Source organism: Salmo salar, chromosome 03 (assembly GCF_965601325.2).
Source record: "Salmo salar chromosome 03, fSalSal1, whole genome shotgun sequence".
In the NCBI taxonomy this organism is placed as follows: domain Eukaryota; kingdom Metazoa; phylum Chordata; class Actinopteri; order Salmoniformes; family Salmonidae; genus Salmo; species Salmo salar.
The window spans coordinates 77,179,609-77,251,697 of record NC_138293.1 but is presented as its reverse complement, the minus strand read 5'-3'; the positions used below and the strand labels follow the sequence as shown (position 1 = coordinate 77,251,697).

General features: G+C 44.0%; 1 protein-coding gene and 1 long non-coding RNA gene across 2 annotated transcripts; both read left to right on the top strand.

The window, feature by feature from the left end:
• Positions 1–33,443: 33,443 nt before the first annotated feature.
• On the top strand, positions 33,444–62,209 carry LOC106601710 (calcium-binding mitochondrial carrier protein SCaMC-3-like). Its single transcript, XM_014194057.3, has 10 exons — positions 33,444–34,416; positions 51,657–51,780; positions 52,531–52,618; positions 52,807–52,918; positions 53,315–53,473; positions 53,665–53,817; positions 54,289–54,402; positions 54,544–54,711; positions 55,736–55,886; positions 58,227–62,209. The coding sequence occupies exons 1-10, from the start codon at positions 34,198–34,200 to the stop codon at positions 58,406–58,408; spliced, it is 1,470 nt and encodes a 489-aa protein (XP_014049532.1). The 5' UTR covers positions 33,444–34,197; the 3' UTR covers positions 58,409–62,209.
• On the top strand, positions 34,426–38,102 carry LOC123741713 (uncharacterized). Its single transcript, XR_006769235.2, has 4 exons — positions 34,426–35,861; positions 35,969–36,041; positions 36,198–36,765; positions 37,019–38,102. It is a non-coding gene; the product is annotated as an uncharacterized LOC123741713 (long non-coding RNA).
• Positions 62,210–72,089: the final 9,880 nt, after the last annotated feature.

Genomic DNA, 72,089 nt, shown 5'->3' with positions numbered 1-72,089 from the left:
TTCATCGCTGTCGGTGGGTTTCAATGCTTTGACTCGCCCGATGATGAATGACAACTGTGGCCAAGCCTGACCTAATTTTCCCCTGATGAAACATCCTTCATGTCTGCTGTCTGGATCTATCTGTCTGTCTGCCTGTCTGAAGGGATTAGTTATTACCTGTATAAAAATTGTGATTTGTCAAAGAGGCGAGATTTACTTGTCAATAAACACCCTAAAATGTATAACCTGAGAATTCTCATGTTGTATTTTATGAAATGTCATGATTTCCCTGTATTTGCACATAAAAAAGGCTGGGTAAGGACATCAATGCAACACCTGTTTTTTCATGTGATTACTTTTTTGTGTGATGGTTACTCATAATTCATCCATGGAGTTTAAGTGAAGAGTAATTTTTACAGTACAGCCCCGTAAAACAGATAGAGATAAAGAGAAATTGAGATAAGAAGTTGACATAAAAAGGGTAGATATTGAAAGGGAGAGTCTCCCTCAAATGAGATAAGAAGGAGAGAGGAGAAAGAGGGAGATAAGAGATGTGCTACTATTTTTATATAATTGGATTGATTGATTGTCTATATGGCTTCCAGGCAGCTCCAGTATGACCCCATGGCCTCCAGGCAGCTCCAGTATGACTATATGGCCTCCAGGCAGCTCCAGTATGACTATATGGCCTCCAGGCAGCTCCAGTATCACTATATGGCCTCCAGGCAGCTCCAGTATAACTGCATGGCCTCCAGGCAGCTCCAGTATGACTATATGGCCTAGAGGCAGCTCCAGTATAACTGCATGGCCACCAGGCTGCTCCAGTATGACTATATGGCCTCCAAGCAGCTCCAGTATAACTGCATGGCCTCCAGGCAACTCCAGTATGACATGCTGAGCACTTGTTGGCTGCTTTTCCTTCACCCTGCGGTCCAAATCATCCCAAACCATCTCAATTGGGTTGAGGTTGGATAATTGTGGAGGCCAGTTCATCTGATGCAGCTCTCCATCACTATCCTTCTTGGTCAAATGGCCCTTACACAGCCTGGAGGGTTGTTGGGTCATTGTCCTGTTGAAAAACAAATGATAGTCCCACTAAGCGCATACCAGATGGGTTGGTGTATCGCTGCAGAATGCTGTGGTAGCCATGCTAGTTAAGTGTGCCTTGAATTCCAAATAAATCAATCACTGACAGTGTCACCAGCAAAGCACCCCACACATCACACCTCCTCCTCCATGCTTCACGGTGGGAACCATACATGCGGAGATCATCCGTTCACCTACTCTGCATCTCACAAAGACATGGCGGTTGGAACCAAAAATCTCAAATTTGGACTCAACAGACCATAGGACAGATTTCCACCAGTCCAATGTCCATTGCTCGTGTTTCTTGGCCCAAGAAAGTATTTTCTTCTTATTGGAGTCCTCTAGTAGTGTTTTTTTTGTTGTTGCAGCAATTCGACCATGAAAGCCTGATTCATGCAGTCTCCTCTTAACAGTTGATGTTGAGATGTGTCTATTACTTGAAGCATTTCTTTGGGCTGCAATTTCTGAGGTTGATAACTCTAATGAACTTTTCCTCTAGAGCAGAGGTAACTCTGGTTCTTCCTTTCCTTTGGCGGTCCTCATGAGAGCCAGTTTCATCATAGCGCTTGATGGTTTTTGCAACCGGTTTTCTATGTGTCACTGAACTGTCTCATCACGCACACCTGGTTCCCATTTCCCCTGATTAGATTGTTATAAGTGTGCCCTTTGGTTCACCATTGGGTTGTCGATTATTGTTCCCATGTCCGTTGGTCGTGCCTGTGCTTTGTTGTTTTGGATTTCGTGCGGCTTGTATTGTGCACATATGATTACGGGTCTCATCCCGTGTTGTGTATCATTGTGCGCTTGTGTTTTCAGGTCTCGTCCCGTGTATGTATTACGGGTATCGCCCGTGTTTTTTATTCAAGGTACTCCTCGCTCTTTGTTTGGGTTCAACCCTGTGCTTTGTATACGTGTTTGTTTGGTCTTTGTCCCCGTGCCTTTACATGGCACGCTGTAATTTGGGTAAAGACATTTTAAAAACTATTACGCATTCCTGCGCCTGTCGCCCGATCCTTCACACAACGTGACTCTTCTTGTCTTAAAGTAATGATGGACTTTCGTTTCTCTTTGCTTATTTGAGCTGTTCTTGCTACAATATGGACTTGGTCTTTTACCAAATAGGGCTATCTTCTGTATACCACCCCTACCTATATAAATATATATTTTTCATTTAAAAAAAAGACAAACTGTTTTAGTTGGGAAAACAACCAGGTTCTATTTTGTAATTGATAGATTGGGTCAACTGATTGGGTCAAACACATTAAGAAATAAAAAAATTCGACAAAATATATTTTAACAAGGCACACCTGTCAATTGAAATGCATTCCAGGTGACTACCTCATGAAGCTGGTTGAGAGACTGCCAAGAGTGTGCAAATCAAAATCAAATCAAATTTAATTTGTCACATGCGCCAAATACAACAGGTGTAAACCTTACAGTGAAATGCTTACTAACGAGCCCCTAACCAACAATGCAGTTTACAAAAGAATACGGAAAAGAATAAGAGATAAAAGTAACAAGTAATTAAAGAGCAGCAGTAAAATAACAATAGCAAGACTATATACAGGGGGGTGCCAATACAGAGTCAATGAATAGACTGAAGAGTTTCAGAAGAAAGATCTTTGTTTCTGGCCATTTTGAGCCTGTAATTGAACCTGTTGATGCTCCAGATACTCAACTAGTCTAAAGAAGGCCAGTTTTATTCCTTCTTTAATCAAAACAACAGTTTTCAGCTGTGCTAACATAATTGCAAAAGGGTTTTCTAATGCTCAATTAGCCTTTTAAAATTATAAACTTGGATTAGCTAACACAACGTGCCATTGGAACACAGGAGTGATGGTTGCTGATAATGGGCCTCTGTACGCCTATGTAGATATTCCATTAAAGATCAGCCGTTTCCAGCTACAATAGTCGTTTACAACATTACCAATGTCTACGCTGTATTTCTGATCAATTTGATGTTATTTTAATGGACAAAAAAATGGCTTTTCTTTCAAAAACAAGGACATTTCTAAGGGACCCCAAACTTTTAAACGGTAATGTATATTGTACACAATAAAGAAAATCAATTACGGGTCAACAGCTGAATATTGCTCCCAGTGTTGATCAAAGCTCAGAACGCTTATATTCTTGATCTGAGTTCTAATCGCACCTGCCTCTTTGTGAACAAGTGGAGTAATGAACAGTGATTTGTTCGCTATGTTCGCCTTCATTCCCTGGATTTGCCTCCTGGATTTGCCTCCTGGATTTGCATCTGGATTTGCCTTTATAACAGCACATTCACTCCGCCCTCTCGCAGCACAGGCCAAGGTCCTGAGACGTAAAACGAACTACCCTAGCTCGCAGTCAGCTCAAGTAGGTGAATAGAGACACTGCTGGCAGTGTGTTTGCGAGATGCCGGACCAAAGGCAATTTTAAAACCGCCTCCCGACTCCTGCCGTGTCTACAGACATCCCCCAAACAAACAAAAACCGACTCTCGGAGAATAACTAAACAAATAGTCGTTTATAGATATGTCAGTCAGTCAGGTGGCTAGCTGCCGGCAGAGATTTCTATTGCAGTAACATTGAAGGGCTCTGGCTAGTATTACTTAGCCAGCTAGAAGAATGAAGTATGAAGCTAACGTTAAACGGAGTCTACCTCAGCAGGAGCAAAAAATACGCTACTAGGTTCTCATAATAACCTTGCTTTACAAAGAGTAGGATACTGAGACAGACAATGATGTGGTGCTGAGTGGTGAGGCTGAGCCAGGCTGCAATACATGCAGGAGGAAGCACAGGAGACACAGAGAGAGGAAGGAAGCAGTAAGAGAGGTTGGTACAGTGGTTCCCAAACTAACAGTAGTTCCCAAACTAAACAATGCTTACGGCCCAGAATAGGATGTCAAACGTAGTGCACTAGTATAGGTAAAAGGCTGCCATCTCTGAGGCAGCACCTGTCAAAAGCTATACCACAAAACCCTGAGCTGTGGCAGTAAGTGGTGGGGGTGACAGTACTTCAGGTCCCAGGGTAGGTTGATGTTACTGTGGTAATGTCACTTAAAATAGCTGTCATCTGCTTCGGTTACTCCATAGAAGCCTCTCCAAGCCAATGAAACAACAGAGGCAAACATCCCCACCAATCAGAGACATAATTGAGGGGGCTTTGGGTTCTATATGAGGTTCCCTTCAAACCATAAGCAAAACAATGAGCGGCGGCGCCTGAGGAGGCTTCAATGAATGAAGTAACCTGGTCCAGGGTGTATCTCAATAGAATAGTCTGAAGTGGCTTCCTCTCCTTGTCCCCTCTCCTTAATCTGAATTTATCTAAAAGGAGAAGACATCTGAAAACATTATGGTTTAAGCCCACACAATGGACCTTCTCCTTACAAGGTCAATGCATACAAAAGGACATAGCAACTTCGGACTATTGACAAACACAGCAGTTCCTGCAAAGCTGACTGCCTCCACACACAGTCTAGTCCTCTTTGACCCCCATGACCTATGACCCCCATGACCTATGACCCCTGTTCATTATCTGAAGCCTCTTCTGCCACGGGGGCTCAGAAGCAATTAGTGGAGCTGCAGTGATCATACATAACACTATAACTGACTTGGATTGGATCTGTACAGCCCTAAGAGAGCGAGAGAGAAATGTTATGCCAAGTATTGGATTGAGAGAGCGACCAGAGAGACAGAGAGAGACAGAGAGAGAAATGTCATGCTAAGGATTGGATTGAGAGAGAGAGGCCCCAGACTCCACTGATAAGCAGACACGCTAGCTAATGAGAAAACAGCAGGTCTGTGCCTGTGTGTGTGTCTCTTTACAGTCCCTGCTGTTCAATAAGGTGTATTTTTATCTGTTTTTTAAATCTGATTCTGCTGCTTGCATCAGTTACCTGATGTGGAATAGAGTTCCATGTAGCCATGGCTCTATGTAGTACTGTGCGCCTCCCATAGTCTATTCTTGACTTGGGGATTGTGAAGAAACCTCTGGTGGCATGTCTTATGAGGTATGCCTGGATGTCCGTGCTGTGTGCTAGTAGTTTAAACAGACACCCGTTTGCATTCAGTATGTCAACACTTCTTACAAAAAAAAGTAGTGATGAAGTCAATCTCTCCTCCACTTCGAGCCATGAGAGATTTACATGCATGTTATTAATGTTAGCTTTCCGTTTACATTTAAGAGCCAGCTGTGCTGCCGTTCTGAGCCAATTTTCCTTAGTCCCTCTTTGTGGCACCTGACTACACGACTGGACAGTAGTCCAGGTGTGACAAAACTAGGGCCTGTAGGACCTGCCTTGTTGACAGTGTTGTTAAGAAGGCAGAGCAAAACTTTATTATGGACAGACTTCTCCCCATCTTAGCTACTCTTGCATTAACCTGTTTTGACCATGACAGTTTACAATCCAGGGTTACTCCAAGCAGTTGTAACCTCAACTTGCTCAATTTCCACATTATTCATTACAAGATTGAGGTTAGTTGAAGTTTAGGGTTTAATGAATGATTTGACCCAAAGACAATGCTTTCAGTTTTTTAAATATTTAGGACTAACTTATTTCTTGCCAACCATTTTGAAACTGACTGCAGCTCTTTGTTAAGTGTTGCAGTAATTTCACTTGATCTAGTAGCTGATGTGTGAAGTGTTGAGTCCTCCACATACATAGACACACTGCCATGTCATTAGTAAAGATTGAAAAAAGTAAGGGGCCTACATAGCTGCCCTGGGGAATTCCTGATTCTACCTGGATTATGCTGGAGAGGCTTCCATTAAAGAACACCCTCTGTGTTCTGTTAGACAGGTAACTCTTTATCCACAATATACTGTAGCAGGGGGTGTAAAGCCATAACACAAGTTTTTCCAGCAGCAGAGTATGATCGGTAATGTCAAAAGCCGCACTGAAGTCTAACAAAATAGCCTCCACAATCTTTTTATCATCAATTTCTCTCCGCTAATCATCAGTCATTTGTGTAAGTGCCGTGCATGTTGAATGTCCTTCCCTATAAGCGTGCTGAAAGTCTGTTGTCAATTTGTTTACAGTAAAATAGCATTGCATCTGGTCAAACAATTTTTCACAAAGTTTACTAAGGGTTGGTAACAGGCTGATTGGTTGGCTAGTTGAGCCAGTAAAGGGGGCTTTACTATTCATGGGTAGCTGAATGACTTTTGTTTCCCTTGAGGCCTGAAGGCACACACTTTCTTGTAGGCTTAGACTGAAGATATGGCAAATAGGAGTGGCAATATCTTCCGCTATTATCCTCAGTAATTTTCCATCCAAGTTGTCAGACCCAGGTGCTTTGTCATTGTTGATAGACAACTACAATTGTTTTACCTTTTCCACACTCACTTTTCGGAATTCAAAATTACAATGCTTGTCTTCCATAGTTTGGTCAGTTATACTTGGATGTGTAGCGTCGGCATTTGTTGCTCACATGTCATGCCTAAGTTAGCAAATTTAGCAATGAAAAATCATTAAGATAGTTGGCAATATCAGTGGGTTTTGTGATGAATGAGCCATCTGATTCTATGAATGATGGAGCTGAGTTTGCCTTTTTGGCTAAAATTTAATTGAAGGTGCTCCAAAGCTTTTTACTATCATTATGGTTAGTGACAGAGACGGGACTGGCTGGTTGGAAGCTTGCTTTTTCATTAGCTTTAAGGTGTGGGTCTGTGGAGTCTAGGGCCTCTTTCTTTTCCCCTTTCTCTCTCTCTTCCTTTTTCTCTCTCCCATGCACAGGCCTACTCCTGTCCCTCTGCAGTCAGTCGAGTGTAAATCACAGTGAACACACGCTCATAAAGCAGAGACATGAGGCCACACCTCACCCTACTCCTCTACACCAACCCACAGCCTTCCTTCCTCTCTTTCTCTAATAACGCCTTCAATCTCTCTACCATCTCCTTTCTCTCTCTCTCCGTCGCTCTCTCTCACAACTCCTCATATCCTCTTCACCTTATCCTGTCTCAGTCTTGTTACACTTTTTCCACGCCTCACTCTCACATCTCCCTCACTCACAGCCTCTATCACTCTTCTGCCTCACTCCATCTCTTCCACACAACTCTCTCTCTCTCCTTCTCACCCGCTCCCACTCTATCTCTCTGTCTCCCTCTACACCTCTGTCTCTTTTGCTCCCTCCCCATTCTCCCTATCGCTCTCTGCTCTCTGCTCTCTGTCTCTCTCGCTCTCACTCTCTCTCTCTCTCTCTCTCTCTCTCTCTCTCTCTCTGTCTCTCTGTCTCTGTCTCTGTCTCTCTCTTTCTCACTCCAACCAGCCTTCCCTTCCTTCCTCTCTCTCTCTCTTTCCTGCAGTTGTATGATTTTCAGCTGGGAGGTCAGTCACAGTACCAAGAGCACAAGGAGAGGGCAAACACGTCAAAGTCAGGATCAGCTGCTTTGGCAACTTCTAGATTTCCTAGTCTTTAAAAGGCTTTCTTTGTTAATAGAATAATAAAGGAATGCTTAATAATTCTGTAAACATGTGTGCATGTTGTTGCATTGCAAGACTGGTAGTGGTATCTTGTAATTGTGTTTTTTTTATGTAGTCCTACAGTATGTGTGTGCTCTCCACTAAGAGCAGGAGAGGACAAACCCAAATCAAATAAAATCTAATCTAATTTTATTTGTCACATACAAATGGTTAGCAGATGTTAATGCGAGTGTAGCGAAATGCTTGTGCTTCTAGTTCCGACCATGCAGTAATATCTAACAAGTAATCTAACAATTTCACAACAACTACCTTATACACACAAGTGTAAAGGAATGAATAAGAATATGTACATATAAATATATATGGATGAGTGATGGCCGAACGGCATAGGCAAGATGCAGTAGATGGTATAGAGTACAGTATATACATTTGAAATTAGTAGTGTAGGGTATGTAAACATTATATAAAGTGGCATAGTTTAAAGTGACTAGTGATACATTTATTACATCCAATTTTTTATTATTAAAGTGGCTAGAGATTGAGTCAGTATGTTGGCAGCAGCCACTCAATGTTAGTGATGGCTGTTTAACAGTCTGATGGCCTTGAGATAGAAGCTGTTTTTCAGTCTCTCGGTCCCAGCTTTGATGCACCTGTACTAACCTCACCTTCTGGATGATAGCGGAGTGAACAGGCAGTGGCTTGGGTGGTTGTTGTCCTTGATGATCTTTTTGGCCTTCCTGTGACATCAGGTGGTGTAGGTGTCCTGGAGAGCAGGTAGTTTGCCCCCGGTGATGCGTTGTGCAGACCTCACTACCCTCTGGAGATCCTTACGGTTGTGGGCGAAGCAGTTGCCGTACCAGGCGGTGATACAGCCTGACAGGATGCTCTCGATTGTGCATCTGTAAAAGTTTGTGAGTGTTTTTGGTGACAAGCCGAATTTCTTCAGCCTCCTGAGGTTGAAGAGGCGCTGTTGCGCCTTCTTCACCACGCTGTCTGTGTGGGTGGACCATTTCAGTTTGTCCGTGATGTGTACGCCGAGGAACTTAAAACGTTCCATCTTCTCCACTACTGTCCCATTGATGTGGATAGGGGGGTGCCCCCTCTGATGTTTCCTGAAGTCCACGATCATCTCCTTTGTTTTGTTGTCGTTGAGTGTGAGGTTATTTTCCTGACACCACACTTCGAGGGCCCTCACCTTCTCCCTGCAGGCCGTCTCTTCGTTGTTGGTAATCAAGCCTACCACTGTTGTGTCGTCTGAAAACTTGATGATTGAATTGGAGGCATGCATGGCCACGCAGTCATGGGTGAACAGGGAGTACAGGAGAGGGCTGAGAACGCACCCTTGTGGGGCCTCAGTGTTGAGGATCAGCAGGGTAGAGATGTTGTTTCCTACCCTCACCACCTGAGGGCGGCCCGTCAGAAAGTCCAGGACCCAGTTGCACAGGGCGGTGTCGAGACCCAGGGTCTCGAGCTTAATGACGAGTTTGGAGGGTACTATGGTGTTAAATGCTGAGCTGTAGTCGATAAACAGCATTCTTACATAGGTATCCCTCTTGTCCAGGTGGGTTAGGGCAGTGTGATTGCGATTTCATCGTCTGTGGACCTATTGGGGCGGTAAGCAAATTGGAGTGGGTCTAGGGTGTCAGGTAGGGTGGAGGTGATATGACCCTTGACTAGTCTCTCAAAGCACTTCATGATGACGGAGGTGAGTGCTACGGGGCGATAGTCATTTAGCTCAGTTACCTTAGCTTTCTTGGGAACTGGAACAATGGTGGCCCTCCTGAAGCATGTGGGAACAGCAGACTGGGATAAGGATTGATTGAATATGTCCGTAAACACACCAGCCAGCTGGTCTGCGCATGCTCTGAAAACGCGGCTAGGGATGCCGTCTGGGCCGGCAGCCTTGCGAGGGTTAACACGTTGAAATGCATTACTCACGTTGGCTGCGTTGAAGGAGTCAACATCCATGTAAACACTCCTAAACAACACACACCATCAAAGCTGCCACCATCTCCCTTAAGCTGAAACACAAGCCATTCATATCCAACTGAGATGATGGTTGATGGCCTGGGACTATGCCTGTTGTTCCAGTGGTCCCCTGAGGAACCAGTTCAATGGCTTCTGATTTGGAATCGGAAGGTTTGTCAATTCAATCTACTGATCTCCAACTGCCACCCAACATTGAGGAGGTGAAACTCTTGTGACCTGTTATCACAAACACACAAAGTACACAGATATAGTGTACTCACAAGTGACAGTAATACAGCATTCCAAATTCAGTCTAAGAGTGTTCACTATGGCAACAAAAAAGAAAATACACAAAAAAGGCAAAACAATGGCAGCAGAAATGGGAAAGAGAGAGTGTGTATATCTGAGTGTGAGAAAAAGAGAATGTGTGTGTGCAGTATAGACAGGTGCGCATGTGTGAGAGAAAGAGAAACACAGGTCTGCAAGAGAGAGGAGTAGACAGGTGAGAGAGAGAGAGAGAGAGAGGAGAGAGAGAAAGAGAGAGAGAGAGAGAGAGAGAGAGAGGTAGCTGAGAATATGTACAGTGCTTTGGTCATCCCCAGTCTGCACACGCACAGGGGACCTGCATCACAGAGCCAGGAGAGCAAAGTCATAGCTCATCTCACCGCCGGTGTGCTGGGGTGGTTGTCTGGGAGGAAAACAATACATACTGTATGGATGCTGTGAGTGCCACAGTCTGAGACTGGGATGTGACTCTCATACCAAATGTACGTTTTTAGCCTACAGTTAAATGGTCTATTATGAAAACACCCTCTGTTATTCTGAGTGAAGAGACATCGATTCAAAGTCCACCACACCTCTGTTGTTGATACATGCTAGGCCACCACCACATATACAGTGCCTTCAGAAAGTATTCATTACCCTTGACTTATTCCACATTTTGTTGTGTTAGTGCCTGAATTCACCCATCTACACACCATACCCATTAAAGACAAGGTGAAAACATGTTTTTATTAATTTTAGCAAATTTATCGAAAAGGAAATACAGAAATATCTAATTTCCCTAACTATTCACATGCCCGAGTCAATACTTAGTAGAAGCACCTTTGGCAGAAAGTACAGCATTGAGTTGTCTTAGGTATGTCTATATCAGCTTTGAGTTGTCTTAGGTATGCCTATATCAGCTTTGAGTTGTCGTAGGTATGTCTATATCAGCTTTGAGTTGTCTTAGGTATGTCTATATCAGCTTTAAGTTGTCTTAGGTATGTCTATATCAGCTTTGAACATCTGGATTTGGGCATTTTTTCCCATACTTCCTTGCATATTTTCTCTAGCTCCATAAAGTTAGATGGGGAGCAGCGGTGAACAGCAATCTTCAAGTTTTTCTACAGATTTTCAATGAGATTCAAGTCTGGGCGTTGGCTGGGCCACTTAAGGGCTTTCACATTCCTGTTCTGAAGCCTTTTCAGCTGTAAGGCTTGGGCGTAGTGGGTGAGGAGTCAGGCGCAGGAAGCAGAGAATACAGGGTAGTGTTTTTAATGAACACAACGGCGAAACACAAGCCACCCCACAGCAATCCAGAGCGCACACAAAACCAAAGTGCCCCAAACACAGGGGACAGAAAATAGTCGGTGCAAACCACGCACTTGCACCTCAAACACAATAGCGTGTACACAAGCAAAACACAGATCAACAATCCCGCACTGTCACGTCCTGACCAGTAATAGGGGTTATTTGTTATTGTAGTTTGGTCAGGACGTGGCAGGGGGTATTTGTTTTATGTGGTTCGGGCTGGTTGTGTTAGTTGTAGGGTGTTTGATTTAGTATTCTGGGTTTTGGGCACTGTTCTATGTTTATGTATTTCTATGTTCAGTCTAGTTATTTCTTTTCTATGTTTAGTTGATTGAGGGTTCTATAAATAGGTATGTGTTTGTTTTTGTATTTGTGGGAGATTGTGCTGTGTATAGCTCTGTGCCTTACTGGCCTGTTATTTGTCGTTGTGTTTTTTTGTGTACGTGTCTTTGGTTTACCTTCTTGTCCATTTAATAAAGAAGATGAGTGCACATATTCCTGCTGCGTTTTGGTCCACTTTACCCTACGACAACCTTGACACGCACACAGAGCATACGGGCCTACTGGCTAAAATAGCCCAGCTAATCAGCCCAACACAAAACAGGTGCAAACAATAAACGGAAAGGGGGAAAAAAGGGAATCAGTGGCAGCTAGTAGGCCGGTGACGACGACCGCTGAGCGCCACCCAAGCAGGAAGGGGAGCTACCTTCGGTAGGAGTTGTGACATCAGCATTACTTTGGCTGTATACTTGGGGTCATTCTCCTGTTGGGACATAAATCTTCGCCCCAGTCTAAGGTCGTTTGCACTCTGAAGCAGGTTCTCATCAAGGATTTGCCTGTATTTGTCTCCATTCACTGTTCCCTTTATCCTCTTTTTATCCTTACCAGTATCCCAGTCCATGCTGCTGAAAAGCATCCCCATAGCATAATGCTGCCACCACCATGTTTCATGGTAGGGATGGTTGTAGATGGATGATGAGCTGTGCCTGGTTTTCTCCAGACATAGCGCTTTGCATTCAGGCCAAAGAGTAAAAATGTTGCCTCATCAGACCACAGAATATTTTGCCTTATGCTCTGAGTCTTTCACGTGCCTTTTTGCAAGCTCCAAGTATGCCGTCATGTGCCTATTTCTCAGGAGTGGCTTCTGTCTGCCTACTCTCCCATAACGCCCAGATTGGTGAAGTGTTGTAGATGTAGAGACTGTTCTGGCAGGCTCTCCCATATCAGCCGGGGAACTCTGCAGTTGTGTCAGAGTGATCATTGAGTTCTTGATCCCCTCCCTTTCCCAATGACAGAGACCACTGTGGTCTTGGAAACTTTCAACACTCTAGAAATTGTTTTATACCCTTCCCCAGATATATGCCTCATCACAAATCTATTTCGTAGATCTACGGATAGTTCCCTGGACTTGGTATAGTTTCTTCTCTGACATGCACTGTCAACTATGGGACCTTATATAGATGGGGGTGTTTCTTTCTAAATCATGTCCAAACAATTGAATTGGCCATAGGTGGACTCCAATCAAGTTGTAGTGACATCTCAAGGATGAACAAAGGAAATTGGAGCTCCATTTGGAGTTTTATTCCAAAGGGGGGTGAATACTTTTGTAAATGAGATATTTCTGTATTTTATTTTCAATATATTTGCAAAAATTTCGAAAAACATGTTTTCACATTGTCATTATGGGGTATTGTGTGTAGATGGGTTAGAAAAAAATCTATTTAATCAATTTTGAATTCAGGCTGTAACACAACATGTGGAATAAGTCAAGGGGTGTTAATAGACCCTGTATTTAATTACATGGTTCTAGACAGTTTTGTTTTTGTTTTTTGTTTCCATTCATTCATATCATCATGGTGCATGAACATAAGTGAAGCCTCTCTCTAGTCTGTGACAAGAGGTCGAGACCTTTATGGCACACATGAAGTAGTTCGCTGGGCTGGCTAGATGCAGTGGCTGTTCCAGTCTATGGACTGTTCCTCTAAACATTAAACAGATGCTTTAATCAAGAATTGACAGGACAGGCCTGTATAGAGATTATAAAGTATAGAGGCTATAGAATAGCATACATTTGATTGTTAAAATATTAGGTTCAACTCATTTGCTGCAACCAATGTATATATAAATCATCGGCTGCGACCCGCAACATGCAGTCGAACAACGAGCACAGAGACAAAAGGAAGATGTTCACTTCAGAAGTCTTTATGATTGGTTGTTCGTGTTACCATTGGAAACAGTGAGAAGGAGGAAGTCATTTTCCAATTTTCCTTAACCTTTTCCCTCACCTCGACATGGTAATGTTATGATTTTTTACAGACATGAGAATTTCACATCAATGTATTCGGTGCAAACAGCTGACAAGAACAGACACATAATGAAGATATCCTAATATAAAGTATTCATGGTGTGTTTGACAAAGGTGAACTACCTGATATAGTCTTACATGGCTAGGTGTGTTAAATTACACATCAAGTAGATTGGGGTTACACTAGCACGAGGCTTAATAGGCTTACCTTTATATAGTGGTCTATAGGGGCCATTTACAATGCAAAACATTTACAGTATGCTGTCTATGAAGGACTCATAAATTGTCAAAGAGTCAGAGAAAGAGAGATAGTCATTTTTTTTCCAGAGAAAGTCATTAATTGCTCCACCATTTCATGAAATGTTTCAAACAACTTTGGGCAGAAGTGTCTGGGAATGAGTTTAGGAATAACCACATATCTGACATCATGTTTTGTTTACAGGCACTGCACATTCTGATCTGACTCTGATTGGTCGACCATGAGTGGCAGCAGGGAGGACCCTCCTCCTCAGACACAGGGTTCTGGAGGAGACAGAAAGGTAAGCTAGGCTAACATGAGTAGGATGATGCTGATAGGCTAACATGAGTAGGATGATGCTGATAGGCTAACATGAGTAGAATGATGCTGATAGGCTAACATGAGTAGGATGATGCTGATAGGCTAACATGAGTAGGATGATGCTGATAGGCTAACATGAGTAGGATGATGCTGATAGGCTAACATGAGTAGGATGATGCTGATAGGCTAACATGAGTATGATGATGCTGATAGGCTAACATGAGTAGGATGATGCTGATAGGCTAACATGAGTAGAATGATGCTGATAGGCTAACATGAGTAGGATGATGCTGATAGGCTAACATGAGTAGGATGATGCTGATAGGCTAACATGAGTAGGATGATGCTGATAGGCTAACATAAGTATGATGATGCTTATGCTAACATGAGTGGGATGATGCTGATAGGCTAACATGAGTAGGATGATGCTGATAGGCTAACATGAGTAGGATGATGCTGATAGGCTAACATGAGTAGGATGATGCTGATAAGATCAGTTTTGGTAAATTGATACTGGCTATAGTCTGTGTGAAATGAGTTATTAGTTACTGAGTAATTACATGTAATTACCAAAGAGAGAGACAGTCTCAGCAGTTTGTTGCGTCACTCCCCTGGGAATCTGTCTGGTAACTAACACACCATTAATAGTGTATAGACCAAACAGCACACCTTTGTTAACAGTGTCATCATAAGTGCAGTTTTCTACCCACCAAATCCAGCTCCTACATTTGTGTACTACACCCCCTCAGATGCATTTACACCAGCTCACCCTATTACACAGCGGTCTCCAGTCTTGGTGTCTGACTACCTTTTTTAGAGGGGTCCCCAAATCCCAACCTTAACCCTTAGTGGATGAATGAATAATATTGACCCTGTGATTATGGAACTTTCATGTACTCTAACCCAGCATCGACTCAGCTGTTCGCCCACGGTAGTGCCTCTTTTAATGGGTATAATGAGGCAGCCTCCATCTGTCATTATGATGGAAATAAGACTGTGTGTAGAGCGAAGAGGCTCTTGTCCAACAGGTGTTTCATACAAGCACAGCCACCCTCAATAAGTTAGGAGCACTAATGAAAAATCTTTCATAGAATATTCAGTCCTCTGTAATATCACAAATGGGCAAAAGGCGTCTATCCCTCCTTCTCTCTTATCCTTCTCTCCATCCCTTTCTTCTCCAACAGCATCACACCCTTCTCTTCTTCCCCATCCAGCCTTTCTCCTCCTCCATCCATCTCTCAGGTTGACGTGCAGAGGGTGGAGCCTGTAGTCGATGTTGAGGTTCAGACAGCAGGTGAAAGAATGCTGAGGGTGAGGCAGGTGAGACCTAATGACCTAATACTGTTCACAGTATTGAAGAAGTGCTATGAGACTCTCAAATATCAAATCAGTCAAATGCAGGCCTGTGTGATCAAGAAAATGCCATTGAGTATCGGTGGTGTCTCCTCTCAACCTAGGTCCGTGGCTCAACGTGCACTCTAAGGCCACCGTTGTATGACAAGAGTATGAACAGGCCCTGTTGTATATGCAGGATTCCAGTGAAGAGGAAGAGGAGGAGGGAGGAGAGGAACTGTGGGATCTAGAAGCAGACACAGAGCTTGTGGTAAGGAACTGTAACTAAGGGTCTGGTGAGACAACCTGGATCAAAAAGAGACACAGCCATAAACCCACTCGGACACGGATGGACAGGCAATGGCGAAACTTAACTTGAGATCTGTGCATTAACATCACATTGCAATCATGTGATCAATTTACCAGGAAGAGTTGAAGAAGATAATGGAGGAGTGGAGTACAGAACCTTGCAACTTTGACGACCAATCCAATGTGCTCTCATGGCCTCTGTCTCCTATTGTCTCGTCTCCTTTGGAGACCCTCCTCATTGAGATGATTGACATGTATCTTGACACCCTCCTTGATACCTTGGAGGATGGGTTAGGGCAGAGCAGTAGAGAACACAGGTTGTTACCTTGGAGGATGGGTTAGGGCAGAGCAGTAGAAAACACAGGTTGTTACCTTGGAGGATGGGTTAGGGCAGAGCAGTAGAAAACACAGGTTGTTACCTTGGAGGATGGGTTAGGGCAGAGCAGTAGAAAACACAGGTTGTTACCTTGGAGGATGGGTTAGGGCAGAGCAGTAGAAAACACAGGTTGTTACCTTGGAGGATGGGTTAGGGCAGAGCAGTAGAAAACACAGGTTGTTACCTTGGAGGATGGGTTAGGGCAGAGGAGTAGAGAACACAGGTTGTTACCTTGGAGGATGGGTTAGGGCAGAGGAATAGAGAACACAGGTTGTTACCTTGGAGGATGGGTTAGGGCAAAGCAGTAGAGAGCACATGTTCATAAGATCGGACAAGGTGAAGAGGGTGGAATGAATAGATAGATACTGTATATAGATCATCAGAAATATGTATGGGCATTGCCATAAACTGGCATTTTAAGTTGAGTCTTTCTGGGACAAATGAAAAAGAATGTAATTGAATTACATTTACATTTTAGTCATTTAGCAGACGCTCTTATCCAGAGCAACTTACAGTAGTGAATGCATACAATTCATTTTTTTCATTTCATACATTTTTTTCGTACTTGGCCCCCCGTGGGAATCAAACCCACAACCCTGGTGTTGCAAACACCATGCTCTACCAACTGAGCTACGGGGAAGGCATATCAGAACTACACACATTACCTCTGAATGGTTGAATCTTGTGGTTTCTTTTTTGCATAATATTATTATGATTTTTTTTTACAAATAAATCAATAAAAACAAATCGCATGATGTGAATTGAATGGCCATAATTCAACATAATCCATTTAACTGAATGAATATGTTTTTAATATTGTGAATGGTGCACATTTACATTTTTAATTCATTCTTTATAAACCCTTCAATCTTTTATTGGCTTTTAGACCCTGCGGTCCATGTTTGCGACCATAAAATGGGACAAATTAATCAATAAGGAGGTAATCCCACCACATGTAGCCACAGGCCACAGCAACGCTGTCACTCAAGACAGAAGTCACTGGTGAGGAGCAGGGTTATCACCCGCCTCCATCTACTACCTCAACCAATGACAATGCATCGCAGGGTGTTGAGCCAACCCCCTCCGACACACCCAGCCAATCAGAGCTCAGTCATTCATGTACAAGAGTGCATATTGTCAACTAACTAAATACTGTGTAGATGACAGAGTGGGACTCGGGACTCGGAACAGACACACTGTCAGACAGACAGTCTGACAGACACACACACAAACCTAACTCTCTGACTCCCGCGTTAGAAATAGACACACACTTGGCACCAGCATCTCTCTGCTCCACCCAACCACAACCCAAACCTGAGTTTTTACTGCATCTCCAAACCTGACAGTCAGTTTTTTATGATCAATCATATTAAACCGTGGTCTTCTCTTAATGAGATTTATAGGCGTGGCTTTCACAACATGATCTGCCCTCTCAGTCTGCTGTGATTGATCACTGTGTGTGGGTCCCCTTCGTCTCCACAGACTGAGAGTGAATTAGCTATTGATCCCAGCCTGGGCTCACTGTGTGTTATAGGACAGGACCCTGACTGGAAGTGTGGTTTGTGGGGTGTGAAGACACTCCTACTGCTTAAAGTCATGGAATGATAGTTTCCTCTTAGTGTTAATGAGGAGATGATGAATTATATAACGGAGAAAATATTGGAAGCCACTGTATGTTACTTGACTGTGGATCAGGGATGGATGCTCTTCCAAATGCTACTACAGTATACAGTGGTGGTGATATGGATGTGTGTGTTCATCCAGATCCTCAGGGCTTGGTCCTGAGCAGACAGAGAGTACAGAGTGGCAGCAGTCCAGGCCAAGCGGGCAGGAGACATGGAGCTAGCCAGACGTTACTATCGGACAGCAAAGGTACCACACACACCACTCATTCACTCTCACCTGACTAAGGTGGGTCACACACCACATGCCCAAACATGACACACAGGCAAGATGCCACCAGCGTGCTACCAACCAGCCACTTGGCAAACACTGCCCTGCACAGTGGAGCCAAACCGAGATGGGCATCTTTACTGACGTCCTTCCCTATGCCCACCAACCAACCAGGGATCTGGGTCACAGCAGTACAGCCGTACAGTATATTCAGTATATATGCCCGGTCATCGAGGGCAGACGTCCCTCATAACTCTCCTCAAGATAATGTGTGTGTGTGTATATGCCATTTAGCAGAAGCTTTTGTGTGTATGTGTGTGTGAGTACACAACAGTCAGTCTGATAGATGGCCTCAGCAGCATGCAATATAAAATAGTCAATAATGAGGGTCATAAGTCAAGTTAATGGTTTGTTTGCTTGCTTGTCTCTCTCTCTCTCTCTCTCTCTCTCTCTCTCTCTCTCTCTCTCTCTCTCTCTCTCTCTCTGTCTCTCTCCTCCCTTTCTTCTTCTCTCAGAAATTAGAGGTGATGGTTGAAGAGGCATCTGAGAGGAGTGTGTGGACATCAGCTCCATACCGCTCCCTCCTGGTGAGTCCTTATCATTACACCACAATGGGAACTGGCAGTAGTGCTGGATCTCATACTACTACTCCATCGATTACTGCTCTCTTCCCAGTAACACCACTGTCATTATTTTAGTGCATAATACCCCCATATGTAGTTAATATATTCCATTGAAGCTTTAAAGATAGCTAGTACAGACAGTAGTCTGGTCATTAATAACAGCTTGGGAGAGAACTTCAAACAAAAAAGGTCAGTCTCCCTCTCATTTCATTTTTCTTCCCCCTGTCATTCTTTATCTGAGGGCTTGAGCTCTATAATGGGAGTAGGCTAATGAAGAGGGCTAATGAGGGAGAGAGAGGAAGTCGCTTATTAATTCTCTCTCTCTCCTGAGGCGGACTGGTTGTTTCCATCTCCTCCCCCAGACGAACCACTCAAACAACAGACAGAGACAGACGCCAGCCTCAGTCACATGACTTGTCCTGCCAGTAAGAAGGAGCCTCCTGGCAGCATGATCCTGGTATTTATCCTCTCCTCACACAGCAACAACAGGTTACTATAACACTTCCAATAAAGGAAGACAAGGCACAAGTCCACTCCCAGTAACCTGTTGTTGCTGTGTGAGGACCTCTATCAGCTGGCTGTACTGGTCTGAGGCCCCAGGAGGCACTGGGAGGGGCTGGGAGTGGACTTGTGCCTTGTCTTCTGTTCTTGACACCTAGAATGACAACACAGTTGTGGAGGTGAAAACATAAAGGATGACTCGAAGCGGCTAGAGAGGAGAGGATAAATCCCATGATCATGCTGCCAGGAGGTTCACCCACATGGGGGAGGTCACTGAGACAACTAGGTCAGTGCTGGCCCTTTTCATTCAAATCAAATCAAAATCAAATCAAATTTATTTATATAGCCCTTCGTACATCAGCTGATATCTCAAAGTGCTGTACAGAAACCCAGCCTAAAACCCCAAACAGCAAGCAATGCATGTGAAAGAAGCACGGTGGCTAGGAAAAACTCCCTAGGAAAAACTCCCTAGAAAGGCCAAAGACCTAGGAAGAAACCTAGAGAGGAACCAGGCTATGAGGGGTGGCCAGTCCGCTTCTGGCTGTGCCGGGTGGATATTATAACAGAACATGGTCAAGATGTTAAAATGTTCATAAATTACCAGCATGGTCTAATAATAATAATCATAGTAGTTGTCGAGGGTGCAACAAGCACGTCCGGTGAACAGGTCAGGGTTCCATAGCCGCAGGCAGAACAGTTGAAACTGGAGCAGCAGCACGGCCAAGTGGACTGGGGACAGCAAGGAGTCATCATGCCAGGTAGTCCTGAGGCATGGTCCTAGGGCTCAGGTCCTCCGAGAGAAAGAAAGAAAGAGAGAAAGAGAGAATTAGAGAGAGCATATTTAAATTCACACAGGACACCGGATAAGACAAGAGAAATACTCCAGATGTAACAGACTGACCCTAGCCCCCTGACACATAAACTACTGCAGCATAAATACTGGAGGCTGAGACAGGAGGGATCAGGAGACACTGTGGCCCCATCCAATGAAACCCCCGGACAGGGCCAAACAGGCAGGATATAACCCCACCCACTTTGCCAAAGCACAGCCCCCACACCACTAGAGGGATGTCTCCAACCACCAACTTACCGTCCTAAGACAAGGCCGAGTATAGCCCACAAAGATCTCCGCCACGGCACAACCCAAGGGGGGGGCCCAACCCAGACAGGAAGACCACGTCAGTGACTCAGCCCACTCAAGTGACGCACCCCTCCCATGGACGGCATGGAAGAACACCAGTACGCCAGTGACTCAGCCCCTGTAATAAGGTTAGAGGCAGAGAATCCCAGTGGAGAGAGGGGAACCGGCAAGGCAGAGACAGCAAGGGCGGTTCGTTGCTCCAGCCTTTCCGTTCACCTTCACACTCCTGGGCCAGACTATACTTAATCATAGGACCTACTGAAGAGATACGTCTTCAGTAAAGACTTAAAGGTTGAGACTGAGTCTGCGTCTCTCACATGGGTAGGCTAGCACTGGAGTAATATGATCAAATTTTTGGGTTCTAGTCAGGATTCTAGCAGCCGTATTTAGCACTAACTGAAGTTTATTTAGTGCTTTATCCGGGTAGCCGGAAAGTAGAGCATTGCAGTAGTCCAGCCTAGAAGTAACAAAAGCATGGATTAATTTTTTTTTTAAATTAGTACCGACTGGTACTATCTGGCCGGCTGAACAGACTGGTCCTTTCTGGCCGGATGACTGGTACTATCTGGCCGGCTGAACAGACTGGTCCTTTCTTGCCGGACGACTGGTACTAGCTGTCCGGCCGGCTGACTGGTACTATCTGGCCAGTCGCATGGTCCCATCTGTCTGGCGACCTGTCCCATCTGTCTGGCCGACCTGTCACATCTGTCAGGCCGACCTGTTCCATGTGTCCGGCCGACCGGTCCAGTCTGGCCGGATGGCCGACTGGTCCTATCTTTCGGCTGACTGGTCCTATCTGACCGGCTGGCCGACTGGTCCTATCTTTCGGCTGACTGATCCTATCTGACCGGCTGGCCGACTGGTCCTATCTATCTATTCGTTGTGTTTTGAGGGTGGACTGGCTGTATTATTTGGCATTAATAGACTGGTTTTACACTCAACAATTTTCTATCCAAGCTGGGAGAGAGCGTGAGGACAGCTCATGTCATGCAGGTTCATGTAGCCTATACAAGACAGTTATATATTATAAAAAATATATATATATGTCACGACTTCCACCGAAGTCGGTTCCTCTCCTTGTTCGGGCGGCGCTCAGCGGTTGGCGTCGCCGGTCTTCTAGCCATCATCGATCCACTTTTCATTTTCCATTTGTTTTGTCTTGTCTTCTCACACACCTGGTCTCAATTTCCCTCATTACATCTTGTGTATTTAACCCCATGTCTTTGTGCGGAATTGTTTATTGTAAGTGCATGTGCACGTTTTCTCTGGTGCGCGACGGGTTTTGTACCCATTTGTTTATTGTTCTGGTTTCCGGTGGTTTTATGAATAAAACTGCTCCGTTGATTACCCAGTTTTGCTCTTCTGCGCCTGACTTCCCTGCCGCCAGTTACGCACTCCCTTACAATATTGGTAGCTGATTAGTATGCTGTTACATCGAAAATGTATTTTACAATCTGCAACATTTGAATTTCACTAAGAACACATTGAGAACACCCTTTGCCCTCAGAACAGCCTCAGTTCGTCGGGGCATGGACTCTACAAGGTGGTGAAATAAGTTCCACAGGGATGCTGGCCCATGTTGATTCCAATGCTTCCCACAGTTGTGTCAAGTTGGCTGGATGTCCTTTGGGTGGTGGACCATTGTTGATACACACAGGAAACTGTTGAGCGTGAAAAACCCAGAAAGCGTTGCAGTTTTTGACACAAACCGGTGCGCCTGGCACCTACTACCATACCCTGTTCAAAGGCACTTGCATCTTTTATCTTGCCCATTCACCCTCTGAATGGCACACATGCACAATCCATGTCTCAATTGTCTCAAGGCTTAAAAATCCTTCTTTAATCTGTCTCCTCCCCTTCATGCACTTTGATTGAAGTGGATTTAACAAGTGACATATCAATAAGGGATCATAGCTTTCACCTGGATGCACCTCGTGTGTCTATGTCATGTTTTGTCCACTCAGGGTATATCTGTGTGTCATCCCCCCTCATCCATTCCTTACCTGTCCTGTGTCCGTTGCCGAGGCTTAGCCTCCTACCAGTGTCTGCAGGGCAGAGCAGAGTGTCTCAACTGCTATCTACTCGGCCCTCTTCGGCCCCCGGCCATGACCTGGCACGGGCATCCCCTCCACTGCAGGTTCCTCCTGCCTCTGCCTCTCTGCCTAGACCAGCACCCAGAGACCACCACCACCTCACAGCCCAACGCAGCCAGGCCACTGGGGAAATAAGAACAGAGGACATCGTCAAAACTACAATAAGAAAAACAGGCCACTAGAGAGACAGACAGAGAAGAAGTCAGTAAAGGACAGGGTAATGTTCATAAGGTACAACACAAGAAAACACAGTGAAACAGGTCGAATACCATCTGAACTTATTCAATATCAAATTCTTGTTTCGTTTTTTTCATTGCAACATATTTTGTTATGGTGTGTGCTCTAATGAACACAACCCGGTTTCAGTAAAGAACATGTTCAAATCAATAGAGGACAGCATCAACAGGGTTGAGTTCAGGTGGATGACAATGTACACGTTTAGTGTTTGTATGTGTGTGAATGAACAGACAATGGAGGAGCATCCTAGGCTGGATGCCTGGCTGGACACACTGTAAAGTTTGCGGGAACAGTACACACACACAGCGTCTTGATTGAGTGGATACAACACAATGGAGTTAGTGTGAGGCATGCAATGAACACCACAAAACAAAGCCAGGTAGCTAACTAGTAGGCCTATACCTTTATTACTGAAGGAGCAGGGAATTGGATGGAAGGGTGCCACCACAACCACACTCAACTTAGTAAAGCAAGTTAATGAGAACTGTACAGTGGTAAGCTAGATTGTTTTTCCATTCTTCCACACTGCTGTTGAGTGAAACTGCAGGCTCTAGTTTTATCTTGTCTTGATTATTGTCCAGACATATGGTCAAGTGCTGCAAAGAAAGACCTAGTTAAGCTGCAGCTGGCCCAGAACAGAGCGGCAGGTCTTGCTCTTCATTTTAATCAGAGGGCTGACATGCTGACCACACCGCTCGTGTTACGCGCACAAGAGTTGCAAAATAAATTTACACACCTGTTATTCAATAATTTCATCCAAACTGTTCGCTTGCGTCAACGAGCCCCTGCCTGGTCAGGCGCTAAAATAGAACTTGGTTCTACTTTTGACACTTCACAGGCTGCAAGTCACACCTCTCCCATCTCCTCATTGGATTTTAGTAGCATATACCCACGTGGGTGATTGAAAGCTGAACTGAGGTCCACACTCCAGTCCAGTTGGTGGTGGAAATGCACCTTAAAGTTAGTTTCCAACCGCCATATAAAGTCCACAGAAGAAGAAGAAGAAGAATATGACTGAAGGAGGATATATTACTAGAAATTAACTAGGTTTCCGCTTTTACACACAATTTTGTGACAAAAAAGGGTCAAAATTATACAAAGATCCAGAAAAAAAGCATATTGTGCATTTAAGGTAAAATAACAACTCAATGTTTATATCCCAGGACAAATTAGCTAGCAACAATAAGCTAGCAAGCTAAATGGCCATGTATGTTTCATGTGTTTCGACCTGTTCAAAGATTAATATAGTTGGTTCAGAGTTTGTTTTGATATTTCAACCTGCGTGTACTGATTGCATCTGTGGATGAACAAAATCAACATGTGTGCCCAGTCTATTCAGCATGTGATATTAATAATATGCATGCCAGTCTCTCTTGGCTGAGAGTTGAGGAAAGACTGACTGTGTCACTTCTTGTTTTTATAAGAAACCTTCATGTGTAGGAAATTCCAAATTGTTTGCGTAGTCAATTTACACACAACACTGACACACACACTTACCCCACCAGACATACCACCAGGGGTCTTTTCACAGTCCCCAGATCCAGAACAAATTAAAGGAAAAGTACAGTATTATACAGAGCCATGAGTGCATGGAACAACCTTCCACCTTATCTAGCACAATTGAACAGCAAACCTGGATAAAAAAATAAAAAAATAAAGCAAAACCTCACGGCACAACGCCTCTCTCCCGTGTGAACTATTTGTTGTGTGTACTGTATGTACTGACATGTGTAACTGATAGATGCACACACACACACATACTACATGTTCATGTTTTTAAATGTATATAAATTGTAAAGTATTTTTTGGTCTGGAATGTCTTTTTCATTATGTGTCAGACCTCAGTAAAACTAGCTATCCCTGATGGCGATCCTAATAAATAAAAAACAAACAAAAAATACGTTAAAAACATAAAACGTATCCATGATCCAGGCTGTATCATAACCGGCCGTGATTGGGAGTCCCGTAGGGCTGTGCACAATTGGCCTAGAGTCGTCCGGATTTGGCCGGTGTAGGCTGTCATTGTAAATAAGAATTTGTTCTTAACTGACTTGCCTAGTTAAATAAAGGTTAAATTAAAAATAAAAATAATAATAATAATAATAATTACATCAGACACAAGAGACTAGCTGGGTTAGCCCTTGCCAGAAGATATCGACACTGTTTACATGCTTGTTTACACTGAGCTGCACTGAGGTTTGAACGCAATCATAGTTACATTAAGACACCGTGGAGCCAGCACGAGATATGGGTCAGAAAACGTGCCTCAATGCAGGGATGGGATATGCCACTGTACTCCTAATTGTACCTTTATCCACACTGCTACATCGAGAACATTGAAGTACTGCTAGTTTCCCTGGAAAACTGATGCTAGCTACCAGATACCCACAGCAGACATTTTGGTATGGCATGTTGTGTAGAACAAAAAAGGAGCTGATTGGCTGACACTGCCATTACAAAATGGCTGCGGTGGCTACATACAACAGTATAACAACATGCTCCACCTGGCTAACATTATGAATAGCTAACATTGTTAACAATTTACCACAATTCATCAATGTGGACATGAGGGAATAGCTGTGTTACTGCTCCAAAAATAGCACATGGCTAGCATTACGTTTGGCACTAGCTAGCCGGCCCTTAGCTAACATTAGCTAACGTTGGTGATGATATGAATCTGAAATAAGAACCTTAACTGCTTTTTGAGGAGTTTTTCAATGGATAACAGATGGAAAGTTCAATGTAATGGCCTACACATTCTTACCTTGGAAAGCAGAACTTGCATGTGTGTTGTGTGTCTTTGTGTTGTGTCTTTGTGTTCAAAATCAAATCAAATGTTATTTGTCATATGCGCCGAATACAACAGGTGTAGACCTTACCGTGAAATGCTTACTTAAAAGCACTTAACCAACAATGTTGTGTGTAGTCTTGTGTGTATTCCTGTTGGTCACTATTTGGGAATGGGTGATGGTGGTTTAGATTGTCTCCCTAGCCTCTTGGGAACGTTTTACAATTTGTGAGCTTGTTTTATCAATCATGAACATGTTTTATATCAATTCTTGCACACGTTTTAGTAATTTCTGAGTATGTTTTACATTCATGAGCTTGTTTTATAAATCATGAGCATGTTTTATATCAATTCATGCACACGTTTTAGTAATTCATGTGTATTTTTTATAATTCGTGAGTTTGTTTTATAAATATTGACATGTTTTATATCAATGGGGGCGTGCTTGGTCCTTCTTTTTCTGTAGTCCACAATCATCTCCTTTGTCTTGATCACGTTGAGGGAGAGGTTGTTGTCCTTGTACCACACTCTCTGTCCTCCCAATAGGCTGTCTCGTCGTTGTCGGTGATCAGGCCTACCACTGTTGTGTCATCGGCAAACTTAATGATGGTGTTGGAGTTGTTTCTGGTCATGCAGTCATGAGTGAGCAGGGAGTACAGGAGGGGACAGAGTCTCTGAGGGGCCCCCATGTTGAGGATCAGGGTGACAGATGTGTTGTTACCTACCCTTACCACCTTGGGGCAGCCCTTCAGGACGTCCAGAATCCAGTTGCAGAGGGAGGTGTTTAGTCCCAGGGTCCTTAGCTTAGTGATGAGCTTTGAGGGCACTATGGTTTTGAACGCTGAGCTGTAGTCAATGAATAGCATTCTCACATAGGTGTTCCTTTTGTCCAGGTGTGAAAGGGCAGTGTGGACTGCAATAGAGATTGCATCATCTGTGGATCTGTAGGTGCGGTATGCATATTGGAGTGGTTCTTGAGTTTCTGGAATAATGGTGTTGATGTGAGCCACGACCAGCCTTTCAAAGCATTTCATGGCTACAGACGTGAGTGCTACGGGTTGGTAGTCATTTAGGCAGTTTACCTTAGTGTTCTTGGGCACAGGGACTATGGTGGTCTGCTTGAAACATATTGGTATTACAGACTCAGACAGGGAGAGGTTGAAAATGTCAAAGAAGACACTTTCCAGTTGGTCAGCACATGCTAGGAGTACACGTCCTGGTAATCCGTCTGGCTCTGCGGCCTTGTGAATGTTGACCTGTTTAAAGGTCTTACTCACATTGGCTGCAGAGAGCGTGATCACACAGTCGTCCAGAACAGCGGATGCTCTCATACATGTTTCACTGTTACTTGCCTCGAAGCGAGCATAGAAGTTATTTAGCTCGTGTCACTGGGCAGCTCTCGGCTGTGCTTCCCTTTGTAGTCTGTAATAATTTATAGCCCGAGTCACTGGTGCATCCTACTTTAATATTTGCTTGTAAGCAGGAATCAGGTGGAATGAATTATGGTCAGATTTGCCAAATGGAGGGCAGGGGAGACCTTTGTACACGTCTCTGTGTGTGGAGTGAAGGTGGTCCAGAGTTTTTTTTCCTTCTGGTTGCACATTTAAGATGTTGATAGAAATTAGGTAAAACGGATTTAATTTCCCTGAATTAAAGTCCCCGCCCACTAGGAGTGCCACCTCTGGATGAGCATTTTCCTGTTTGCTTATGGCAAACAGAGTGCGGTTTTAGTGCCAGCCTCGGTCTGTGGTGGTATGTAGACAGCTACGAAAAATACAGATGAAAACTCTCTATGTAGATAGTGTGGTCTACAGGTAATCATTAGATATTCCATCCAAGGCGAGCAAAACCTTGAGACTTCCTTAGATATCGTGCAACAGCTGTTGTTTAGAAATATACATAGGCCGCCGCCCCGTGTCTTACCAGAGGCTGCTGTTCTATCCTGCCGATAGAGTGTATAACCCGCCAGCTGTATGTTAATAATGTCGTCGTTCAGCCGCGACTCGTGAAACATAAGATATTACATATTTTAAATGTCCCGTTGATAGGATATAAGTACTTTCAGACCATCCCATTTATTTTCCAGCGATTGAATGTTGGCTAACAGTACTGATGGCAAAGGCAGATTAGCCACTCGTCGCCTGATCCTCACAACGCACCCCAATCTCTTTCCGCTAAATCTCAATTTCTTTCTCCAACGAATGACGGGGTTGAGGGCTTGTTCGGGTGTTTGGAGTATATCCTTCCAGTCCGACTCATTAAAGAAAAAGTATTCGTCCAATTCAAGGTGAGTAATCGCTGTTCTGATGTCCAGAAACTCTTTTCAGTCATAAGAGAAGGTAGCAGCAACATTATGTACAAAATAAGTTACAAACAATGCAAAACAACTAAAAAAATAGCATGGTTGATTAAGAGCCAATAAAACGGCAGCCATCCTCTCCGGCGCCATCTCATCTCAGCTAGGGTTATAATTTACACAATAGGCTACAAACACACACATTCACTATAATGTCCCATGGACAGGCTCTTAAAAAGGACAGATGGCAACTGAATTCGCAACAGTGTGACATGCCACGATATGTATATTGAACAAAAATAATAACGCAACATACAACAATTTCATTGATTTAACTGAGTTACAGTTCATATGACGAAGTCAGTCAATTGAAATAAATGCATTAGGCCCTACTCTATGGATTTCACATGACTTGGAATACAGATGTGCATCTGTTGGTCACAGATACCTTATTTTTGTGCATTCAAATTTCCATCGATAGAATGCAATTGTGTTCGTAGTCCATAGTTTATGCCTGCCCATACCATAACCACACCGCCACCATGGGGTACTCTTCTCAACGTTGACATCAGCAAACCGCTCACCCACACAACGTCATACAAGTGGTCTGCGGTTGTGAGGCCGGTTGGACGTACTGCCAAATTCTCTAAAACAACATTGGAGGCAGCTTATGGTAGAGAAATGAAAATTGTATTATCTGGCAACATCTCTGGTGGACACAGTTGGACGCTCCCTCAGAACTGGAGACATCTGTGGCATTGTGTTGTGTGACAAAACTGCACATTTTAGAGTGGCCTTTCATTGTCCCCAGCACAAGGTGCACCTGTTGGTTTGATTATCCTGTTTGGTCAGCTTCTTGATATGCCACACCTATCAGGTGGATGGATTATCTTAGCAAAGGAGAAATGCTCACTAACAGGGATGTAAACAAATTTGTGCACAAAGCTTGAGACAAATAAACTTTTTGTGCATTTCTGATATCTTTTATTTCAGCTCATTAATCATGGGACCAACACTTTACATGTTGCATTTATATTTTTGTTCAGTGTAGGTTACGGTTAAACAACTATAGCCCATACGTATAGGGATTTGGTTAAAAATAAATATTAAAATGATGGCAATGTTGACGATTATAATGACAAAAATAATTATAGTGATATTGATGATGACTGCAATAATGTTGGTGGTGATGATTTTGAGTCTGTGTGTCATTGTGTCTGTCTGTTCAGTTGGTTAGTAATGTTGATGAATAGCGGTTACCCCTAGGAACCCCAAAATCAACACCACTCACCCTCCTGCTGACAGATGGCCAATCATCTAAAGCACCGTGAGATACCTTTATGTGTATGAACAGGAATGTTCTGTGTATGTGTGTGTGTGTCCATCCGCCCGTCTGTCCGTTTGTCTGTGTATACCGGTATGTTTGAATCTGTATTTGTATATGACCACATGCTAGCTGGCCGTTGCTGTAAAGCCCAGTGGGATGGCTTTATATACTATGGACCCAGGAGGTCATTGGAGTGTGGAGAGGTGTGCTGTGATCACACACTGGCTCACACTCTACATGGAAAGACAGAGAGCCATTCACTTTGTGTCCATGACAGCAAGATAAACAGAGAGAATGAATGAGAGAGGGAGAGGGAGAGAGAAAGCGATGGAAAAAGTAACATAAAAGGGGGAAAATAATAATGGAGACTCAAAAAGAGAAGGCGAGAGCAAGAAAGGGAGAGGAATATAGCAACTAACAATAAAGGGAAGAACGTTATAATAAGTTTATAATAAATAAGTACTGTGAAGAAAGTGGACAGAGCAGTCAGAAGAACGAGAAGAGAATATCAGTTAGCATATTGCAGGCTTATCTGAGCAAGAGGAAGTCATAAAACACTACTCTGAGTAAATTAGGCTCAATGTAATAAAGCTAACTGTATTCATTCCATCATCTGCACACTGTTGGTTCTTGGCAGTTTGCCATACTTTAGGGACCCCAAGAGGATTACAGTTGTAATTGCACTCACTTTCCAAATCCAATCTCATTCAAATGCGGTAGCAGGCTGGTTACCAAATTTCTTGGAGCCAGGGAACCATGAAATACACTGAACAAATGTGCCTTGCCACAATTTAATCCTTAGCCACAAAGGAACTAGCCATGACCTGCTGTTTGATATGCAGATCCAAAGCACACTCTCTGCACGCCCACCACACAACCTGTGTGTGTGTGTGTGTGTGTGTGTGTGTGTGTGTGTGTGTGTGTGTGTGTGTGTGTGTGTGTGTGTGTGTGTGTGTGTGTCTGTGTGTGTGTGTGTGTGTGTGTGTGTGTGTGTGTGTGTGTGTGTGTGTGTGTGTGTGTGTCTGTGTGTGTCTGTGTGTGTGTGTGAAAAAATGCGTGCGTGCGTGTCTGTGTCTGTGCATTTGACCAAACTCACCCCTGACAGCGTACAACAATCCACCTCAATGGCACCATAGCAACCGAGAAAGCAATCAACGCTTGAGTCCAGTAAACGCCAAATTAAAACACTTCTGTGAAAATAGTTAGTTATATCCACATGCATTGCTGCTCACCGAGGCGTGAGTCTGTTCTTTGGTGCTTCACTTCAGAGCAGCAGTCCTCAGCAGTCCTCACTCCTCATGGTGTAGTCGCGATCGTGGCCAGAGCCTCGGGGTGAAGCTCTATTCAGGTTTAGGATGAATCTCAACAGGCTAAAGTGGCTGCCTTTCCTCATCTCCTCCCTTTCATTTACACTGAATCTATGGACAGGATTGGTGAAAGCTTCTGTATATAATGGATGTCCACCAGGTATTTTCTCGCACCTGTTATGCACTTTCACCACAGTGCCGAGAAATACGACGAGGAGAGAAAGCCGCTATAGACAATTGAGATGCACAGAGTAGCTAAAGAGAAGTTCAGCAGAAGGAAAGGAGTTGAGGAGAGAAGGCCACTTGAGACTATTGAGATGTACCCTTGACTCTAGAGGGGGAGAAGGCCTTTGTTGTGGGACTGGAGAGTTGCCTCAGTGACGATGGAACACAACAAGTCAGTGCCAGTAAGGCCGACTGATTTCCTGCTATCAACACAAGGCTGCTATTCATCACAGTTATCACACTGCTAAAGTATTGCAGTTGGTGAGGTTTCATTTTATTTTATCTGTAAGTCTACAGACTTACTTACATATTAGCTAGATTGTATCTGGTTTTCCTTGTTTCATCTTTTGCTCAGGTACACCAACTTAATACCAGCTGATCTTACAGCCTACACTCCTTGAAAATGGGTTCCAAAAGGGTTCTTTGGCTGTCTCCATAGGACAAACCTTTTTAGTTCCAGGTAGAACCTTTTTTGGTTCCGGCTGGAATCTTTTTGGGTTCCATGTCGAACCCTCTGGGAAAAGGGTTCTATATGGAACCCAAAAAGGTTCTAACTGGAACCAAAAGGGTTGTACCTGGAATCGAAAGGGGTTCTCCAATGGGTTTTCCTATGGGGACAGCCGACTAACCCTTTCAGGTTCTAAATTGCACCTGTGCAATCATAAAGTCTGGGATATTATAATATAGCAATATATGTCCCATACTCTAATACACTACTGTAGGATATAGTGAGACTTCATTTCACAGAGAGGCCCATGGTTTAATGGCTGTTCTGGTAAGTGAAGAGCTCAGACAGGACTATGATAGGTGGCAGCTGCAGACAGTCACATCAAGCTGTTCACAAGGTGATACCCTCTGTGCATGTGTGTGGGAGAGAAAGAGAGAGAGAGCTAGAGAGAGAGAGAAAAGGAGAGAGAGACGTGGAGAGAGAGCAAGAGGGAGTAAGAGAGAGACGGGGAGAGAGAGCAGGAGGGAGTAAGAGAGAGACGGGGAGAGAGATGTGGAGAGAGAGCAGGAGGGAGTAAGAGAGAGACGGGGAGAGAGATGTGGAGAGAGAGCAGGAGGGAATAAGAGAGAGACGGGGAGAGAGAGCAGGAGGGAGTAAGAGAGAGACGGGGAGAGAGAGCAGGAGGGAGTAAGAGAGAGACGGGGAGAGAGATGTGGAGAGAGAGCAGGAGGGAGTAAGAGACAGATGGGGAGAGAGAGATGTGGAGAGAGAGCAAGAGGGAGTAAGAGAGAGACGGGGAGGGAGAGCAAGAGGGAGTAAGAGAGAGACGGCGAGAGAGAGCAGGAGGGAGTAAGAGAGAGACGGGGAGAGAGATGTGGAGAGAGAGCAAGAGGGAGTAAGAGAGATGGGGAGAGAGATGTGGAGAGAGAGCAAGAGGGAGTAAGAGAGATGGGGAGAGAGAGCAGGAGGGAGTAAGAGACAGATGGGGAGAGAGAGATGTGGAGAGAGAGCAGGAGGGAGTAAGAGACAGACGGGGAGAGAGAGATGTGGAGAGCAGTGGCGTGTCCAGGGGATGGCCTGAGTGGCCACGCCCCCCACCTAAAATTGGATTGGCCCCCTCTGAAATGGTCACCTCTGAAAATATTTATAGTTTCGATGAAGACGCACACCAACAGCAAGACTTGTCAATCTCACCAGAGAAAGCATTTCGCTACACCTGCAATAACATCTGCTAAACATGCGTATGTTACCAATAAAATTGTATTTGATTTTGAAACAGCGCCCCTCTATCTTAGTGTGTGTGCCCCATGTATATGATACTGTCTGGCCAAAAAGGGTGTGACAGGTCATATTCTTTTTGGCCCGACAGCATCAGATACATGGGCTACAGATACTATGATAGAGGAGAGCTGTTTGTCTCACCCGGATGCTTTCTCTGGTGAAATAGATTCAGCTTCTTGTGAACTGGTGGTAAATTATGAAACACGGATAGACAAGAATGATAAATAATACGTTTTACCCTTTTTTTATTGTTACATTTTTTGGGTAATCCTAGCTTCCCTTGGCATCCATGAATACGTGCCCCTTTGTAGGCTGAATTTCATTACACTTATGGTGTTGTAATAGATGTCCCTTACCATTCAAATGGCGTGTGCACAGTGCACTGGTCGGATGCTGGACTTATTTTGGAGTAGACTAATGTGAGCAGGTGACCTACTTAACCTGCCTTTTTAAGTGATTTGTTTGACTACATGTACATATTACCTCAATTACCTCAACTACCCAGTGCCCCCGCACATTGACTCTGTACCGGTACCCCCTGTATATAGCCCGCATGTTATTTTACTGCCGCTCTTTAATTATTTGTATGCTAATACCCTTATATTTTAATGCAAACACTGTAACAATACTTTTGGAATTGATTTATGATTTATTTGAACAAGGAAATGTGCCTAAACTTAAGTATTTAATGCGTTGAACCATCATAATTATATTTGAAATATCCACCTTGCATCGATTAAGGTTCAAAATGTTATGGCCCCACTAAACTGGGTCTGTGCCTCATCTTTGCCACCCCATTCAAAATATTCTGGACATGCCACTGGTGGAGAGAGAGAGGAGAGAGAGAGAGAGAGAGAGAGAGAGAGAGAGAGAATCTTGTAGTCCACTTTGGTTTTATTGAGCTACTCCTGGTCCATGTCAACATTTTTAGAACTGTGACCTGAGCCTCCCTCCCACTGTCTCTGCATAATCTCCCATATCCCATGCATGCTGACCGGGCGGTTTCCGTCTATTAATACCCAATAAGAGCCTATCAATGGGTTCAATGGGGACAGGGCAGCCAACTGCATCCTTTACTTTCACTGTGAAACTGGAGATCACATTCATGTTCCTGCATTCAGAATTCATTTGAATTAAATGTCAGTCAGGTGTTTAGGCCTAAGGATACTGTGGTAGGCTGTTGTGTGGTAAAGGCTAGATTACAATTACAGTTTGAGGGATTTGATGCTGGTGTGTGTGTGTGTGTGTGTGTGTGTGTGTGTGTGTGTGTGTGTGTGTGTGTGTGTGTGTGTGTGTGTGTGTGTGTGTGTGTGTGTGTGTGTGTGTGTGTGTGTGTGTGTGTGTGTGTGTGTGTGTGCGTGTGCGTGTGTGTCATATGAGCAGCTGCAATAATGATAGCGGCTATGTAATGGATAGAAGGAAGCATCATAATCTTACGAGAGCGGGGGAGGAGAGGATGGATCTGCAAAGGTGAAAGTAGATGATTTTTGTTAGGCTTCCTCTACTACAGCTACAGCTAACCAAGCTGTTCTAACATTCGAACCTTTCAAAGTAAAAGGGAACTCTTTCTCTCACGAACACTCACACACAAACACCGCATTGAGCGCGTTGTCAGAGATGACAGCATAGAAATTCCACCCGGTATCCTACATGCGTGCACAAAGCTGTAGCTGTGATAAAATATAACGAACACCGGGAGCTTGGTTCGCTTCGTTGCATGGGGGACTCACTGCATATCCAAAAGGCAGAGCCAGTCTCCTGACAAACAGACTAATTCATTTGAATTAGTTCATGGATTTAATCATCGCCGATGTCACGAGATACGTAACGGATACGGGACGGGGATTAATATTACAGGCACCGAGAGTTTACACCGCGCCCGGTGTACAGACATTCTCGGCAACGACTCTGTATATTAAACCGGTGCCTCGGTAACGAGACCGAGGGAGAACATCAGTTATTTCAGTAAGGCTATCGTGCCATTTCGATATACCATAGTTCCGGGATTTGAATAGGTACGCTATCGTAACGATACCCACTGGGAGTCATTAGAACAAAAAGCGCTCCTTCAATTTTCCACGCCCGCTTCGCGGCAGCAGGTTGGGATAATAGCCACCACCACCAGGATTGCACAAGTCTCCCATTCACATGGGCGAAGGCAGGGCTCGGTTCTGCTTTGGTTGGACCCGGGCTCGCTGTCGAGAACAAGACAAAGGTGTGTCGGACCCTGGGAGGGAACCGGAAACGCGAGAGAGATGGGCCGAACTGTTCGACCAACTGGACCTCAATAAAGACGGTAAAGTCGACATCAACGAGCTGAGGATAGGACTCGCTGCCCGCGGTTTACTTCGCAGTGACGCGGAGGAGGTGAGAGGAATAGTGATGATGGGGGTATTCCCAATAGACATGTGTATCCCTTGAATTATAGCCTGCATGGCACATTAATTGTGTGTGTGTTTGTTTGTTCTTGGCTGAGTAAGTAGTAAGACGATTATGTCCTGTCAAACAACACAAACTGATCATACAGTATGTATGACATAGGCCAGGGGTTCCTAAACTTTTATGTTCTGATAGCAAATTCATCAGGGACCCCCTCAAAATCAGAACACAACTCAGACTTTAGAGTGAGGTAAAACAAAAACAAAAATAGCATACAAGAAGTTTCATGACTGCTGCAGTGCATGCATGGCCAGACTAACCAATACTTCAGCCATGGAAAGTAAAATGTAAACAACAATTGGACGCAATACAATACGTTTTTAGTTGAAAACTGGATCATTGATGGAGTACTGTGGATCCCTGTGAGCCTCCCAGGCCTTGTTGTGCGTCTACGGGCATATTGTAGATTAATAATATTGTATTGTATTGTATTGCACCAACTTCTTCCACAGACCCCTTGGCCAAATTTGTGTACATTTGTGTAAGGTGTTGGTGTGACAACTGTTCTACATTTCTTAACGTTTAAACAACACATTTTTTAAAATAGTTGTTCCGTTAAAGGTCCGATCAGTGAACATCATGTTTTCATAACATTTGAGGATATTTTGATGAAACCAGTGAAAAATTACTGTAGCTGGTACATTAAAGTTGATCATGAAGTTACTGGTCCCCTCCCCCATGTCAAACACTTGAATTCAGGGATAACTTCTGTCTTTATTTAACTAGGCAAGTCAGTTAAGAACATATTCTTATTCACAATGACGGCCTACCGGGGAATAGTGGCTTGTTCAGGAGCAGAACGACAGATGTTTACCTTGTCAGCTCGGGGATTCGATCCAGCAAACTTTCGGTTACTGGCCCAACGCTTTAACCACTATGCAATATCAAGTAGGGCCGTAAATGTTATACACCAATGGTAGCGTCTTGTAATCTTAACTCATTTAAATATGTAACGCCTTAAAACCGTGATCACCTGTGCGCATCATACGGCTTTGTTTACAAACCATAAATAGCTCAAGTAGAACGTGGCAGAACGATACTGATAACTAAACTTTTCATCTGTGTTGTAACTTATAGCTAGCAAGCTACTTACCATCCTGTCGGAAAAAACACACTGTGTTGTAACTGGATGCCATAGGGATAATTTAACATTACACTATTTTCTGAAGAACGAAGACATCCGAAAGCAGTGGCTGCTTTTCATTTCTGGTGGACAGGATCATAACACCGATGTGCAGTGCACATTTCGAGCGAAGTTGATTTATTAATTGGGGAGAACATTTGATGTGTCTTGCCAGGAAGCTAATCCTGAAGATGGATGCTGAACCATCATTGACAGTGGATCAGTTTGTCTTGCAAGCACTGACCATAATGTAAGTATGAGTCTGACACGGTGGCTGTAACTGTGGCTACTTTGACGGTATATTTTCTGCAACACAGCTGATAGTCACTATATGGTTTTTGTTCTTCCATCCCTAAGCCCCCTACATTGAGTCTGAGGACTGACAGCACACAGCTGATATGAAGGAATGTTGTCCACAAAAGGACTTCTGGTGTGTATAGTATTTGTAATTTCCCCCTGAAAATGATATTCTGCCATTCAATTATGTGGGTTGTTGTCTTATATTTGCTGTAGCTTGTGTTATTGGGGCTCTAATGATATACATTTTAGAAAATTCAACATCTACTCGGTTTGCACATCTTTCCAGGCAACCACCGCAGCAGGAATGCCATGATACAAAATCAGCTTTCCTAAGGCAAAGGGGGATATGCTGTAAAGCCTGTGAAGACAGACCAAATAAGGGGGGGATATGCTGTAAAGCCTGTGAAGACAGATCAAATAAGGGGGGATATGCTGTAAAGCCTGTGAAGACAGACCAAATAAGGGGGGGATATGCTGTAAAGCCTGTGAAGACAGATCAAATAAGGGGGGATATGCTGTAAAGCCTGTGAAGACAGACCAAATAAGGGGGGGATATGCTGTAAAGCCTGTGAAGACAGATCAAATAAGGGGGGATATGCTGTAAAGCCTGTGAAGACAGACCAAATAAGGGGGGGATATGCTGTAAAGCCTGTGAAGACAGACCAAATAAGGGGGGGATATGCTGTAAAGCCTGTGAAGACAGATCAAATAAGGGGGGATATGCTGTAAAGCCTGTGAAGACAGACCAAATAAGGGGGGGATATGCTGTAAAGCCTGTGAAGACAGATCAAGTGAAGACAGAAAAAAGAAGGGGGATATGCTGTAAAGCCCGTGAAGACAGACCCAACAATACTGTAAGTCATAATTATTCATTTCAAATCAATTGAGCATTTCAGGCACACACAATTTCCAATTACAAACATTGAAAAGTTCACTAAATATTGCATATTTCAAAATGAGTACTTCAAAAACACCAGAAATCACATTGTAGAATGAGTAGATCACTACATCAACAAAATGATAACGTCATAACTCAGAACAGTGAATAAAATGAAATTAATTTCACTACCCATTTAACAAACATCTCCCTTTTCGAAACCCTTACAGGCTACGTAGACAGGTTCCTCTTCAACAAAGTCACCCTTGATCCAGTGCCGTATGTGGGGAAGATGTGCGAGCTGTCCATCCCAGAACCCCTGTCTGCTCAGTGTGAGAGGCCTGACAAGGAGGAGGCCATACCTGGATTTGTCTCCAGCTTCAATCTTCGGGGTGACTGAAGCCAAGTGGGTGACTGAAGCCTGCTTGATTGAAGCGGGGTACATGGGTCCCCCTCCTCTCCCGATCCCGTCCCATCAATCTCTGTAGTTGGTTGCATTTCCCAAAGCCTAAGTTATTTACTGTTACATGATATGATATCACATTTTCTTTTATATCGTTTTTTCTAACATTTGGACGGGAGATGAGAGTTACAAATTGTAAGAATCAATGGGGTCCTGTACACTGTAGGGCAGCCGGGTGCCTATATTGCAGCTTATGGCTCTATTTTTTTATTTTTTATGTCAAATGATGTCTCACCATTATTTCTCACCTTTATTTCTCATGAATGTCCATGTGGATCAATATTTCAGATATGCTTGCCTAATGTAAATGAACAAATAAATGTCTGATCAATACATACAATTCTGAACATATTGTCATTTATAATGCTAATGCAGAGGCACCAATCAATTATCCAGTACACTTATTGTATGCTGTTTTCATGTACATTCCCTTATGTCTTAGCTTCTAAGGGGACTCAGACTTGACTAATTCTGCTGAAGAAGTGTATCAGTGAACAGTAATTAGTTACAAAATAATAGAAATACAATTGTGTATTGCTGCTGTTTGACTGATATCTAACAGTCCATTATCAGCTCTGTTGAGAACATTTTGCAGAGAAAATGGGTTGAGGAATACTATTTAGGGTCAGATTGACATGTGGCCCATTGTTTACCTTGTTACCTGGCAACGACTACAAGGGTGTTTCAAAGAGCTGTCATTCAAGGCGAGCTCATGATATAAGCTCCCTGCCCACTCAGCCTGTTCTTTCAGGCTTCCTGATAGAGTTTGGAGAAAGGGTACAATTTCTTCAATTCTGAGCATTTTAATAGTGTAAAAATGTTATGGGTGATGTTTCGGTCATTCAAAGGCATTTTTAATGACGTACAGAGCACTTTATTATTATACATTTTTGAATTGAACCTTTATTTAACTAGGCAAGTCAGTTAAGAACAAATTCTTATTTACAATGACGGCCTACCCCGGCCAAACCCGGACAACGCTGGGCCAATTGTGCGCCACCCTATGGGACTTCCAATCACGGCTGGATGTGATACAGCCTGGATTCGAAACAGGGACTGTAGTAACGCCTCTTGCACTGAGATGCAGTGCCTTAGACCGCTTTGCCACTCCGTGGTAAATGATTTGAAAGATGTATATCTCTTACTAACATTACAGAATTGTTGCATTAGGTACAGTATTTGAACAAAATGTTTTTTCCCTTTATGATGATGATCGGGACCTGTTAGTGGTAGTTTTGTAATAACAGCACTGTGATAAAAAAAATATATATATGTTTTTCTGGTAGGGATTTAAAAACAAATATTTATTAAAAAATGATGTTAAAAAATGGTTGATCTTGTCGCGGACACCTTCAGTACCTAGTGGACTCCAGTTTGAGAAGCACTGACATAGGCAACTGTGTAGTTCCTGTGTTTACTATAAACAAGTATATTTGTTTATAGCCTACTAGTACAATGAACAGGAACTATAACCTGCTTCACTTATTCTGAGTGTATAGGCCTCTCATATCAAGTCTTCAACTGCCTGAGCTATGAGCTATGGTCCAGTCTAGCCGGTGTCTCAGTGCTCTATTTTGGCCCTGTGATGTCACAGGAGAAGCAGGCAGAGTGTTCTACAGGCAGTGAGAGGCATTTTACTACAGATATTAAAAGAGTTCCTTGGAAGAGAGTGCTCATTCAAATGTATTTATAAAGCCCTTTTAACATCAGCAGTCGTCACAAAGTGCTTATACAGAAACCAATAGACGACCAGCAGGGTCAAATAATAATCACAGTGGTTATAGAGGGTGCAACAGGTCAGCGCCTCAGGCATAAATGTCAGTTGGCTTTTCATAGCAGAGCATTTAGATATTGAGAGAGAGAGACGTCGAGGGGGGCGGGGGAGGGAGACGAATCAGCAGGTCCGGGACAAGGTAGCGCGTCCAATGAATAGGTCAGGGTTCCATAGCCACAGGCAGAACAGCAGAGATTGGATCAGCAGCACTGGATCAGTGCTCCATTACCCAGACATCTGGGACCTATTTCAAAACTCCACTGCTCTCTCTAACTCAAAACAACACAACATTAACCAGTGCTATTTTCACACATCCCTCCAACTCAAATTGCCTGTCACCAGTGCTATCTGAAAACTCTATCGCTTCAACACAATACTGATGCATGCTTTTCTGATCTGCTTGTCCCAGTACATGACAGGAAAGCAACACTTTCCTGGATGAATATTTTAAAGGTATGACTGTAACACAAACCTGGTGCAGCCCTGACCCCGCCTGACCTTAATATCAGTGTCTGGTGCACACACACACACACACACACACACACACACACACACACACACACACACACACACACACACACACACACACACACACACACACACACACACACACACACACACACACACACATCTTAACCTCAGTCTTCAAATCAAATTTTATTTGTAAAATGCTTTGTAAACAACAGGTGTAGACTAACTGTGAAATGCTTAGTTACAGGTCATTTTCCAACAATGCAGAGAGAAAGAAAAAGTAGTAATACACAATGAGTAACAATAACTTGGCTATGTACACGGGGTACCAGTACAGAGTCGATGTGCAGGGGTACAAGGTAATTGAGGTAGATGTGTACATATACTGTAACTAGGAATAAAGTGACAGATAATAAACAGAAGCAGCAATATATGTGATGTGTCAAAAAAGTTAGTGCAAAAAGGGTCAATGCAGATAGTTAAATAGTTAATCAAATAGCCCTGTCGATGTGAACCGGGCGTGCTCGGCCCTCTGTTTCCTGTAGCCCACGATCAGCTCCTTAGTCTTGCTGACATTGAGGGAGAGGTTGTTGTCCTGGCACCACACTCCCAGGTCTCTGACTATAGGCTGTCTCATCGTCGTTGGGGATCAGGCGTTGGGGATCACCGTCATGTCGTCGGGAAACTTAATGAGAGCGTGGGAGTCGTGAGTGGACATGCAGTCGTGGGTGAACAGGGAGTGGTGGATGTGTTGTTACCTACCCTCACCACCTGGGGGCGGCCCTTCAGGAAGTCCAGGATCCAGTTGCAGAGACAGGTGTCCAGTCCCAGGGTCCTTAGCTTAGTGATGAGCTTGGAGTTCACTATGGTGTTGAAGGCTGAGCTGTGGTCAGTTTATAGCATTCTCACATGGGTGTTCTTCTTGTCCAGGTGGGAAAGGGCAGTGTGGAGTGCAATAGAGACTCCCTGAGCTGTGGATCTGTTGGGGCGGTATATGGATTGGAGTGGGTCCAAGGTGTCTGGGATGATGGTGTTGATATGAGACATGACCAGCCTTTCAAAGCATTTTATGGCTACAGATTTGAGTGCTACGGAGCGATAGTAATTTAGACAGGTTACAATGGCGTTCCTGGGTACAGGGACTATGGGGGTCCACTTGAAACATGTAGGTATTACAGACTGGGTCAGGGAGAGGTTGAAAATGTCAGTGGAGACACTTGCCAGCTGGTCAGCCCATGCTCTGAGTACATGTCCTGGTAATCTGTCTGGCCCTGCAGCCTTGTGAATGTTAACCTGTTTAAAGGTCTTACTCACATCAGCTACAGAGAGTGTGATCACAGTCGTCCGGAACAGCTGGTACGCTCATGCATAGTTCAGTGTTGCTTGCCTCGAAGCGAGCATAGTTAGCTAGTCTGGTAGGCTTGCGTCACTGGGTTTCGTACTAGGATTCAAACTTATCCCGATCAGAAGCCATGGATTACAGTCAACATCTGCACTGAGCTTAAGACTAGAGCTGCCGCTTTCAAGGAGCGGGACACTAATCATGAAGCTTATAAGCAATCCCGCTACGATGAACCATCAAACAGGCAAGGCGTCAAAACAGGACTATGTACTTACGGTCACTGTGGGGATAATGTTGTCGATGCACTCATTAATGAAGCCCGTGACTGATGTGGTAAACTCCTCAATGCCATCAAATGAATCTCGGGACATAATTCAGTCTGTGCTAGTGAAACAGTCCTCTAGCTTAAACTGTCATCACCAGGGATTTGGGATACTACTGTGTCACTGCGCGTCTGCACAATGTTATGAGTTCAACTCAGCCTGGCTGGCAGAATGGCTGGATTTATGACTACTGAAGTCATCCCTTTTGCAGGACATTTTCCATTCAGTCCAGATAATATGGTTATGATAGTAGTTGACGATTGGGGATTTCTCTTCACATAAAATTCTATACACCTTGCATCTGTGGTGTGCATAAACCGATTAGAAAAGTCCCCACAGAGCCCAGTAGAGCCACAGAGGCCAGTAGAGCCACAGAGGCCAGTAGAGCCACAGAGCCCAGTAGAGCCACAGAGCCCAGTAGAGCCACAGAGCCCAGTAGAGCCACATAGCCCAGTAGAGCAAGAGAGCCTCGCCGGATTCAAGGGGTGTTTCTCAAAATGCATACTACCGTGCTCTGAGAACGTAAACTGGAGCACAGGAGGGTCGGCGTATGAGTCCAAATCAAAGTATGCGAAACGAAGCACAGAGGTCAATTCTGGAATACGTACTCTGTTTGTACATCATTTGAAGTATGCATCGATGCAAGCTTCAATGCAAAGTATGCACAGAAATATGATGCAACCACGTAAAAAATGATGCATCATTTCTTGAAATCAATGGCGGCAGATATCTGAGCTAAAGAGAGAGAAAATAAACGTGAACATTTTGTAATTATGTCATGGTGTAATTTTGGCTCAAATATATTTTGGCTGGTAAAAACATTTGAGTGGCTGGTAGATTTTTCCATCTATGCCTGACCCTTTCCTACCACACCGACTGGACTTTCATGGCCGGCAGTGACACATACAGTGCCTTCAGAAAGTATTCACAATCCTTAACTTTTTATGCATTTTGTTGTGTTACAGCCTGAATTTTAAATGGATGAAATTGAGATTTTGTGTCACTGGCCTACACACAATACCCCATAATGTCAAAGTGGAATCATGTTCTTTGAAATTTTTACCAATTACCTAAAAATTAAAAGCTGAAATGTCTTGAATCAATAAGTATTAAACCCCTTTGTTATGTCAAGCCTAAATAAGTTCAGGAGTAAAAATGTGCTTAACAAGTCACATAATAAGTTGCATGGACTTTGTATGCAAAAATAGTGTTTAACATGATTTTTGAATGATTACCTCATCTCTATACCCCACACACACAATTATCTCTAAGGTCCCTCAGTTGAGCAGTGAATTTCAAACATTGATTCAACCACAAGACCAGGGAGGTTTTACAATGCCTCGCAAAGAAGGGCACCTATTGGTAGATGGGTAAAAAAAGCAGACATTGAATAACCCTTTGAGCATGGTGAAGTTATTAATTACACATTGGATGGTGTATCAATACACACAGTCACTACATAGATACAGGCGTCCTTCCTAACTTAGTTGCTGAGAGGAAGGAAACCGCTCAGGGATTTCACCATGAGGCAAATGGTAATTTAAAAAAAGTTACAGAGTTTAATGGCTGTGACAGGTGTAAACTGAGGATGAATTGTCACGTCCTGACCCTTGTAAGAGGTCATTTGCCATAGTAGAGTGGTCAGGGCGTGACAGGTGGTTGTGTTGGGTGGTTTTGGGTTTTCTGTTTATATGTGGGGTTTTTCTAGTATTCTATTTCTATGTTTTGTTTTCCATGTTTTGGCCGGGTATGGTTTCCAATCAGAGGCAGGTGTCTTTCGTTGTCCCTGATTGGAAGCCATACTTAGGCAGCCTGTTTTCCTTTGGGGTTTGTGGGTAGTTGTTTTCCGTTCTAGTCTAGTGTACCTGACGGGACTGTGTTGGTCGTTTGTTATTTTGTCAAGTGTTGTCACGTCCTGGCCAGTATAAGGGTTAATTGTTATTGTAGTTTGGTCAGGACGTGGCAGAGGGTATTTGTTTTATGTGGTTCTGGGTGGTGTTTTTTCTAAAAAGGGGATTTGATTTATGTATTCCGGGGTTTTTGGGCACTGTTCCTTGTTTATGTAATTCTATGTTTAGTCTAGGTAATCTGTTTCTATGTTGAGTTAATTGGGGTGGACTTCCAATTGAAGGCAGCTGTGTGGTGTTGCCTTTGAATGGAAGTCCTATATTAGTTGGGTATGTTTGTCTGTGTATTTGTGGGAGATTGTTTCTTGTCTAGCATGTATGAGCCTGAGAAGACTGTCGGTATATCGTGAGTTCGTTTTGTTGTTTTTTGTGTTCATTTTGAGTTAATAAATGTCAAGATGAGCGTACACATACCTGCTGCGTTTTGGTCCTCCATTACCAACGACAACCGTGACAAGTGTGTTCATTAAAGAGTTTGAAAATGAGCACTATCCACGCTGCGTCTTGGTCTCCATTTTACGACCCCTGTGACATGGATCAACAACATTGTAGTTACTCTACAATACTAACCTATATGACAGAGTGAAAAGAAGGAAGCCTGTACAGAATAAAAATATAACAAAACATGCATCCTTTTTGAAATAAGGCACTAAAGTAAAACTGCAAAGAAATTGGCAAAGAAATCAACTTTATGCCCAGAATACAAAGCATTAGGTTTGGGACAAATCCAACACAACACATAACTGAGTAGCACTCTTCACATTTTCAAGCATGGTGGTGGCTGCATTATGTTATGGGAATGCTTGTCATCGGCAAGGACTAGGGAGTTCTGAAATGGAATAGAGCCCTCACAAATACACATCGACTGGGATATTCTGTAATGATGTCAGTGATCACTGTGCAATTGCTTGTGTTAGAATTACAAAAATGACCAAAGCCAAACCCCGTTATATTTTTTAAATACATTTTAGACAGTTTGATGAGCAAGCGATCTTACATGATCTGTACCATAATATTGACAGAGTAAGTCTGATTCTGTCACGACTTCTGCCAAAGTCGATGCCTCTCCTTGTTCAGGCGGTGTTCGGCGGATGACGTCACCGGTCTTCTAGGCATCATTGATCCATTTTTCATTTTCCATTGGTTTTGTCTTGTCTTCCTACACACCTTGTTCCAATCCCATTCATTACATGTTGTGTATTTAACCCTCTGTTTCCCCTCATGTCCTTGTCAGAGATTGTTTGTTCGAATTGCTCGTGTTCTACAGTGGGGGAAAAAAGTATTTGATCCACTGCTGATTTTGTACATTTGCCCACTTACAAAGAAATGATCAGTCTATAATTTTAAAAGTAGGTTTATTTGAACAGTGAGAGACAGAATAACAACAAAAAAATCCTGAAAAAACGCATTTTAATGAGGAAAATAAGTATTTGACCCCTCTGCAAAACATGACTTAGTACTGGTGGCAAAACTCTTGTTGGCAATCACAGAGGTCAGACATTTCTTGTAGTTGGCCACCAGGTTTGCACACATCTCAGGAGGGATTTTGTCCCACTCCTCTTTGCAGATCTTCTCCAAGTCATTAAGGTTTCGAGGCTGACGTTTGGCAACTCGAACCTTCAGCTCCCTCCACAGATTTTCTATGGGATTAAGGTCTGGAGACTGGCTTGGCCACTCCAGGACCTTAATGTGCTTCTTCTTGAGCCACTCCTTTGTTGCCTTGGCCGTGTGTTTTGGGTCATTGTCATGCTGGAATACCCATCCACGACCCATTTTCAATGCCCTGGCTGAGGGAAGGATGTTCTCACCCAAGATTTGACGGTACATGGCCCCATCCATCGTCCCTTTGATGCGGTGAAGTTGTCCTGTTCCCTTAGCATAAAAACACCCCCAAAGCATAATGTTTCCACCTCCATGTTTGACGGTGGAGATGGTGTTCTTGGGGTCATAGGCAGCATTCCTCCTCCAAACACGGCAAGTTGAGTTGATGTCAAAGAGCTCTATTTTGGTCTCATCTGACCACAACACTTTCACCAGTTGTCCTCTGAGTCATTCAGATGTTCATTGGCAAACTTCAGACGGGCATGTATATGTATTCTTGAGCAGGGGGACCTTGCGGGCGCTGCAGGATTTCAGTCCTTCACGGCATAGTGTGTTACCAATTGTTTTCTTGGTGACTATGGTCCCAGCTGCCTTGAGATCATTGACAAGATCCTCCCGTGTAGTTCTGGTCTAATTCCTCACCGTTCTCATGATCATTGCAACTCCACGAGGTGAGATCTTGCATGGAGCCCCAGGCCGAGGGTTATTGACAGTTATTTTGTGTTTCTTCCATTTGCGAATAATCGCACCAAATGTTGTCACCTTCTCACCAAGCTGCTTGGCGATGGTCTTGTAGCCCATTCCAGCCTTGTGTAGGTCTACAATCTTGTCCCTGACATCCTTGGAGAGCTCTTTGGTCTTGGCCATGGTGGAGAGTTTGGAATCTGATTGATTGATTGCTTCTGTGGACAGGTGTCTTTTTTACAGGTAACAAGCTGCGGTTAGGAGCACTCACTTTATGAGTGTGCTCTAATCTCAGCTCGTTACCTGTATAAAAGACACCTGGGAGCCAGAAATCTTTCTGATTGAGAGGGGGTCAAATACTTATTTCCCTCATTAAAATGCAAATCAATTTATAACATTTTTGACATGCGTTTTTCTGGATATTTTTGTTGTTATTCTGTCTCTCACTGTTTAAATAAACCTACCATTAAAATTATAGACTGATCCTTTCTTTGTCAGTGGGCAAACATACAAAATCAGCAGGGGATCAAATACTTATTTCCCCCACTGTATGTATTGGTGCGCGACGGGTTCTTGTACCCACTTTTATTTATTAGGTACTTTGGTTTTGGAGTTTTGTTATTAACGTTATTAAACTACTCCATTTATACCAAGTTCGATTCTCCTGCGCCTGGCTTCCCTGCCACCTACACACACGACATTACAGATTCCCGATGTTGACACTGCCTGGGACTATTTTTATATGAAATTTGTGTCGATTTGTTATAAGAAGTTTAGAATCAGTGGAAGGGACAGTCCCTGGTTTTCAGATAACTTGGCAGAATTAATTAGAAAGAGAAACATCACTTGGGCTCAAGCTAGACATACAATTGCTCCTGTTGACTGGGCCTCCTTCAGGACGCTAAGAAACAAATGCACAGGATTGATCAGGAATTCCAAATCATATTACTATTTAAATGCAGTCACAGAGAACCTAAACAAACCTACCAAGTTCTGGATGCTAATCAAATCAGTGTCAGGTTCTAATGTATCCTCTGGCCTTCCTGACCATTTAATGATGGATTCTAATGAAGTGAAGGATAAAGCCCATATTGTAGGGGCTTTTAACAAGCACTTCATATCTGCTTGTTCAGTTTTTGATAATGGTGGGGCCCAGGCCTCTAATGTAAGCTCTGTTACAGTCAACTATGATATAGGCCCTCATGTGAACCATTTTAACTTTGAGCCTGTTTCTTATACTGAGGTCTATAAAGCACTAAAGGCAATAGACACTACAAAGTCTGCAGGTCCAGACAACCTGGACCCCTACCTCTTAAAGATAGCAGCTGGTATTATTACTGAACCTGTGGCTCACATTTTCAACTTGAGTCTCTTGACCAATTACATACCCAGCATTTGGAAATCAGCGTATGTCCTCCCACTGCTAATGGGTGGAGATCCCTCAGATGCTAATAACATCGTCCTATCTCTAAACTCCCTATCCTGGCCAATGTCTATGAATCCCTAGTGAACTCACAGTTAAAAAACGTCTTAATTGAAAAGAACATACTGAGCGGGGTTCAGTCTGGGTTTAGATCGGGGCACAACACCACAACTGCAGCTATGGCAGTGGCAAATGACGTCATTAATGGACTTGATAAAAAGCCACATTGTGCTGCTTTGTTTGTGGATTTATCAAAGGCCTTTGATTCAGTTGACCATGAATTGTTGCTAGCTAGACTCAGAAACATTGGTCTCAGTGAAGGGGCAGTAAATTGGTTTAGGAACTATACTGCTCAAAAAAATAAAGGGAACACTAAAATAACACATCCTAGATCTGAATGAATGAAATAATCTTATTAAATACTTTTTTCTTTACATAGTTGAATGTGCTGACAACAAAATCACACAAAAATAATCAATGGAAATCCAATTTATCAACCCATGGAGGTCTAGATTTGGAGTCACACTCAAAATTAAAGTGGAAAACCACACTACAGGCTGATCCAACTTTGATGTAATGTCTTTAAAACAAGTCAAAATGAGGCTCAGTAGTGTGCGTGGCCTCCACGTGCCTGTATGACCTCCCTACATCGCCTGGGAATGCTCCTGATGAGGTGGCGGATGGTCTCCTGAGGGATCTCCTCCCAGACCTGGACTAAAGCATCCGCCAACTCCTGGACAGTCTGTGGTGCAACGTGGCGTTGGTGGATGGAGCGAGACATGATGTCCCAGATGTGCTCAATTGGATTCAGGTCTGGGGAACGGGCGGGCCAATCCATAGCATCAATGCCTTCCTCTTGCAGGAACTGCTGACACACTCCAGCCACATGAGGTCTAGCATTGTCTTGCATTAGGAGGAACCCAGGGCCAACCGCACCAGCATATGGTCTCACAAGGGGTCTGAGGATCTCATCTCGGTACCTAATGGCAGTCAGGCTACCTCTGGCGAGCACATGGAGGGCTGTGCGGCCCCCCAAAGAAATGCCACCCCACACTATGACTGACCCACCGCCAAACCGGTCATGCTGGAGGATGTTGCAGGCAGCAGAACGTTCTCCACGGCGTCTCCAGACTGTCACGTCTGTCACATGTGCTCAGTGTGAACCTGCTTTCATCTGTGAAGAGCACAGGGCGCCAGTGGCGAATTTGCCAATCTTGGTGTTCTCTGGCAAATGGCAAACGTCCTGCACGGTGTTGGGCTGTAAGCACAACCCCCACCTGTGGGCGTCGGGCCCTCATACCACCCTCGTGGAGTCTGTTTCTGACCGTTTGAGCAGACACATGCACATTTGTGGCCTGCTGGAGGTCATTTTGCAGGGCTCTGGCAGTGCTCCTCCTGCTCCTCCTTGCACAAAGGCGGAGGTAGCGGTCCTGCTGCTGGGTTGTTGCCCTCCTACGGCCTCCTCCACGTCTCCTGATGTACTGGCCTGTCTCCTGGTAGCGCCTCCATGCTCTGGACACTACGCTGACAGACACAGCAAACCTTCTTGCCACAGCTCGCATTAATGTGCCATCCTGGATGAGCTGCATTACCTGAGCCACTTGTGTGGGTTGTAGACTCCGTCTCATGCTACCACTAGAGTGAAAGCACCGCCAGCATTCAAAAGTGACCAAAACATCAGCCAGGAAGCATAGGAACTGAGAAGTGGTCTGTGGTTACCACCTGCAGAACCACTCCTTTATTGGGGGTGTCTTGCTAATTGCCTATAATTTCCACCTGTTGTCTATTCCATTTGCACAACAGCATGTGAAATTTATTGTCAATCAGTGTTGCTTCCTAAGTGGACAGTTTGATTTCACAGAAGTGTGATTGACTTGGAGTTACATTGTGTTGTTTAAGTGTTCCCTTTATTTTTTTGAGCAGTGTATCTTTCTGACAGAACACAATGTGTATATACTGACAATCACAAGTCTAGCTTTCTTGAGATTAATAGAGGTGTACCCCAGGGTTCCATTTTAGCTCCTGTGTTGTTCTCAATTTGTATTAATGATTTGGGAAATTGGATGCAACCAGCAAAGTTACATCTATATGTAGATGTTACAGTTATATATTCATGTGCTCCTTCTCTGGTTCAGGCTGTTGAAGAGCTCCAGACTGCTTTTCAGTCACTGCTGGCCTCCTTTTATGGTCTCAAACTGGTCTTGAATATACAAAAAACTAAATTCATCACCTTTACCAGAGCTAGAACTCTGCCAGAGAACATTAGCATTGTCACATCTGGTGGCTTATCCATTGAAAATTGTTATCCTACAAATACCTAGGTATTTGGTTGGATGACAAGTTGTCCTTTAAAGGTCATGTGGATAATCTTGTGACAAAGCTTAAATTGAAATTGTGTTTTTATTTTCGTAAATGCTTGCTTCCCGCTTATGGCTAGAAAGAAGCTTGTTCACACCACTTTGCTCTCTGTAATTGATTATGTTGACTTGTTGTATATGTGTGCAGCCTCCTCCGAGACTGGACTCTGTTTATCATGCATCCTTGCGCTTTATTACAAATGCCAAGTCACTCATCCACCATTGCACATTGTACCAAATGGTAGGTTGGACCTCACTTTATATGCGCAGAAAGATACATTTGTATGTGTTCATCTACAAAGCCCTTTTGGGTAAACTCCCTCTTTATCTCTGTAGTCTGGTCTCCTTCACCACCAACAGTTACCATACCCGGTCTGCTAGGTGGTTGTTACTTAAAGTCCTCAGGACATTCACAGTATTAGACAAGACTGCCTTCTATTCTTGTGCACCAGGTGCATGGAATAATCTACAATCCATGCTTCATCTAGATATGTTAGTGCCACTGAATGAATTTAAAATATTGATGGGATGTTACGGAGGAGTGTAAATGCTTTTATTAGGCTGGATCATGTTGTTGTATTGTTGTATGTTTTAATTCTGTAATGTATTGATTGTTTCTGCCTTCTTGGCCAAGTCTCCCTTGAAAAAGAGACTCTTGGTCTCAATGGGCTTTTCCTGGTTAAATAAAGGTTAAATAAAATTGAAAAAAGAGCTAAGCACAGGCAGAATCCTAAAGGAAAACCTGGTTCAGTCTACTTTCAAACAGACACTGGGAGGCAAATTCACCTTTCAGCGGGACAATAACCTAAAACACAAAGCCAAATATACACTGGAGTTGCAACATTGAATGTTTGTGAGTGGCTTAGTTACAGTTTTGACTTAAATCGTCTTGAAAATCTATAGCAAATATTGTACAATCCAGGTGTGTAAAGCTCTTAGAGACTTACCCAGAAAGACTCACAGCTGTAATCGCTGCCAAAGGTGATTCTAATATGAATTGATTCAGGGGTGTGTTTTTACTTTTTCATTATGGGGTATTGTATGTAGATATGTGAGAGAAAACAATCAATTTAATCCATTTTGAATGCAGGCTGTAACACAACCAAATAAGTCAAGGGGTATGAATACTTTCTGAAGGCACTGTAGGTGATAGTGCACTTGCTTTAAGTAACACTCACACAGAAGCACACAGATAGCACTCCTCAGGTTACATCTAATCAGTTATTTAGGTTAGCATAAAGGAAATTAGCTTAGGAGATCACTCCACCACACTCAGTAGTTTAGCATCACTCCTTTCACATAGCAACATCTCTCCCCAGCCATGCAGCAGATTAGTTTAGCATTATCTCCACACTCAAATAGTAGGCTACTTTAGCTAAGCGTCATCACCCACAGCTGTGCTTGTCCTTCAAATCTCCTCTGGGAGTTTTCAGACACTACAGGCAATATCACTCTAGACCAGAATGTATTTGTCTGGGAATGCTTAAATAGACTTTGCTCTGATTATATTTGTGTCATGGAGGAGGGGGCCAATTCAAAGGCATACTTAAAGTTATACTTGTCATGTGTTATACAGACAGCTTCCATCAGCTACACTTGGAGTTACAATTCAAGCATTTATACCTGATAGAAAGTTGAAATGGTGAGGATAAGTGGCAGGATTTGTAGGATAGTCTCATTGGAATTTCATGAGAATATGCAAATCCTCCCCGCTATCTCATTAACAATGTCAAGGATTTTGTGGATTCTTGAACTGCTTATTCATCGTGGATGTATTCATTAAAAATACAAGACGGACAGACTCAGAAAGAACCCCTTTATAGGCTTAGACAAGATTCTGAAAACGTTGCTGCCAAGATTGAGCAAATCTCTCCTTTCCGTGTGATGTGTGTGTGCGTGTGCGTGTGCGTGTGCGTGTGTGTGTATTGGTCAAGTGCATTGGTTCAGGTCAGATTCCAGTAGCACGTGATTGTTACTAAAGATTAACTGGACACTGGGCACAGGAGTGAAGCGGATTATGACGAGGTCAGAGTAGGGGTTTTCTCACTCTCGCTTTCTTGCTCTCTCTCTATACTATTCTCTCGCTCATTCTTTCTCACTCTTGTTCTCACTCTATTTTCTCTTTCTCTCTCTCTCTCTCTCTCTTTCTTCCCTTCTTCCTCTCCTTGTTTGAGGAAGCACTAGAAAGGATGAATATAGAACAGTTCTGCTGATGTTTTATGTTTGCAGGTTATGACCTTGTAAAACGGACCTTTTAAAGGTAATAACGATAGGCTTTGTTGTCATTTCTCACGCACTCCTTCCTGCTTCTTCCCTTCACTCCCTCCATTTACCTCTCACCCCCTCAAACTATCACCTTACCCTAAATCTCACCCCTGGCCCCAACCCACCCCACACATTTTCACCTTGTCACATCCCCCTCAACCTCTCTCTCACCCCCTGTCCCCTACACTGTTTGACCCTTCACCCCCTCCCTATCTGCTATTTTTACCCCTCCTCTCACCCCAATCCTACTCCTGCAGATAGTGCGTGAGAGTGACACCAACCATGATGGCTTGCTGGACTTTGAGGAGTTCTCTCAGTACCTGTGGGCCCACGAGAAGGAACTGCGGCTCATGTTCCACACACTGGACCGCAACCATGACGGTCGGCATGGCCACCTCACTCACACACGTACATGCATACACATTTACATTTGACATTTTAGTCATTTTGCAGACATTCTTATCCAGAGCGACTTACAGTTAATGCATTCACACACACAGAAAATAAGTATTTAAATAACATAAACTGGGTGGTTCGAGGCCTGAATGCTGATTGGCTGACAGCCGTGGTATATCAGACTGTATACCACGGGTATGACAAAACATATATTTTTACTGCTCTAATTAAGTTGGTAACCAGTTTAAAATAGCAGTAAGGCACCTCGGGGGTTTGTGGTATATGGGCAATATACCACGGCTAAGGGCTGTATCCAGGCACTCCACGTTGTGTCGTGCTTAAGAACAGCCCTTAGCCGTGGTATATTGGCCATATACCACATCCCCTCGGGTCTTATTGCTTAAATAATCATGTATTTGAACCCAAGTCTGATCTAAACACACATAAGTAGACACATGTAGGAGGGCCATTTGGATACAATGTCCTTTCACTCACAAAACACTGTTTAAATTGTTCATACATGCACAGAGCATTCTATGTCACATTGCACTGGTATGGTAATTTATCCGAATGTGTGGTATGACTGCATGAATGGTATTTAGTATCATACCATATTAATGCATGTAGTTTACAGAGTAACCACACACACACACATCACTGTGCTCTAACTGTACTGTATGCCTGTAGGTACATATTACATATTGTGGGCACTAATGGGATTCACTGTTTATGCAGGGCGCATTGATGTCGGGGAGATTCAACAATCACTGCACAACCTGGGACTGGAGGTGTCCACAGAACACGCCATCAAAATACTACAGAGGTGTGTGTGTGTGTGTGTGTGTGTGTGTGTGTGTGTGTGTGTGTGTGTGTGTGTGTGTGTGTGTGTGTGTGTGTGTGTGTGTGTGTGTGTGTGTGTGTGTGTGTGTGTGTGTGTGTGTGTGTGTGTGGGTGTGTGTGTGTGTGGGTGTGTGTGTGGGTGTGTTGACACTGCTCTGTGTGTTCTCTCAGTATGGACAGGGACGGCACCATGACTATCAACTGGAATGAGTGGCGAGATCACTTCCTGTTTAACCCTCTTCACAACATGGAGGGCATCGCCCACTACTGGAAACACTCTCTGGTCAGTCGGTACTGCCTATCTATGCCTTCTATCTCTACACTCTCTGGTTTAGATCTTTGCTTGACATGAAGTAGCACAGATAGCATTACATGGAATTTTCAATTATTGATGTAATAAAATGTAATTACATAGTAACTGTAGAAACTAATAATTTAGCCAGTATCCTTTCATTACAAGTGTGGCCATTTTCTCAATCTATGTTTCTATATTTACTCTGTAATTACATTTCATGTTATAGTTTACATAGTTTCAAATGTTTCTGATGCTTTATCCAGGAATTTTAGTTTGGAAACCTTAGAGAAGGGATCATGTAATTTACATTTGGTGAATACATTTGGTGAATATAGTTCTGGATGCCAATCAAGTTTATTGATTGGCATCTCTGTGATTTCTCAGATGTTTGACATCGGAGAGCACATGACAGTGCCGCCAGAGTTTTCCCAACAAGAGCGCCAGTCGGGGGTAGTGTGGAGGCAGCTGGTTGCCGGGGCGATGGCAGGGGCGGTGTCACGTACAGGAACCGCCCCCCTCGACCGTCTTAAGGTCTTCCTACAGGTGAAGGGTTACTGTTGTGTTTACTACAGGCTCAGAGGTTAGAGGTCAGTGCAGTGCTGATTAGTAGAATTAGGTGTGCTAGAGCAGGGCTGGAACAAAAGCCTGCACATCCAGTAGCTCTACAGGAGGAGGGTTAGCCACCCCTGATGTACAGAATGTTATTAGAGTTACCGACCCTGCTGTCTCTCTAGGTGCATGGCTCCAGCTCTAGGGGGATCAACCTGTGGACAGGGCTGAGGGGGATGGTCCAGGAGGGGGGTGTACGAGCCCTCTGGAGGGGCAACGGCATCAACGTCCTCAAAATAGCCCCAGAGTCTGCCATCAAGTTCATGGCCTACGAACAGGTGAGGGAAGAGGACTGTACACACCTGTATACAAATGTGGGTGTAAGAGGCACCAGAGGTTGATTTGGATTTATTACAGACCAATGTAAGGAGAACACTGATACACACATCTGTAAACAAGTTCTGGTGTATGGGGTAGTCATTGGTGAAGCATAGGAATGAAGAAGTCACACACCCACACTGAGGTGTGAAATGTTGCTCACACACACACTCTGTTTCTCACCCTGTCAGACACACCCTGTGTCTCTACGTGTTGTGTCTCTGACTCTCCTCCTCCACCCCAGTGTGACTCACGTATTCCCCCCTCACCCCCATCTCCCCCAATCTACACCTCCCCCTCACTTTGTATCCCCGCCTCTCCCACCTCCCACAATCTATCCCCCTCACGCCTTAATCCCTGTATATCCTTGCCTCTCTTCCACCTGCCTGTCTCTCCTCTCCCCCCTGTCTCCCCTGTCTCCTCCATCTTAGATCAAGTGGTTGATCCGGGGCAGAAATGAAGCGGGTACTCTGCGGGTGCAGGAGAGGTTCATCGCTGGCTCTCTGGCTGGAGCCACCGCACAGACCATCATCTACCCTATGGAGGTGAGCGAGGGGAGACAGACCGACAGAAAGATAGACAGACTTTTTATTGAATAAAGAAACATAGGCCTTTTCTCTAATTTTCCTTCTCTTCCTTGCACACCCTCTCTCTTTCCCCTTTCTCCTCCCTCTCTCGCTCCCCAGGTGCTGAAGACTCGTCTGACCCTGAGGAAGACTGGCCAGTACTCTGGCATTGTAGACTGTGCCCGTCAGATCCTGAGGAAGGAGGGGGTGCGAGCCTTCTACAGGGGCTATGTGCCCAACACACTTGGCATCATACCATATGCTGGCATAGACCTAGCCGTCTACGAGGTGTGTGTGAGAAAGTGTGTGTGTGTGAGAGAGAGAGAGTAGGGCTGTCCCTGAAAAAAAAAAATATAATCTTGGTTGACCTTCGTTGAAATGTATAAACATATATTTTTCCATATATAGACACACCTTTATATGTTTTAATAAAATCAACTATATGCACTGAGTTTGTCTGATGCTTTAAGCGCACTGCTTGATGAAATAATTAAGACACACAAATGACTCAAGAGGGAGCCAGAGATCAAGATAACCAGAAGAAAAAATCTGTTCTCGACCCTCCTATTCCCGCTGCTGCTAGCCTTCGTAGATTCTGCCGGTACGCTCCTGAAGTTGCCGGTAATAGGATAGAGTGATGGACTGTGCCATCCCCATGGTCTCCGCAAGTTTTAGTCCACTGAGACAGGCACGAGTCAGACAAGTGTCTCGTCTGCCATAAAAAATGTTGACCAACAGCCTATTGACCAAGCAATCGACCAGTCAACTAAATGGGGTCAGCCCTGTGTGTGTGTGTGTGTGTGTGTGTGTGTGTGTGTGTGTGTGTGTGTGTGTGTGTGTGTGTGTGTGTGTGTGTGTGTGTGTGTGTGTGTGTGTGTGTGTGTGTGTGTGTGTGTGTGTGTGTGTGTGTGTGCGCGTGTGCGTGCGTGCGTTCGTGCGTGTGTGCCTGCCAGCTGTGTTTGATGTTTTCTGGGAAGCTAAACCTCATCACTGGCCCTGTCCCTTGTACTCAAGGAAATGCCAGTCAGTATGTATGCTGCTGTTACTGTTGCCCAGCTCTCTCGTAAAAATGACTTTTATGTGTTTAAGTGAACTTTGAGTTTTACTTTTACTAGCAGTCAATGAGCCGTGGTTCTCTCCACTATGTCCTCATTTTTTAAACACAATAAAATATCTGTCAAATTAGCAATGTAGCCTATCTATCTATCCCTTCTCTCCTCTTTCTCCTCTCTCTTTTCTCTCTGTTTACTTTTTCCTTCTCTATTCTTTCCCCTTCTCTTCTCTCTCTTCCCCCTCCTCCTTTCCATCTCAGACTCTGAAGAATGCCTGGCTCCAGCGGTACAGTAAAGGCTCTGCTGACCCGGGGGTGTTGGTACTGCTGGGCTGTGGTACTGTGTCTAGTACCTGTGGACAACTGGCCTCTTACCCCCTGGCTCTCATTAGAACACGTATGCAGGCCCAGGGTGAGACTGGTGTTCAACTGAACTGCAATTACACCTTTTACCTTACTACATAACATAGATGATATTACATAGATAATATAAATTCTATTACATTCTATAACATAATCTATAACAAATTAATTACTACCTACTATGTCAACCTATTACCCTATATCTACAGTGCCTTCGGAAAGTATTCAGACGCCTTGACTTTATCCACATTTTGTTACTGTCACGTTCTGACCAGTAAAGGGGTCATTTGTTATGGTAGTTTGGTCAGGACGTGGCAGGGGGGTATTTGTTTTATGTGGTTTGCGGTGTGTGTTTATGTAGAGGGGTGTTTGGTTAGAGTTTCCAGAGTTTTGGTCTATGTTCTATGTTAGTGTATTTCTATGTTCAAGTCTAGTCTATCTATTTCTATGTTTAGTTAATTGGGATTGGGCCTTCAATTGGAGGCAGCTGTTCCTCGTTGCCTCTGATTGAAGGTCCTATGTATAAGGGTGTGTTTGTTATGGGAATTGTGGGAGGTTGTTTGTGCACTGCTATGTTTAGCCTGCATTACTGTTTAGCTGTCGTTCGTTTTTTCGTTTTGTTGTTTTTGTATAGTGTGCGTCATAAAATAAAGATGAGCATTCACGTACCCGCTGCATTTTGGTCCACTTCCTACGACGGCCGTTACAGTTACGTTACAGCCTTATTCTAAAATGGATTTAATAAAAAATTATCTTCAGCAATCAACACACAGTACCCCATAATGACAAAACAAAAACAGGTTGTTAGACATTTTAGCACATTTATTAAAAATAAGATAACAGAAATACCTTATTTACATAAGTATTCAGACCCTTTGCTATGAGAATCGATGTTGAGCTCAGGGGCATCATGTTTCCATTGATCATCCTTGAGATGTTTCTACAACTTGATTGGAGCCCACCTGTGGTAAATTCAATTGATTGGACATGATTTGGAAAGGAACACACCTGTCTGTATAAGGTCCCACAGTTGACAGTGCATGTCAGAGAAAAAAACAAGCCATGAGGTAGAAGAAATTGTCCGTAGAGCTCCAAGACAGGATTGCTTCGAGGCACAGATCTGGGGAAGGGTACCTAAACATTCCTGCAGCATTGAAGGTCCCCAAGAACACAGTGGCCTCCATCATTCTTAAAAGGAAGAAGTTTGGAACCACCAAGACTGTTCCTAGAGCTGGCCGCCCGGCAAAACTGAGCAATCGGGGGAGAAGGGCCTTGGTCAGGAAGGTGACCAAGAACCCGATAGTCACTATGACAGAGCTCCAGAGTTCCTCTGTGGTGATGGGAGAACCTTCCAGAAGGACAACCATCTCTACAACACTCCACCAATCAGGCCTTTATGGTGGATTGGCCAGAAGGAAGCCACTCCTCAGTAAAAGGCACATGACAGCCCGCTTGGAGTTTGCCAAAAGGCACCTATAGACTCTCAGACCATGAGAAACAAGATTCTCTAGTCTGATGAAACCAAGATTGAACTCTTTGGCCTGAATGCCAAGCGTCATGCCTGGAGGAAACCTGACACCATCCCTACGGTGAAGGAAGGTGGTGGCAGCATCATGCTGTGGGGATGTTTTTCAGCTGCAGGGATTGGGAGACTAGTCAGGATCGAGGCAAAGATTAACAGAGCCACGTACCGAGTACTGTTTCAGAACGCTCAGGACCTCAGACTGGGGCGAAGGTTTACCTTCTAACAGGACAATGACCCAAAGCACACAGCCAAGACAATGCACGTCTCTGAATGTCCTTGAGTGGCCCAGCCAGAGCCCGGACTTGAACCCGATCTAACATCTCTGGAGATACCTGAAAATAGCTGTTTAGCAAAGCTCCCCATCCAACCTGACAGAGCTTGAGAACATCTGCAGAGAGGAATGGGAGAAACTCCCCAAATACAGGTTTACCAAGCTTGTAGCATCATACGCAAGAAGACACAATGCTGTAATCGCTGCCGAAGGTGCTTCAACAAAGTACTGAGTAAAGGGTCTGAATACTTATGTAAATGTGATATTTCTGTTTTTATTTGTATAAATTAGCAACAATTTCTAAAAACCTGTTTTTGTTTTGTCATTATGGGGTATTGTGTGTAGATTTAGGAGGGAAAAAACGATTTAATCAATTTTAGAATAAGGCTGTAACGTAACAAAATGTGGGAAAAGTCAAGGGGTCTGAATACTTTACGAAGGCACTGTATTACTGTTCGGGCTATCCAAACAGAGTTGAATGCATTCAGTTGTACAACTGACTAGGTATCCTCCTTTCCCCTATCTATTAATAGCTATCTAACGGATATAACTGAACAACAGACGTTTTCGCCTTCTTTCCCACTTTCCACCAGCCTCCACTGAGGGCGGGCCCAAGCTGTCCATGGTCGGTCAGTTCAAGCACATCATATCACATGACGGGGTACCTGGACTCTACCGCGGCATCGCCCCCAACTTCCTGAAGGTCATTCCTGCTGTCAGTATCTCGTACGTGGTATACGAACACATGAAGAAGGCTCTGGGTGTGAAATCGTAGAGAGAGGAAGTGAGACAGAAGAAAGAGAGGGATATAGAGTGCAGCTCTTGGATTTCAAGATGGAGAGGAAGACAGCAGAGGATTGAGGGATAGAAGACAGATTGTCCTCCCTTTTCATACACATTCAGTAAGCTTCCTGTTTACACCTAGCTAGACAGATATACTCACTGTTCGAATCTCTCAGCCCCTCATAACGCTGTACCGTCATTAAGACAGAGGGAAGAGTCTGCTATCAGGCTGAGCTGAAGTCTGTAAGAAACTGCTGTGTCCGAGACAGATTAGGACGAGGAGGTGTGAGGGGAAGGAATGAGAGAGAGAGAGAGAGAGAGAGAGAGAGAGAGAGAGAGAGTGTGTGTGTGTGTCTCGGCAGAATCTGGGCCCTTCTTCCTCTTTGTTTATGAGCTGTAAGCCCCATTATAGTCACATCTCCACAATAAGTCTGTGTGTTGCCCTCCAACCAAACACAGTGAAGCACACAGTACAGTTTGTATACCTATATGTAGGCACTTATCTAAAGTCAGTTTCATGTTTTGTGAATATAAAGTGATCTTCCTCCAATGACCTTGACATGTACTGTATATTCGCTCTTTACTACACAGCAGAATATGTGGGGTTGTTCCACAGTGTGCTGTTGCTAGAACACTACCAAGCCAAAGTACCCTACTCTTTATTTCAATATCTCAAAGGAGATTAGAATTGGATTACATGCACTATGTTTGTCTTCAGTTGCTATTCTCAAAAACGTACATTCTAATGGGGGAGTTTCTAAAGTTCTTAAACAAGGAAACTTTTTTGACGTTTACATGATGTACTGTATATTGATACAGTATGTATTTTTGTACATACTGAACACATTTGCAAGAGATACTTATACAGGGTCTTATACAGGGTTGTATACAGAGCTGTTCCTCCGACCTGGTCAATGAATGGCTTTGCACTTTTTAGAAAGGGAATGTTTCTCCCCTATTTCAAGTGGCGCTTATATACATACAGTCAGGTTCAAAATTATTGGCCCCCTTGATAAAGATGAGCAAAAAATACTAAATAATACACATTTTGAGTTATATTGTCTGCTCCAAAAAATGTATACTAAGACAATTACTCAGAGGAAGAGATTTTGTTTAAAGCTAGAATCCTAAAATAACAAAGCAGTCAACCAAACACTTTTTTGGTAAAAAGCTGAGGGAAGGGCTTGGAGAAATGTAACCACTCTCAAATTCATAGACAGCGCTATGGATGCAAGGACTGACCATCAATGAGATGAAAATGATAGTTTTAACCATGTTTTGAGGCTCTACATTTATATTGTTTACAAACATTGGAGTAAAACAATCTTATATTTTGGGTTCTGATGGGGTACGACAGTTGAACTAAGCTCATGAGGCATTTATAAGTTATATTCTTCAATAATCAATGGATATATATCATTAATTTATAAGTCCAAAACTGGATGTAGCAACTAAGGATTCTTGCTTTAACAAGTAAAAAAACATTAAAAAAGGGGGTCAAATTTACTGCCACCCCTGTTTTCATTACCGTTCAATACCAAACCTTGCGAGGATAACGCCACTGAGCCTTTTTCTCAAATGTTTTATGAGATTGGAGAACACATTGGGAGGGATCTTAGACCATTCCTCCATACCACTGGTTTTCAATGGGGTTCATGTCTGGAGACTGAGATGGCCATTGCAAAATGTTGATTTTGTGGTCAATTAATCATTTCTTTGTGGGTTATCGTCTTGCTGGAAGATTCACTTGCAGCTAGGTTTCAGCCTCCTGGCAGAGGCAACCACGTTTTTGGCTAAAATGTCCTGTACTGGGTAGAATTCATGATGTCGTTGACCTTAACAAGGGCCCCAGGACCATTGGTAGCAACATTGCCCCATAACATGAAATATCCACCACCATATTTTACAGTGGGTATGGGGTTATTTTCTGCATATGCATTCTTTCTTTCGACTCAAAATCCAGCACTGGTGTGCATGGCTAAAGAGTTATATTTTCATGTCGTCCAACAAATGTAAACGCCTGGAGTTTGTTAAATGGCATTGGCACTTGGATTTGAACCAGTGCTATGGTCAGATGACGTGAAAATAGAGATCTTTGGCCACACACACCAGTGGTGGGTTTTGCATTGAAAGAAATATGCATATGCAGAAAATAACCCCTACCTACTTTAAAATGTGGTAGTGGGTCTTTCATGTTATGGGGCTATTTTGCTTCTGCTGGTCCTGGGGGATTCACACTTTCTGGCCTCAAGATCAGCATTATTGCCAGTTGTCTTGTCCTGGTAGTTAATAGATCAATTAATGTCAGTAATTGGCCAGAGAACTCACTCACCTGGTTTTCTAGGTCTGAATCAGTCCCTGATTAGCAGTGGTGGAAAAAGTACCCAATTTTCATACTTGAGTAAAAGTAAAGTGAAAGTCACCCAGTAAAATACTACTTGAGTAAAAATCCAAAAGTATTTGGTTTGAAATATACTTAAGTATCAAAAGTAAATGTAATTGCTAAAATATACTTAAGTATCAAAATTAAAGTATAAATAATGTTTTATTCCTTATATAAAGCAAATCAGACGGCGTCATTTTCCTCTTTTTTTATGGACAGCCAGGGGCATGCTCCAACACTCAGACATAATTTCCATCAGAGGCAGTAGGGATATTCTCTTGATAAGTGTGTGAATTAGACAATTTTCCTGTCCTGCTTTTGTGTTTCAGGGAAAATGTATGGAGTAAAAAGTACATCATTTTCTTTAGGAATGTAGTGAAGTAAAAGTAAAAGTTGTAAAAAATATAAATAGTAAAGTAAAGATACCCAAAAACACTACTTAAGTAGTACTTTCAAGTATTTTTACTTAATTACTTTACACCACTGCTGATTAGAAGGACAGTTACCCATCTATGATGGGCTCCTGTGTGGCGCAGCGGTCTAAGGCACTGCATCTCAGTGCTAGAGGTGTTACTACAGACCCTGGTTCGATTCCAACTGGCTGTGATTGGGTGGCGCACAATTCGCCCAGTGTCATCCGGGTTTGGCTGGGGTAGGCCGTCATTGTAAATAAGAAATTGTTCTTAACTGTCTTGCCTAGTTAAATAAATAAATGTGTGTCATAATCAGGAATTTCCTGCTCTTGGTGTAAGTGAATGTGCTGTAGGTTAACTCCCAGCCTGGAGTGCATGCTTAGTCCATGTTCTGTGTGTAATGGCTCCTGCATCATGTGAGGTAGTTAGATAAAGATCAGACCTGAAAGAATGGGCTCAGTTTGAGGCTTGGCCAACCCATTTTGTTGTGGATATTAAGAGAGTATGTTTGTCCTCCATGACACCATTGTGTTGTTTATTTATTTAGTAGGTTTTGCACTAAAGTACAGTTTGTTTCCTAGCTAACTAACTCCTCACTATAGTGTGGACCTCATAATAGCGTATACTGAAAGCAGTAGGATGAATCATCCAGGAGGTATCTGACTGTGCCGCAAACCTTTCCATGACACCGTAATACAAACATTGGGGAAACCAATTACTGTATAGGCTGGATGAATGCTCCACAGAGATCTTAATCGGTTCTAGAATTATATGAATAGTAGCCAATTTTATGGGATTTTACATGTATATCTATGAAATGCCCATCATCATCATTATAATTTCATAGCCCAGGCAAAATTAACTTTGACATTTACATTTACATTACATTACATTTAAGTCATTTAGCAGACGCTCTTATCCAGAGCGACTTACAAATTGGTGCATTCACCTTATGATATCCAGTGGAACAACCACTTTACAATAGTGCATCTAAATCTTTTAAGGGGGGGGGGGGGTTAGAAGGATTACTTTATCCTATCCTAGGTATTCCTTAAAGAGGTGGGGTTTCAGGTGTCTCCGGAAGGTGGTGATTGACTCCGCTGTCCTGGCGTCGTGAGGGAGCTTGTTCCACCATTTGACCAACTACGGTCAAATGGTGGAACAAGCTCCCTCACGACGCCATCTAATTTAGATTTAGAATGAGAAAGTAATTACCTTTAATTCTATGATAAGTTATGTGATTAATATAATTTTTCTACCCATACTCTGCCCTTGTTGTATTGGGATACAGTAATGGTCTCTATGAGGGATGTCAATAGGTTTAAATTAGAGCAGGAAATTGAATAAGCTGCTTAAGTGTTGTTACATACTGATGAGCAAAGACCATAACATAGATTCTATCAGACATTGCTGCTGACATAGATTCATATTAATTCATATGTCACACGTGTTATTTATCATTTGGAAGCCAATGACTTGCTTTCCCTGATGAGATTTCCACCATCATGTCCATCATGACTATTGAAAGCCATCTATTTGCCTAACTAACTGGTGATTCATTTTGAAATATCTTGTCTAAGCCTTTATATCTTTGCTGGCTCTTTGGCCAGAGTTGTATCACTTTTTAACAGGATGGGAAATACGTGAAAGGGAGGAGTTTTAGATAGTAGTTCCTTGAAATGAAATAGAAAGGGAATGAAAAGGGTAGATGAGAGAAAAGTTATTAAGAGATAACTGTAGACAGATGAGTGACGCATTTACTTGAAAAATACTGAAAGCAACTCCTGTATTTTGGATAAGAAATGAATTGAGCGTAACCTCCATAATAAACAAATGTAATATTGTAAAAAAAAAAGATATATTGTTAACATCGCAAGCTATGCTTGTGAATGCTTGCTTCATGGAGTATTGTAAGATCATATTTTCTTTCAAAATACTTTGAATGCTTGCTTGAATGCTTCTTAGTGTTGGGATGCCTTGAATTTGCAGAATATGTCATCGTAGAGCATGATTAGTGCATGCTAGTATATTTTAAAAAACAGACTAAAACTGTATTTTATGTATTTAGACTGCTCTGTCTTTCATAATAATTATACTTATTAACACCCTTTATAAAACTGTGCAGTCTAACCCTCTTCTTTATAATATGATAATATACCGGTATGCCATTTATAAAGGCTACTGGTAGAAAACTCTTTCCGTTCAATGACTCGTCAACAGTCATTCCTGTTCAATAACATCCATTTGTTCTCTCTCTGCACTTTATGAACAGCCATTAAGTAAAATTAGCCTTCACTCTGTTTTTATTGCATGAGTTGTAATTGCTTAATGACAGATAGTCTGTCATTGGTAATGTTCTCTGGAGCTCTTGCAGTGATTAAGGCTGCTGCTCTGTTCACAAGTTTTGTGTTTACTTATCTTCCTAAATCTATATTATATTTACTTCATCTACAAACATATACAATATTTGCTGGATATATGTTTCGAATATAGCTGCTACCGCCCCCTACCTGCCTTTTTATTCAAAGTAATAATATTCACTGTCTAATCGTCGTCTTCATAACAGACATCGATGTGGGCGTAAAAAATGGGAGACTAGCGAATGCACATTTTATTATTTTTTACATTGCTTGATATTTTGAGGGCTACTGTATTGTATAGAATTCGGGGGGTTGTTGGTTCTGTCTGGTATGAAACCAGCAACTCCCATGCTGGGCATGTACACTACTGTAGCTGCAGTGCCAATAGGACTAGCCCTCTTGGCAGTGGCCGTAGTATGTGTATCACAGGGTTGCTACAATATGTTTATTGAACTCTGCGTTACATATACTCTGCAAGTATTATGATCAGTATTATTTCTAAAATGATCTATTGTGTATGTGTAGAAATTGATACAGAACTGTAGTTATTGTCTATAGAAATGCATTGCCATGGCATAGTTGCTCGTATGGCCCTTTCATTTTCAAGACAATTGCTATTTACCTTGTCTGGTGATTGTGGTGGATTGGATTGGCCCAAAATGGTATATCTACAAATAAATACATGATTTCAGGATTTTATTGCATGAGGTGATGCCTGTGCATCTCTGATTGTATATCTGCATTATATGTCAATAAGTTGTACATACTCTTATAGGTACAGATACTGTAATTCGGAAATTGCTACAAATAAAGCTATTTTCAAGTCATTTTTCTTTGCAGTTGTTTTCATTTTCCATTCACTGTCTGTCAAACCTTTCCCACTTATAGGCCTGTATTCTATTGACGTAATGAGAATGTTTAAACCTGCTGTATGTGCTCACCCACTGGGCAAACCACTTAATTAAAAAAAAAAGTATTTCACCTTCATTTAACCAGGTAGGCTAGTTGAGAACAAGTTCTCATTTACAACTGTGACCTGGCCAAGATAAAGCAAAGCAGTGCCACACAAACAACAACACAGAGTCATTTCTACGTGGAAAATGTGGGTATTTTTTGGATGAGATGTTGATCAATGAGATTTCAACCTTTATTGACCCACTCAAAAAGAGAGCCAGAAGTTTGTTGAATTCCCAATGTGTATTCACTATGCTTTCAACCATCTAAAAGCACAAACAAATTCCAATGGGAAAACAATGTGGGATTTTTGGTTTAGTTGTCAGCTAAATGTGTTATCACTGCACTTTCAACCATTTAAAGCGACAACAAAGTTGAAATGGAAATACAATGTCAGATATTTTGTATTTATACAGCAATTTAATGTGACATCACTGTGCTTCATCTAATAGCACAACCAAATGACCTGAATTGCAGTTGAGATTGCATTAAAAGTACATAATGCAAGTGATCAATGCTGTTCGAGATTCTGTGCAGATCAAATCAAATCAAATGTTATTTGTCACATACACATGGTTAGCAGATGTTAATGCTAGTGTAGCTAAATGCTTGTGCTTCTAGTTCCGACAATGCAGTAATATCCAACGAGTAATCTAACCTAACAATTTCACAACAATTACCTTATACACACACGTGTAAAGGAATGAATAAGAATATGGTATAGAATGGCATAGGCAAGATGTAGTGGATGGTATAGAGTACAGTATATACATATGAGATGAGTAATGTAGGATATGTAAACATATAAAAGTGGCATTGTTTAAAGCGGCTAGTGATACATTACATCAAGATGGCAAGATGCAGTAGATGGTATAGAGCACAGTATATACATATGAGAAGAGTAATGTTGGGTATGTAAACATTATATGAAGTGGCATTGTTTAAAGTGGCTAGTGATACATTTATTACATCACTTTTTCCATTATTAAAGTGGCTGGAGTTGAGTCAGTATGTTGGCAGCAGCCAATCAATGTTAGTGATGGCTGTTTAACAGTCTGATGGCCTTGAGATAGAAGCTGTTTTTCAGTCTCTCGGTCCCTGCTTTGATGCACCTGTACTGACCTCGCCTTCTGGATGATAGCGGGGTGAACAGGCAGTGGCTCGGGTGGTTGTTATCCTTGATGATCTTTTTGGCCTTCCTGTGACATCGGGTGGTGTAGGTGTCCTGGAGGGCAGGTAGTTTTCCCCCGGTGCTGCGTTGTGCAGACCTCACTACCCTCTGGAGATCCTTACGGTTGTGGGCGAAGCAGTTGCCGTACCAGGCGGTGATACAGCCTGACAGGATGCTCTCGATTGTGCATCTGTAAAAGTTTGTGAGTGTTTTTGGTGACAAGCCAAATTTCTTCAGCCTCCTGAGGTTGAAGAGGCGCTGCTGCGCCTTCTTCACCACGCTGTCTGTGTGGTTGGACCTTTTCAGTTTGTCCGTGATGTGTATGCCGAGGAACTTTAAACTTTCTACCCTCTCCACTCGTGTCCCATCGATGTGCATAGGGGGGTGCTCCCTCTGCTGTTTCCTGAAGTCCACGATCATCTCCTTTGTTTTGTTGACATTGAGTGTAAGGTTATTTTCCTGACACCACATTCGGCCCTCACCTCCTCCCTGTAGGCCGTCTCGTTGTTGTTGGTAATCAAGCCTACTTGATTGAAGATCTCCACCTCTGACCTTTGCCTGCCATCTTGATATTCTATGATTACATAATAAGACTTTTATAGTTATAGTACCCTCAAAATGTGGCCATGGATGAGTTACTCATTTTAAGGTTGAATTAAAACTGTTACATTAGTCTGTATTACAAAAGTCCTATCGAATTGTGTTAGGTTGACAACGCAACCAAATATCAACCTTTAAAGGAGATGTATCTATGTCACGTTCTGAATCTTCAAATTCCCTGTCATAAGAAATAACAATAACCCACAAACCCCAAAGGAAAACAGGCTGCCTAAGTATGGCTTCCAATCAGAGACAACGAAAGACACCTGCCTCTGATTGTAAACCATACCCGGCCAAAACATGGAAAAACAACACATAGAAATAGAAAACTAGAACACTCCCACATAGAAACAAAAAACCCAAAACCACCCAACCAACCACCTGTCACGCCCTGACCGCTCTACTATGGCAAATGACCTCTTACAAGGGTCAGGACGTGACAGTACCCCCCCATCCCCCCAAAGGTGCAGACCCCGACTGCACCCAAACAAAAACCCAACAAAAACAACCCCAAACACAAAGGGAGGGAAGGGAGGGTGACAAACGTCTATGGCGGCTCATGCGCTACACCCAGACCCTTCCTCTGCCTCCGATCCTCCAGCAATGGAGGTGGCTCCGGATCAGGGCGTAACCCCCGTTCCGCCCACAGATCCCTCCGCTTCTGTAACCCTGGCCTGTGGATCATTATCAGAGGAATCGGACTGTAGATCCTTACCGGAAGCTCTGTGCTGTAGACCACCGCTGGTGGATCTGGGCTGCAGGCCGCCGCTGAAGGCTCTGGGCTGCAGACCGCCGCTGAAGGCTCTGGGCTGCAGACCGCCGCCGGAGGCCCCGGGCTGAGGAGCGTCGCCGGAGGCTCTGGAATGGGGAGCGTCGCCGGAGGCTCCGGACTGGAGGGCGTCGCCGGAGGCTCCGGACTGGAGAGCGTCGCCGGAGGCTCCGGACTGGAGAGCGTCTCTGTAGGTTCCGGACTGGGGACCTTCGTTGCAGGCTCCGTGCCATGGATCATCACTACTGTTTCCGCACCATGCATCATCACTGGAGGCTCCGGGCCATGGGTTATCACTGGAGGCTTCGTGCCATGGATCATCCCTACAGGCTCCGGGCCATGGATCATCACTGGAGGCTTCGTGCCATGGATCATCCCTACAGGCTCCGGGCCATGGATCATCACTGGAGGCTTCGTGCCATGGATTAACACTACAGGCTCCGGGCCATGGATCATCACTGGAGGCTTCGTGCCATGGATTATCGCTGGAGGCTTCGAACCATTGATTATCGCTGGAGGCTTTGGACCATTGATCATCACTGGAGGCTTCCTACGGGGAGCTGGAACCGGTCTCACCAGACTGGGAAGACACACAGGAGACTGGGTGCGCAGAGCAGGCACAGGGCACACTGGGCCGTGGAGGCGCACCGGAGGTCTGGAGCTCAGGGCTGGCACACCCCGTCCTGGCTGGATGGTCACTGTAGCCCAGCAAGGGTGGGGCGCTGACACAGGACGAACTGTGCTGTGCTGGTGAACGGGGGGTACCGTGCGTAGAGCAGGCACAGGATAACCTGGGCCGTAGAGACGCACTGGAGACCAGACACGCTGAGCCGGCGCACTTCTTCCTGGCTGACGGCCAACTCTAGCACGGCAACTGTGAGGAGCTTGCACCGAGCGCACTGGGCTGTGAGTGCGCACCGGCGACACAGTGCGCATCACCGCATAATACGGTGCTTGCTCGGTCACTCGCTCCCCACGGTAAGCACGGGGTGCTGGCTCAGGTCTCAACCCCCACCTCGCCATTCTCCCCGTGTGCCCCCCCCAAAAAATGTTGGTTGCTGCCTCTCGGGCTTCTGTCGTTGATTCTCCCCGGTCCAGCTCGTCCTCCCAGTCAGCACACGCTGCTTGGCCTTCTTGTGGTGGGTTATTTTGTCACGTTCTGAATCTTCAAATTCCCTGTCATAAAGGAGCCAAGGCGCAGCGGGCCGGTAATTCCACATCTTTATTGAAGGAAACCGAAACCAAAACAATAAACAGGTACGCAGCAAGAAACGTAACGCACTGTGCCGTACACACACAGAAATAACAATAACCCACAAAACCCAAAGGAAAACAGGCTGCCTAAGTATGGCTTCCAATCAGAGACAACGAAAGACACCTGCCTCTGATTGGAAACCATACCCGGCCAAACATGGAAAAACAACACATAGAAATAGAAAACTAGAACACTCCCACATAGAAACATAAAACCCAAAACCACCCAACCCAACCACCTGTCACGCCCTGACCGCTCTACTACGGCAAATTACCTCTTACAAGGGTCAGGACGTGACAATCTAATGCTTGGACAGTTACATATGAGCCACTGCCTTAATTCTAGTCTTTAATTTACATTTTTTGTTAAGTTGGAGATGTGAATCCAAAATAATTTGTTAACTTATTGACAAGTTAATAGGCTATTTACTGTATTGAAAAAGTTATATTGTATTGTGTTTGTTTATCAACACAACCAAATATCAACATTTGGACTAAATCAAACCAAACTTTAAATGTCCTATTCTTTAACTTAGATATTTGGTTGAAATGGAGACGTGAATCCAACATATTCATTATTAACTTGAAGATTAAATTTGACATCAACCAAAGCATGAAACACATGTATTGTCTATTTTTTGTTATAACCCTATATATAACCCTGGTTTGAATTGAAACAACAGCTGTTGATGACTTCACAAATTATATATAGGCCTAAATAGTATCATTGATGACTGATAGAGTATGTGTCACAACGTCTACTGAAGGTGGCTCCTCTCCCTGTTCGGGCAGTGCACGGCGGTCGTCGTCGCCGGCCTACTAGCTGCCACCGATCCCCTTTTCATTTTCGTTTGGTTTTGGCTGTCTTGTGTTATCACTTGTTTTGAGTTGAGTTCGTTAGTGGGGTATTTAGTCTAGCTTTCTAGGTTTAGGTTTGTGCGGGATTGTTTGTGTTTCCTGTCGTGGGTTTTGGGGATTGTTTTTCTCTCTTGTACTTTGTTGGAAGGACGTTTATCCTGGGCTGTCCCGACTCTGTTGAGGTGGATTTTTTGTCTAGTTGGGTTTCCTTGTTCCCTGCCTAGTTATGGCATTTTTGGACTCGGGAAAATAAATACGTTCTACTACGCATCTTTGGTCTCCTGCGCCTGACTTCCCCCCTCCCTCACTTCTAGTGCATCTTGACAGAATCCAGCACTAACACTATGGAGTCAGCAGGAGCGGAAGTGCCCCACTCATCCATGGAGGAACGGGTCGCTCAACACACCACCATCCTACTTCGCCTGGGAACAGCAATGGACCAAGTGTTGGTGCGAATGGAGAGTTGGGAGAGAAGCGCTCTCCCCACCACACCTGCAGCTGCTCTACAACCTGCGCCCCTACCATCGCCGACGGCGCCCAGCCCCAGCGGGATTAAGCTTGCGCTCCCGAGGGAGTACGATGGGACGGCCGCTGGGTGTAAGGGGTTCCTGCTCCAGTTGGAGCTTTACCTGGCGACCGTCCGCCCTACCCCCTCGGGAGAGGAAAGCGTCAGCGTCCTCGTCTCCTGTCTCACGGGTAAAGCCCTAGAATGGGCCAACGCCATCTGGGAGGGTCCAGACTCTGCAAGGGACCATTACCCAGAGTTCACCCGCCACTTCCGTGCTGTGTTCGATCATCCACCGGAGGGCAAAGCGGCGGGTTAGCGGCTATTCCATTTAAGACAGGAGACGAGAAGTGCGCAGGACTTCGCGCTGGAGTTCCAGACCCTGGCCGCTGGAGCGGGGTGGAATGAGAGGGCCCTGATGGATCATTATCGGTGTAGTCTTAGAGAAGACATCCGCAGGGAGCTGGCATGTAGGGACACTACCCTGACACTGGACCAACTCATAGATCTGTCCATCAGATTGGACAACTTGCTGTCTGCCCGCGGGCGTCCCGATCAGGCCCTGTTCATTCCACCTCCCAGCACTCCTGCTCCAATGCCCATGGAAATAGGGGGTGCTGCAGCTAGGAAGACTGGAGGGGGGGGGGTCTTCTCCTGCACCCACTGTGGTCGGAGAGGACACACTGCCGACCGGTGCTGGAGAAGCTCGTCCGGGAGTCGAGAAGGCAGGCAGAGCACTACTCCGACACCTCAGGTGAGTCAGCACCAGACTCACCCAGAGCCCCCTGTATGTATTGGTTTCTTTCCCTGAGTTTTTCCCTCATTCCCAGCATAAGGCGCTAGTCGATTCAGGCTGGGAGTTTTATGGACCGTGGGGTTGCAACTAAGTTAGGGATTCCTTTGGTTCAGTTGGACCAACCCTTCCCCGTGCACGCCTTAGATAGTCGACCACTTGGGTCAGGGCTGGTCAAGGAAGCCACAGTTCTACTGGTCATGGTAACGCGGGGGGTCATGAGGAGCGGATTAGCCTCTTTCTCATTGATTCCCCTGCATTTCCGGTGGTGCTGGGGATTCCCTGGCTGGCCAATCACAATCCTAAGATTTCGTGGAGACAGAGGGCTCTTAAGGGGTGGTCAGAGGAGTGTTCGGGCAGATGTGTAGGAGTTTCCATCGGTGCGACTACGGTGGAGAGTCCGGACCAAGTCTCTACCGTGCGCATTCCCTCAGAATATGCCGATTTTGCTATCGCCTTCAGCAAAACGAAAGCGACTCTATTACCACCTCATCGACGAGGAGATTGTGAGATAAACCTCCAGGTTAAAGCTGCACTTCCCAGGAGTCACGTGTATCCCCTGTCCCAGGAGGAGACGGTGGTTATGGAGACATATGTCACTGAGTCCTTGAGGCAGGGATACATTCGGCCATCCAAATCACCTGTCTCCTCGAGCTTCTTTTTTGTGAAGAAGAAGAAGGAGGGAGGTTTGCGTCCGTGCATTGACTATAGAGGTCTAAATTCCATCACAGTGGGTTTCAGTTACCCGCTATCTCTCATCGCTACGGCGGTAGAGTCATTTCACGGGGCACGCTTCTTCACAAAACTGGATCTCAGGAGCGCGTACAATTTGGTGCATATCCGAGATGGAGTGGAAGACTGCATTTAGTACCACATCTGGCCATTATGAGTACCTCGTCATGCCGTATGGATTGAAGAATGCTCCAGCCATCTTCCAATCCTTTGTAGACGAGATTCTCCGGGACCTGCTCGGGAAGGGTGTGGTGGTGCACATCGATGACATTCTGATCTACTCCGCCACACGCGCTGCGCATGTGTCTCTAGTGCGTAAAGTGCTTGGGCGACTGTTGGAGCATGACCTGTACGTCAAGGCCGAGAAATGTGTGTTCTCAAACAAGCCGTCTCTTGTCTGGGGTATCGCATTTCCACATCTGGGGTGGTGATGGAATGTCACGGCATTTCGGCCGTGCGTAATTGGCTGACTCCGACCACGGTTAAGGAGGTACAGCGGTTCTTAGGGTTTGCCAATTACTACCGGAGGTTTATCCGGGGCTTTGGGCAGGTGGCGGCTCCCATTACCTCACTGATGAAGGGGGGGCCGGTGCGGTTGCGGTGGTCGGCGGAGGCGGACAGAGCTTTTGGTCGGCTGAAGACTCTGTTTACCGGTGCTCCTGTGCTGGCGCATCCGGACCCCTCTTTGCCATTCATAGTGGAGGTGGACGCGTCCGAGGCTGGGGTTGGAGCCATGCTGTCACAGTGCTTGGGCGCGCCCCCGAATCTTTGCCCCTGTGCTTTCTTTTCTAGGAAGCTTAGTCCGGCGGAGCGTAACTATGATGTGGGGGACAGGGAGTTGCTGGCTGTGGTAAGGGCCCTGAAGGTGTGGAGACATTGGC

Coding starts and splice junctions, on each gene's coding strand:
- LOC106601710 (XM_014194057.3), top strand. CDS start 34,198: ATGGGCGAAGGCAGGGCTCGGTTCTGCTTTGGTTGGACCCGGGCTCGC. Junction 34,417..51,656: donor TTCGCAGTGACGCGGAGGAG/GTGAGAGGAATA, acceptor CTACTCCTGCAG/ATAGTGCGTGAGAGTGACAC. Junction 51,781..52,530: donor ACTGGACCGCAACCATGACG/GTCGGCATGGCC, acceptor CTGTTTATGCAG/GGCGCATTGATGTCGGGGAG.